The following is a 72,089-nucleotide window of genomic DNA, read 5'->3' as shown; positions in this document are numbered from 1 at the left end:
TGCAGGCATTGTACACGTGGAGAAGGTGCCAGGCTACATAACCTTGTGACGGAGTGACTACACACAGACCAGGGAACACATTGCAAGGAGGGGAAGGGAGGCAGGAGAGCACTGCAATACTGTGGGTAACAGGATCTGCACAGCACCATTAAACCCTGGCAGTGTATCCATGGAACAGTGCACTTACAAATGCTGGTGAAACACAACAAACACACATGTACCTACCCCCTTCCTGCTGCTGCATCTCCTGTAAGCGCCTGTCCAAGTCTGGAAATACCACCGCCAGCACACGCTTGTGGATGTGGGAGAGATGGCGGCGAACGCGGTTCTTATGGCTCTCAGGTGAGTCCCCCAGCAGGACCCGTGCGATCCTCCGCGTCCAGCACCGGATATCCTGCCAGCGTTTCCTCACCTGGGACAGGCGCCGCTTCCGACAATCCGCACTCCTCATGGCACTGACGGCGGTCAGCCATATCTGCTCCTTGGCAGAGGCGCCTACCTGTGAGGATGAACAAGTGACACTACATCAATACACCTGCAACATGTCACAGAGACACATATGAGAAGAAATTAGCTGGTTACAACAAGGCATGTCATGCAGCCAACGCATTGCACCTTTGCCATAGGGACATTCTCCTCTGGGGAAGGGCAAAAGCAGTACGTGCCAGTGAAAGTACACAGGTGGAATGAGGGCAAAGACACAATCAATGATCAAGGCTCACACTGTGCATCACACCCACCCCTCCTGCATCTGGGCACTGCTGGGAGTACTCTGCACACACCCCTCTCATGTCTGGGCACTGCTGGGAGGACTCTGCACACACCCCTCCTGTCTCTGGGCACTGCTGGGAGGACTCTGCACACACCCCTCCTGTCTCTGGGCACTGCTGGGAGGACTCTGCACACACCCCTCTCATGTCTCTGGGCACTGCTGAGAGGACTCTGCACACACCCCTCTCATGTCTGGGCACTGCTGGGAGGACTCTGCACCCACCCCTCCTGTCTCTGGGCACTGCTGAGAGGACTCTGCACCCACCCCTCCTGTCTCTGGGCACTGCTGGGAGGACTCTACACCCACCCCTCCTGTCTCTGGCCACTGCTGGGAGGACTCTGCACACACCCCTCCTGTCTCTGGGCACTGCTGGGAGGACTCTGCACACACTCCTCTCATGTCTGGGCACTGCTGGGAGGACTCTGCACACACCCCTCCTGTCTCTGGGCACTGCTGGGAGGACTCTGCACCCACCCCTCCTGTCTCTGGCCACTGCTGGGAGGACTCTGCACACACCCCTCCTGTCTCTGGGCACTGCTGGGAGGACTCTGCACACACCCCTCTCATGTCTGGGCACTGCTGGGAGGACTCTGCACCCACCCCTCCTGTCTCTGGGCACTGGTGAGAGGACTCTGCACCCACCCCTCCTGTCTCTGGGCACTGCTGGGAGGACTCTGCACCCACCCCTCCTGTCACTGGGCACTGCTGGGAGTGATAGGCACCCACCCCTCCTGTCTCTGGGCACTGCTGGGAGGACTCTGCACCCACCCCTCCTGTCTCTGGGCACTGCAGGGAGTGTTAGGCACCCACCCCTCTTGTCTCTGGGCACTGCTGGGAGACATCAGGCATTCCCCCCCTGGGACCCCCCCTACAGTACATAGCATGTGTGTCACACCTGGACACAATGCCAGAAGTCACAGTCACAAAAAAGGGACACAGTCTGTGCTAGTGGACTCTGCACTCACCTGATAACCTGCTCGCCCATACAGCATGGGGTACTGTGGGAGGATCACATCCAGCAAAGCCAGGTTCTCCTCCAGGGTGAATGGCTGTGACCTCTCCACAGCCCTTGACATGGTTGCAGGGAATCAGTAGCAGCAGCTGGGTCGTGGAATACAAAGATGTGCAGGCAAGTGCTCCCTCATGGGACCTGGCTGCCTTATATCTGCCTTGCTGGCCTATTTCATGCACAGGAGTACAGAGTGATTGGTCACTCACATTTGCATCCTATGTTTCCTCCAATCCCTTCAAACCTAGCAGTCAGTGGGTTCTTAATGTGTTTTTTTGTTGAGCATGATGTCAACTCCAGAACCACATTGCAACAAAGTAGATTCATCCCAACTGACTTCTGCTGTGCACCTTCCGGAAAAATTTCAAAATTTAAACTTGGTCTCCATGACAACCAGCATGCATGTAGGCCTTTATACTTGTCCCTCATGTGTCCCCTATGTAATTTGGAGCTTCACACACAGGTACGGTGCGTTCCGGGGCCCTAGGGCACCCCAAATGCATAGCAATGGCCCATACAGGCGTGTGTACGCTCCGTCTCACTATGGGTGTTCTCGCGTATGCGTACTCATGGTGGTACGGAGCGTACACACGCCTGTACGCTCACTATCACTATGAGTACGCATACGCGAGAACACCCATAGTGGTACGGAGCGTACACACGCGTGTACGCTCACTATCACTATGAGTACGCATACGCGAGAACACCCATAGTGGTACGGAGCGTACACACGCCTGTACGGCCCGTCTCACTATGGGTGTTCTCGCGTATGCGTACTCATGGTGGTACGGAGCGTACACACGCCTCTACGCTCACTATCACTATGAGTACGCATACGCGAGAACACCCATAGTGGTACGGAGCGTACACACGCGTGTACGGCCCGTCTCTCTATGGGTGTTCTCGCGTATGCGTACTCATGGTGGTACGGAGCGTACACACGCGTGTACGCTCACTATCACTATGAGTACGCATATGCGAGAACACCCATAGTGAGACGGAGCGTACAGGCGTGCGTACGCTCACTATCCCTAGGGGTACACATACGGCAGCACTCCCATAGTGATACGGGAACGTACACAGGCCCTTGTTGCGAAAGTACGGTGCTTTTCATACATCACAGTGGTGACAGGCAGCACACAGGAAGGAATAGGGCTGACATACTTGTCCATGGATGGACATCAAGGCATTGTCTGGGCAGTACTACATGTGTGGGGCACAGATGTGAAAGGCTGTGATGTGGCACATTACTCCTGAGTCGAGAACGCACCAGATGTATGATGAGATGTGTACACATGTAATGTGTGACGGTGCAATGTGTGCCAGGCATGCCCTTGACTCCTTTGACATGTGTGCATGTCGTACTGCACACTTGGGTTGAGCGTCACTGGCATGGCACGGACAACACACGCAAGTGTCCCCTGAGGCCCGGTACAGGGGTTACCACACCTGACATGTCACTACCCACGGTGCACGATGTGACTATGTAATGTATGTGTGGGGGGTTCCCATTAGGTTGATGTTGGAGCTCTCTCAAAAGCAGCAGCTGTTGCAGCAACCAACATGTGTCTGTGTAGATTGACATGGCACACTGTTCCGCACACCATGCCACATGTGGTATTGGATGTGAGGTGCGTTTGTATGCATGGGACACGGAGTAGCGTAACAAGGACATGTCTGCATCCTGTCCATGAATGTGTGGTGAGTCATCACATGTACACCTTCATGGCAAGGTGTGTGGGCTGTCCTAGTGTATTGTCATGTGACCTGTGGCTCTAGTGTTCCGCTACCAGTCTCTGCAATCGACATCCTACTTCTGCTGATGTGTGGATGTATGTCACTCCTGTGTTGCGTCTGGCTGTTCACTTACACTGGGACACAGCTAATCCCATGCCATGGCATGTGGAGGTTCACAATCTCCGTGTGTAGCTGGTTCTTGGTAGGGGTGTCACCTGGCAGCCATACGTGTCCAGGGCATGTGGCACATACCTGACTCCGTATGTAGCATATGTGTATTGACAGATTAACATGTGCTCAGTACAAAGAAATTGCTGTTGTGGTGCACTCACTCTTCCTTGTCACTTCCAAATTACTGCAGAGCGCCGCCTCTTCCCCGAGCAATTCCGGACTTGGCTGCCATGCTGGAGAATGACTGTATCCGGTGCTACCGCTTCCCCCAACGGTTGATTCTGGAGTTGACGGCGAGACTGGCACCACACCTGCAACCGCTGCACAGGTATCCTACGGCACTGACACCCAAGCTGAAGGTAATGGCAGCCCTACATTTTCTTGCCACGAGTACCTTTCAAAATACCATAGCTCATGTTGGTGGCATGTCCCAGAGCATGTTCTGCCATGTGCTGCATGATTTCTTAGAGGCCATGTTGATTCACCTGGATGACTTCATCCATTTCCCAACCCCTGCAATGTTGACTGGGGTCAAGCGTGGATTCTATGCCCTGGGAGGGATGCCCCATGTCATTGGGTCCATAGATCAATCAATCAATCAATCAATCATGGTATTTGTAAAGCGCGCTACTTACCCGTGAGGGTCTCAAGGCGCTGAGAGGGGGGAGGGGAGTTGCGCTACTGCTCGAAGAGCCAGGTCTTGAGGAGTCTTCTGAAGGCGAGTAAGTCTTTGGTCTGCCGTAGCTGGGTGGGTAGGGTGTTCCAGGTCTTGGCGGCGAGGTAGGAGAAGGATCTTCTGCCGGAGGTTGTTCGTTGGATATGGGGGACGGTGGCGAGTGCGAGGCTGGCGAAGCAGAGCTGGCGGGTGGGGGTGTGGAAGCTGAGTCTGCTGTTCAGGTAGGCTGGTCCGGTGTCGTGGAGTGCTTTGTGGGCGTGGGTGAGGAGTTTGAAGATGATCATCTTGTCGACGGGGAGCCATTGGTTAGACATATTAAACCTTTCCAACTGACTTCTAAAAGTGCCAAAACTGGTTCTGGAATTTTTTGGAGTCGCGACTCCAGCCTGCCTCAACGCGATGTAGCCGTGAATCCATATGCAAGTTCAAAAATATATTACAAATATGGGACACATGTGGCTTTGGTACCACCACAGGCACAGGAGGTAGCGTACAGGAATCGCAAGCACTACCACTCCATCAACGCCCTTGTGGTGTGTCTGTCCAACATGGTGATTTCACATGTCTGTGCTCGTTTTCCAGGATCAGCACACGATGCCTACATCATGAGGCGTAGCAGGATGCCTGAAATGATGACGCAGCTGCGCAACTAACGAGCATGTGTTGTTGGTGGGTACAGTCTGTCTGTCCTGTATTTTGCGTAGACTTCCAGCACGACCGCTTCTCCTGTCCTACTTATGTCCATGTGGTTTCCATGTAGGGGACGCTGGCTATCCCAACATGCCATGGCTGATCACACCTCTCCGCAACCCCATCACACCGGCCCAGCTCCGCTACAACACCGCCCATGGCCGGACAAGGCGAGTGATAGAGAGGACGTTTGGCCTCCTGAAGAGCCGATTCAGATGCCTCCACAAGACCGGCGGCGCGCTCCCATATGCCCCGGCGAAGGTCTGCAAAATATTCATGGTCTGCTGCATGCTGCACAACATGGCAGTTGAGAAAGCTGTGCCACTCATCCTGGATCAAGATGATCAGGACCATCCACCCGTGGAGGACGAAGGGCTTGGCAATGGGGCTAGTGATGTGGAGGATGTGGTTCCGCAAGAGGACATCCGGACTCGGCTCATACGCGACTTCTTTGCTTAGTGGTGAGTACCAGTGTCTGCGTGTGCACGCATTGGTCCCCGTGTGGCATGTGTTGCGATGTGTGTGTCCATCTGCATGTATGCCACGTGAGTCAGAGGTGTGTGTGGATGTGTCACTGGAGTGATGGTGCCAGTGATGAGTGTATTTCCCCAGTCATAATTGTGACCTGGCATGTTGTCATCCTTACATGTGTCGAGTACATGCACATGCAAGTGGCTGTGCTTTTTGTGGCTGACTTCTTGTGTGTCTCTCATCCCCAGGTACTTACGCATGCCGTCTGCTGGTTGCATTGTTGTGGCACTGCTATTCCTCATGGACACGTCATCGTGTGCTGACTCAGCGTTACACGCTCGGACAAGTTTGGAAGTCTCCTTAGGGTAAGGGATGCATCAGGGGTGTATTGGGTGTGGCAGTTGTTCACGATGTATGCACACTGCCCCTGTCGATGTTTGGTTCCTCTGCAGACATGTCGCATCACCATGGAACACATTACATGCAGCTGGGTACACCTGAATAGATGGTCAGACTTGTTGACAGTCATCAGTGATGTGATTGGGGAATGTGATGATGGCATCAATGTGTGTTACACTGCCCTCGGACACATACGGTTTGCCTTGGCTTGACATGCTGTGGGACTTCCACATCAGCGGATCAATGGTGTATGGCAGTCTCTCCGTGAGCAGCAGGGGGTGTTTAGCTGTTAGCCGACACTTGTGTGCCAGTTCCATGGCTATCACGCATTAGTGCTGCAGAAGGGGGGTTCCAGTGTTGGACCCACATGTTACTCCACATGACCCCTTCATGTGTAGTCCGAGTTTCCTCTGCAATCCCGAAAACAAGACTAATAAAGGTGTCCCTATGCCTCCAAGGTGCCTCTTCTCAGTCAGTGCTGGTGTGTTGCCACGGTGCATCCGGCATGTCTGGCATGGTTTTCCGTGATAGTGGCTATGTGTCTATGTGTAGAGTAGCAAGATGCAAGCTGTTTGTGTGGGATTAGACTCTGTATTGTGCATGTAGTCAATGACTCTGTGGGTATTGTGACATGTGCCATCCCCATGCATCCAACGTTGGCCAGGCCACCATTCACTGCATCCACCTGACTCAAGCTTGCAGGACATGGTTCTGCCACCTGTCCACACATACCTGGGTGCCCCCCAGGACACTCCACATGATCCCTGACCTCTGCGCATGGCTGTCGCTGTACTCAATATGTCTGTCGACACGGTTGTGCGGCCACCCCCTCAGCTGGTTGGGCCCATCATGGGTGTGTATGGTGCTCCTTGTCTGTCTTGCCTAATACAATGTGACCCATGTGTGTCCTGTGCCAGACTCAGGCCCCAGGGTGTGGATGGTTGAAGTCAAATGAGAACTCAGGCATAGTCAGACTTTACAAGACACATGTAAGGTAATGATGCAATCAGTAGGCATCTTCTCTTTATGGTGTGACTTTTTATTTTGGTTGGGGTAGGGGGGGGGTTTGACATGAGGGGCTTTCTGGGTGTGTGGAATCCAAAGTTCACTAGGGGACTTGGTGTCCTTGCCATTGTAAATCCTCAGAGTCCATGCCACAGTCTTTGTCAACATTGGTCAGACAGTGACCAGCAAGTCCATGTGGCAGAGAATGTATTTTGCTGCTGTGCTGCTGTTGGTCCAGTGGGCCAGGTGCCAAGCCAGGTGTCCTGGGAGATGGTGCTGTTGCGCCGACCCTCACGGTCTTTTCCGTGGACGACCCGCCCTCCTGCGGGGACCCTCAGAAGCAGGCCGTGACGATGTTTGGGATGCTCCTTCGGATGTCTCCTCCTCCTCCTCATCCCTCCCTGTGGTGATGTTCTACGCCTGCTGGCACAGGGAGGGTTGCCCATGTTGTCGGCCATCCGACGGAGTGTACTGTGAATTCCCGTGAACACCGTCACGAGCTCAGCCTGTCTGTCCTCCATCCTCCGTTGGTGTTGCAGTAGACAGGCATGTTGCTCCGCATGTTGCTGGGCCTGCTGGGTCTTGATCCCCTCGAGGATGGACACAACCTGGGCCATGCCCGTGGTGTCCTGCCGGTATGTGTCCAGGATGTTTCGGACATGGGAATATACCGGTTCCGCAGCCAACTGGTCAGGCTGGCGCCTCCGCCGTCCTCCACTCCCACCACCCCTGCCCACTTGCACCTGGCCTGCCGTTGTGGGCACATCGGGTCTCCGGGACCCCTGAGGGGTGGCATTTGCGTTGCCGCCTGCCTCCTCCTGGGTGCCCGGGACACCGTGTCCCTCCTGGCCAGCCTGGCTGCATTGTGGTAGTGGGGCAGGGATCCTGGGTGTCTCCTGGGATGTGGCAGGAGTGGGGGTGGTGGTTGTCCCAGTTGTACCTGACGCAGGTGCTGCAGGTTGTTGGACACCAGAGGGGCCAGGTTGGTCGGGGGCGGGATCGTCCACAGAGTGGTGAGAGTCGTCGCTGGCGGTGGCTCCGTCATCCCGCCGAGCCGGGTCCTGTGAGTCTTCCCCCCAGTGTTGGGGGGTGATCCACGACTTTGACCTGTGTGTGAGAGAGACAATGTTAATTTTGTTCCATGCAACATCCATGTTTCATTGGTTTCTAAGTTGGCACATTTCCTCTGGGAATTTGGATATGTCTTGCATTCCACTCACAGTGCACTTGTACATGGGTAGGTCCCTTGGCCACAGCTTTTGCGACTTTACCTATGTGTGGCACAGTCTTACTTGCTGCGTCAATTGTGACTGCAGTCAGCAGTGGAGTGGGCAGGTGTGGCGAGCCATGCATTGGCGCCTTCCGTGTTGCACTGTACGTGGGCACATGGAGTGGTTCCACACACTTAGATAATGCAGGTAGCTGTCGTTGTGCTCGTGCACAGGTTGTGACATGGCCTTGTGTTTTGCCATGGAGAAGAGGGGGGGTTCTGGCACTGGCCACCCTTGTCTACATGCACACAGTCTACCTGCTGACGAGCAGACATTCCCACACCCCACAAGGCTGATTTGCTCTCCCTGTGTGTCCCTTTATCGCTCCCTCTCTGTCCCCCTCTCCCTCCCTCTGTGTGTCAGCCTCCTCCCTCTGTCCGTCTCCCTGTGTCTCCCTCCCTCTCTGTCCCCCTCTCCCTCCCTCTGTGTGTCAGCCTCCTCCCTCTGTCCGTCTCCCTGTGTCTCCCCCCCTCTCTGTCCCCCTCTCCCTCCCTCTGTGTGTCACCCTCTGTCACCTCAGCCCAGCTTCCTGGGCACAGACTGTTAGCAGATCTTTGAATGGCCCTTGGATTGTTGATGTGAGTTTGTTTCTGATCTCCAGGCACCCATTGGGTGTAGTGTGTGTGTCTGCACTGCTGCTTTGGTGGTGTGTGCTGCCACTCTTTCACAGTGTTGGCTGTTCATTGGCTGCTGTCATGTGCAAGAACGTGCCGTCACCCCCATGTGTTGATGCAAGGCGTCCGCCATTTGCTGGCGAGTCTTTCCTGTGTGGGGACACACTGTTTGTCTGGCTGTGACCTGGGCCATATGGGCAGAGGGCATTGTTGTCTGCTTCTGATTTGCACTATGTGATTTTTTGGGCCCACACTCCCGCCATCCGGCTTACCGTGTCTTGTGTTGGTGTTTTCTGTGGCATGTGACTTGGCATTGTCCAGCTGGGTGCATGGGGCATGGTGGCGCCAGTGGCATGTGCGTGTTCATGGAGTGTGGTTGAGTAATGCGATAGCTTGTGGTGGTTGCGTGCCTGTTTGTGAGTTTGGTTGTGGATGACGTTCACTGCCACCACCGGCAGTATGGCCATCACCCTCTCCTCCCAGGGATGGTATTCTACGCGTCTGCGGGGCGGCCCTCCTCCAGTGACGTTGGCCTGGTTGTGGTCGTCGGTCATTTTGGCTCGGACCCTCCTCCGCAGATCGTACCACCTGGCTTGGCATTCATGCCTGGTCCTTCTGGTGTCCGCAACAGCATTCACAGCATCGACGATGGTCTGCCACATGGCTGTTTTTTCAGAAATGCTGGTCTGTCTGACCAATGTTCCAAAGAGGTGTGGCTCAACTCTGAGGATTTCATCAACAAGGACCTCCAACTCTCGGCTAGTGAACTTTGGATTCTTGTTAGTGTGCATGGTGAGGGGTGTGGGTGTGGATGGTGGGGGGGGTGGTGTGGATGGTTGTGGGTGTGTGGGTGTGGTTGTTTGGGTGTGTGTGTGAATGTGATGTGGGGGTGTTTGTGAAGGTGTGTGTGTGAAGGTGTGCAAGTGTAAGGTGTGGTAAAGCTTCTAGTATGGTGCTGTAGGTTGTCTGTGGGGTCTGGCAGCAGTGAGTCTGTTGCAAAGGATCATGGTTTGTGTGTGTGGTTCCTTTTTATTGGTCCATTGGTGGGTGTGGCTGTGTTTGAACTTTGGGTGGGTGTGTTATAAGGAGTGGTTGTGTTTTGGGCCTCTGTTTTGGATTTTGGCAGTTGCAGGTCAGTGATTGTGTAGTTTTTGAGCTTGTGGGACATGTTTAGTGGCTTTGTGCCATTCGAATGGTGTATTCTTGTGGTGTTTTGCTTTGTCGTGGTTGTGTACGTGCATTTTTAACCTGTGTACGGTGTGTACTTCGGGCATTTTGTTGTACAGTGCTGTCCTTGTGTCTGGCTTGGTACGACTTGTACATGCGCGATGTTGTGTGAAGGTGCTGGTGTTGGGGCCTGGGGTACGCTCCATACGTCCGCGGGTGAGGGTACGGTTCGTACATACACGGGGGTACGACACGTACACGGGTGGGGGTACGACTCGGACGTACACGGGTGTACATACACGGGGGTACGACACGTACACGGGTGGGGGTACGACTCGAACGTACACGGGTGTACATACACAGGGGTACGACACGTACACGGGTGTACATACACGGGTGGTGGTACGACACGTACACGGGTGTACATACACGGGTGGGGGTACGACACGTACACAGGTGTACATACACGGGTGGGGGTACGACACGTACACGGGTGTACATACACGGGGGTATGACACGTACACGGGTGGGGGTACGACTCGAACGTACACGGGTGTACATAAACGGGGGGTACGACACGTACACGGGTGTACATACACGGGTGGGGGTACGACACGTACACGGGTGTACATACCCAGTGGTACGACATGTACACGGGTGGGGGTATGACTCGAACGTACACGGGTGTACATACACGGGGGTATGACACATACACGGGTGGGGGTACGACTCAAACGTACACAGGTGTACATACACGGGGGGTACGACACGTACACGGGTGTACATACACGGGTGGGGGTACGACACGTACACGGGTGTACATACACGGGGGCACGACACGTACATGGGTGTACATACACGGGGGTACGACACGTACACGGGTGGGGGTACGACTCGAACGTACACGGGTGTACATACACGGGGGTATGACACGTACACGGGTGTACATACATGGGTGGGGGTACGACTCGAACGTACACGGGTGTACATACACGGGGGTACGACACGTACACGGGTGTACATACACGCGGGGTACGACACGTACACGGGTGTACATACACGGGGGGTACGACTCGAACGTACACGGGTGGGGGTACGACTCGAACGTACACGGGTGTACATACACGGGTGGGGGTACGTCTCGTACATACACGGGTGTACATACACGGGTGGGGATTCGACTCGTACATAGGAGGGCTGGGGGGAGTGTTGGGCGCGTATGCGGGCACATGTCTCCATGGTTGCTATGGGAGTTCGGTGCGGACGGTGTTTTTTCCATACGGTTGTAAGATCGGACACACGGGATGGATCGTGATTCCGCGGTCGGACTTCACTTTTCACATTTGTACGGTAAATCGTCCGGGGACGTGTCGGACACGTTTTCCGACCCGAGGACGTGTGGGGAGTTATTCCCAATGCGATTCGTATGGTCTTTTTCCCATGCGAATCGTAATTGGCAGTTTGTACGGCACTTGTACGATTCGTACGGTAAATAGACCGGATACGAGTCGGACGGGCCATTTTTTTACCGGATCGTAATTGGCACCCAGGTGTCCGCCGGTTAAAAAATGGTACCCTCTGGTGATGCAGATGAACTGTCTTGTCCTGAATCACATCCTTAAAAGCTTGTAACGGTAGAACACTGTCTGACACTTCCTGCAATAATACCTTCAATAGAAATGATCGAGGTTCTTTATTGGATTATATTTTAATTGACTCTAAATCCTGGCACAGGCTAATCGATTTTAAAGTTATATCACGGTTTGATAGTGATCACAATGCCCTAGTACTTGAACTCAATGAGTTTAATCCTAGGAGTGTCACAAGTACTTATAACCCCATCGATGATGGGCTGACACTCTCAAACTGCAGGAGAAGAGTACGCTGGTCGGATATTGGTCAGTCACAAGCCAAACTTAGCGCCCTTTATAAAGCTATGATTCCGGTGCTTCTGACTGCATCTAACTCAATTTCCCTCAATGGGGATGGAATCGATCCCCAGATGGCCGCCATGAACCATGTCAAACTAGGAGAAGTCACATTAGACTTTTTTTTCCCTTCAAAAATCAACAGGCCAAAGCGGAAGATCCCCCATCCATGGTATAACGAGCAGTGCCGCAAATCCAAAAAACCTTGGTACTGTTTATTAAGGCTAATGACCGTCCCTTAATTAAATCATCAAAAATGGCCTATAAGGCCGCAGTTACCGAGTCTAAAAAAGGGTGGGAATCTGATAAGTGGAACATTTTGAGAAGTTCCCTGGGTTCTAGGGACATGAGGACCTTCTGTAAAACTGTTAACATAGGTAGCTCTGGTTTCAAACCACCAATAGAGCCGAATCTGGATGCAGAGGTCTGGCGGGATCACTTTGAGGCCCTTTATTCAAGGGGAGAGACACTGGAAGAAGGGGCAACTAAGGGATGCTCTGTGGGGTTTGATTATCCGACCCGAACAGAGCTCTCCAATGATAACGATGGTGAAATCCCCAGTATAACTCTAAATGAGATCAGTGGTGCTCTTTCTAAAATAGCCCCAGGCAAAGCCCCTGGATTAGATAAGATCCCTGGGGATTTATTTTGTAGCGAACCGACTATATGGGCGCCATACCTTTGGGTGTTATTCAACGCATACTCCAAGGCATGAAGATCCATGCCAGTTGGGCTGGGGCCGAAATAATTCCCATCCACAAGAAGGGCTCACCGTTGCTGCCAACCAATTATAGGCCAATTAGTCTTATTAACATTACGCAAAAAACAATTGCGCGGGTGTTGCTGCTTAGGCTGCATAGCTGGATGGAGAAACAGAAAATACTTACCCCCCTACAGGCAGGGTTTCAAGAAAAAATTTCCACACTGGACCAAATCCTCAGGCTACAAATATTATACTGGAAGACCGTATGTTTGGAGGGTGGCAGCCTCTACTTAATATTTGTAGACCTGAGGTCAGCTTTTGATTTGGTCCCTAGAGAAAAACTGTGGGCAGTTCTTCAGGAGATGGGGGTTCCACCATATCTATCCCAAGTTATAAAACGGCTCCACGAGGACAATTATGCCCAAATCAGGTTTGGCAAGGAGGGAAAGCTAACAGCTCCCATCCCGATAAATCGTGGTGTTCGACAGGGTTGTGTGCTTGCCCCCACTCTTTTTAGCCTCTATAATAATGGTCTAGTAAACGTTTTGCTTGCAGAGAAAGATCTTGATGCCCCTAAGTTGGCATCACGCAAAATCCCTGCAATGATGTTTGCCGACGATACCTTATTAGTCTCTAAATCACCTATGGGAATCCAGAGGTTGCTCAATAAATTTGAAGCGTTCTGTAATGAGAGAGGATTAGAAATTAATCTACAGAAAATCAAATTTATGGCATTTAACATCACTAAAAGTACCCGAGCAAATCCTACACTAAGCGGTATACCCCTCAAAAGAGTTTCCTCTTTCGATTATCTTGGCATCACCATCACAGAGACCATGGATTGGGGGGCACAAATTAAAAAATCAACTCTGAAATTGGCACAATCGTCAGGCGGCCTAATAAAGGTTTTTCGCAAGTCCAGCCACAAACCGGTGAGCCCTGCTATTGAAATATATCAGGTTCAAGCAAGGGGAGGGGCTTTATATGGTGCTGAATTATGGGGCCATTGTAGCTCTGAGAGCCTCACCCGGATAGAAAACAACTTGCTTAGACAGTTGTTTAACCTCCCACAGAGCACCCTTCTCACTCCGCTCCGATTAGATCTGGGTGTAAGGGCAATTGCCGAAGAATCTAATCTCAGACCTCTTTTATATTGGCAGCGTTTGTGGGTCACTCTAGAACTTGCAGTGTACAGGGAGGAACTAAAAGAGGTGATGAATCTACAGGGGGTGGGTAAGCTCCCGTGGCTTGCGTACATACAGCACATGACAGCTAGTTTGGGGCGGGATGATCTCTGGGGTGACCCGGAGCTCGCCTGCTCCTCACTTTCAAGGAAATCATTAAAGGTCCACTATGGGGAGTTCAATCTAGCACAGCTCCACCGTAACCCCCTAATAGGCAAGTTGACCTCAGCTTTTGTAGAAATTAAAGATAGATATAACTTTGAGCCGGCCTTGGATGATATCAAGCCGGCAGCTCAAGAAAGCTTTTTCTTCAATTCAGATATTGGTCCCTGCCTCTTCGCTCTTTTACACACAAATGGGGGGTCTGCAAGCTTTGAAATGCCCGGCATGCGACTGCCCCGCGGAGACAGTCCTTCAAGTGTTTTTTAGTTGCTCCGTATACCATAAGGCAAGAAAGCGTTGGTTGGTACAGATTTGCAGAAACTTGGGAACCAGGAGTTGCTCTGAGGCATTCAGGATTCTGAAACATGTCTGTAGCACCCCGATAGTATACTCAGTAGCAGGATTCCTTTTTTCCATGTGGTGTACCCGCAGAGCACTTTTAAAATTATCTTAATTAGTACAGACCTTGGCTCTACACAAAGGAAATGGGGATTCTTCTTAAGGACCCCCTTATATTATTGGCAGTCTGTAAAAAGTACGCATCCATGGACCCGTCTGCACCTAGGCCCTATTGTCTAATGACTAGCTGTACCTGAGTTATGTATTCAGTGTTTGGCATCACGCCTCTGGAGAAACTGACTTTTTAATCAATATTTGTTTTAACTATTTATTTACTATGCATTATGCACTTTTAAATGCTAGTACTGTTTTTCTCCCTGACTAATTTATTGTCATACTAGATGTGATTATTTCCTGGTGAAATAACCCGAAATGAGGGCACCTTATAGTTATGTCAGGCAATACTTTTTTTACAAAAATTTGCCACATATAATGTCCATATAATGTTTTAATTAAATCTTTTCTATGTAGTATCTGAGACTATGTTTTAAGATAAATTGATCTTTTAAATTATTTATTCATTTCGCACTATGCACTTTCAATTGTGAGCACTGCCTCCTGTCCTGACCAATCCACTGCCATACCCGAAGCGATCAATTTATCTGGTGAAGTAAACTGATTAGAGGACATCCTAAAACTGTGTTAGGCAATCTTTATCGACTAATATGTATGCCAAGTTATGCCTACTCTTGTTTAAACAACTGTCTTTGAACAAATTTGTATGCATTGTTATTTGCACTTTTAAGGTCATACTGACCGAAATAAAGTTTTATTGATTGATTGATTGAATATATCTTCCATTAATCAGCATACCCAGAGTTATTACCAGAGCTAACCAAAGCAGAAAGAAGATTATTCCCAAAACAATCCATAGTTCAATCCATGGTGAAACCAGATAAGCTTTTTCCAGTTGATGAAAAAAGTCTGTTGCATGTTCTTTGAAAGTTCTTTGTACTGGCGTAGTTTCAGGCTCACTGGGATCCTCAGAAAACGTATCAAAGTTCATGAAATAGCCAGAAGCAGTTCTGTCAATGGTTGGAATTGCATCCGTATTTGATGAAATTGCTGGAACCAGTTGATCACTTGTTACTTCGTTGTAGACAAGTGTGTCTGGACGAACTGTTATCGGGGTCTCAAGAGGTACAAGGTCCAGAGCATTGTTGCTTAGTCCTCTATTTCTTACTGTCGAATCTTCAAAGGTGATGAGTCTCTCAGTTTGAACCTCTTGGATTGTAGCTAGAGGAGTACGTCTGCTACATTGGCGGAGTCCACTTGGCCTACTATTCAGTATCGGCCACATAGTGTGGTTTGATCAGGTCGATGGACACAAATCTTTTCTCCTTTTTACCAGCAAGGGGCGGCAAAAGTACTGTTCTTGATGCGTGGATTGCTAGGACAGGTACTGGTTGTCTGTACGAAGGTCCAAATTCCTTCTTATCCGCGATCTTTTCTCTGACTAGATATCCAAGCTTCGGGATCCAGACAGGCCTTGCTGGGACGGCCAGATTTTTCTCAGTGGTGGTTGATTTCAGGACCACGTTGCTTTGTTGTTGTCTTAGGTCATTTAAGTCCTGTAAAACAGCCAATCGATCTTTGATATCAAATTGTTTGTTTTCCACCACTGTGCCTTTCATATCTAAGTCCGGAACCAACATTCTAGTCCCAAAAAGGACCTCATATGGAGTGACACCCCCTAGAGAACTTCTTCGCAAGTTGTTTAGTGCTCTCTGGATCCCATATAAATGTTTGACCCACCCATCACCCAAACCTAATACCCTAGCTGTTATAGACTGCGTCATGTCCCGTTTTTTTCTTTCCACAACTGAATTTCCCTCAGGATGGAATGGAGAAGAATACCGCAATGCTATGCACAGACTGTCCATAGCTTCTTTGTAAGAACTAGAGCTAAACGCAGGACCCTGGTCAGAATGTAGTGTGCCTATTGCGTATGTGCCGATAAAGACTCGCAAATCTTTTATAACAGTTCGAGCGTCAGCCGAGCGCTGAGGCCACATCCATAGGAACCAAGACTTATTGTTTTTGGGATTGTATTTGTCCACGAGGACGCATGCATATAGTTAGTCTAATGCTGTCTAATAATGGTGTCTGAACTGGGCTGGCTATTTTGTAGTCAGGTGCCTGGTGGCGTTCTGTACTGTGATCTCTATTGCATGCTATACAGTTATTGATGAAGATGTGAATGTGGCCACCAGTACATCTCTTTTAACTCTAAAATTGTCTTTGAGATCCCCTGATGTATCAGACCCTCTCCCAGATGCGCTTCGTAAATCAAAGCTGCTCTACGTTCCCTGTTTGGAATTACTCTATCCCCCACACCAGGGATTCGAGCAAATGGAACGCCATTCACATCAATTATGTATGAGTATTTGAGTGGAAACTTTATAGGTAATGCTGCACCGCTGCCTTTGCTTGATGCATTGACAGCCAGCATTATTTCGCTGTCTATTTTCGTTTTTGAACGAGTAATTGCAGCTACGGAAGCCGTTTGCACAGCCCCTTTCGCGGCTTCATCAGCCAATGAATTCCCTTCAACGTGAACGTCATCACGTTGGTGACTCAGCGTGTGTATCACGTGAGTGTTCTGTAGTCCGTTTTGCAACTGAACTACTTGTTCCCAAAGCAAATTGTGCTTAATTGTGCCACCTTTTGCATCTTTGAAACCATTTTGAATCCAATTCTGTAAATATTCATTGTAAGATTGAACACAGTAAAAAGAATCGCTCACTATTAGTGTGGGGAATTCGCGATCTGTATTTTCAAGTGCCATCTTAATTGCTTGTAGTTCAGCTCGCTGAGCTGTACAATCTCCTAGAGACTGGGTTTTTGTGACCATTGGTCTGAATTTGCCATCTCACATGCGACCTTTAACGATAGCATACGCTGCACTGTAAGCTTGTTTACTCACCGTAGCGGGCTGTGCAGATCCGTCAGTAAAAATTATAAATTCGTACTGGTCCAAAGGGAGAATTTCAGTAGGCAGTGGACATTCATGTTCATATTGCAGGAATGCTTGTGTTTTCAAATATGGATCAAAAACGTATTCAACATCAGTTGCATCAAGAGAATTAACCCATTGTATCCATCTCGGATGTAAAGCTTTTGCATTTGGAATGCTAGCCTTTGTAACTGCCTCTATGGCCGGTACAGGAGTTACAATCATAATGCGTTTCCCCTGTGCTAGGGCTCTTTCTTTTGCTACAGCGGTTTGAACTGCTGTCAGAATTTTTTCTGTAGAAGTGAATTTCATTTCTGCTTTTGTATACAAGTGTGATTTATATGCAATGGGTACTTTTTCACCTTCGTTAAAAGTTAAGTAGGTGAATCCGCACTGACCCGGAATTATTCGGATCACTAAGTTGTGCACGTTTACACGTGTTTGCAAGTGTTTAGTTGCTAACATGTCTGTTTGGAGTGAACGCAACATTTCTGTGTGTTTTTGTGTCCATTGTGTGTTTTTAAAATCAGGTTTGATTAATTCGTAGAGAGGTTTAACCTTTTCTGCGTAATTTAAAATGTAAGTTCTTCCAAAATTCAGGAAACCTAGAATCTACTGTAAATTCTTCATTGTTTTCGGAGGTTGGAGCAGCGCACACTTTTCTAAAAAGTTGGCTGCCAGGCTTTTGCCTTCACTTGATAGTTCATATCCTAGGAAAAGGACGTTGAGGTGGGCAATTTTTGACTTTTTAAAGTTGAATTTGTAACCCTCTGAGGCGAAGCCCAATATTATGGTGCGCACCCTGTTCAAGTGCCTATCCAGGTCATCGTCTGTCAGATATATATCATCGACATATGACACTGCCTCGTCATCATAAGTTTGTAGTAACTCTGTTACCCTTGCTGAAAATAACCCTGGGCTGTTTTTGAACCCCTGGGGCAGTCAACAAAATTGACGCTGGGTCCCCATTATTGAGATAGCGGTCAAATATCTGCTTTCAGGTGCAATATTTTGACAAAAGAAACCATTAGAAATGTCTAATGTGGTTTTATATTTTTAACGCACAATGTTATTCATTAATGCTGTACTGTGTGCATTTTGCACTGCAAATGTTTTGCAACAAGAATTTAAGTGTCTGTAATCCAAAACTAGACGATATGTATTGTCTGGTTTGGAGAGAGGAAACAAAGGATTGTTCATTGATGAGGTGCATGTTTCAATCCCCCCCTGATATTCAAGTTGATCTAAGATCTCCCTGACCTGTTTTTAAGCTTCTTGCTTAACTGGGTACTGCCTTTGAGCAGTTGGTTGACTTTTTAACTGGATTTTATGGTGAGGTGAGTCCCCATCCTATCCTACATGATTTTTATACAATGCTGGGTCTTGGACTACTGCCCATTTCCTGGCTAATGTATATTTTATATGAACTGGAATGTGGTTGGAGAAGGCAGGCATTATGATGGCCTCGACATGTGGGCACTCCCTGACGAATTCTGGTGGCCAGTCCTTTTCTGCTAGAAGTATATCATAACCCCTTGAAAGATGCTCCCAAAATAGTGCTATCACTTTTCTTGGTATGTCTCCCTCCATCCGGAGTGTTATTTCATATAACCTATGTGGAGAACTAACCCTGGTGTCTACAGTCTCAACTTGTATTTCTTCATTCAAGTCCACTGTCTCCAGAAGTCCCTTCAGGTTCTGGCGAGCTATTGTAACTTCTGCTGCACTGTCCAGCATTGGTGGGCCCTTTCTCCGTTCCGTTGTTGAGTTCTCAGTATTCTCGGCATGTCTGATCTTCAGACCTGCTACCTTTTTCTTGCTAATGGAGGTTTTGCTTTATTTTTCTGAACGTGTTGATCGTCTTCGGACTTCACGCGTTCTTCCTTGTTTTCTGACCGTCCTCTTCTTTCGGATGTCTGTGACGATATCTGAAAGGTACGAGAGGAACGTGTATCATTATCTTGATATCTGTCAGTTTTTCTCAAATTATCCCTATTCCTGAGGTTGTACCTCCTTTCAGAGGGCTCCTTCTGTGGTGGAGACCTGCCTCGGGAATGAGAACGCTTCTCTTTGGAATGCTGTTTACTATTTTCCCACTTCTTTTTAGAAGTGGTGGGAGTGTTTTTAGGAAAGACCTTGCCAGGACTTTCCGACAGTTGTGGTTTTACTGGTTTCCCTCCCAGACTGCCTCTGCCTAATTCCTCATAGGATTTTTCAATTATTCTGGCTAGTTCTTGAGGTTGTTCTGTTACATCAAATTCCCTTAGTTTCTGGCGGATCGCCACTGATGCTGCTTCACCTTTAATATTAGATAATATTATTGCTGACACCTGGTCGAAATTTTTAAGTAACCTCAAACCTAAATTCAGAGCAGGCTCTGCCCCGTCTTCGTTTTGAATCTGTTTCAGGACATCAGGTATTACCGCCATTGATGGAACACCATGTATTTTTGTGCAGATTGCAGAAAAGACTGTGCCCCAAGTGGTGCAGTCTTCCAGATGTGGTGTAAACCCGATTGGTAAACAAATTGTTAAACTTCTGTGTTTTTCAAAAGGGGTAGTATTAGGAAATACTGCTTCGATTTGAGTAATTTTTGGAGCTAACCAGAATGGAATTTGTTCGCGTTTTGCGGGTAACTTACCCATAACTGAGTGGAGTAATTTTTAGTGTATGCCCCTGATAAGGGGCTGGATTTGGAATTGTTAATGGTTGTTGGACTGTGAAAGTCCGCATGACATATTGAACCAATTGTCTATATATCTTGATCAACTCGTTGAGTTGAGCAAGTAAATCTATGTCGGACATAGTTTCAATGTCAGGATGAGGTGTGTAGCCGGCTAAAATTGGCCACGTTGCTCCTAGTCTACCTAGTGGACCGAGCCTGGTAATGTGATTATAATGTTTTAGGGCACCTTTAAACCAGAGCTTATGCTCCTGGTATGTGAGTGGAATTTCAATATCCTCGAAAGAATGCCTCAGGTGGTTCATCTTCTTTGTAGAAGTGAAACATATGTGTTACTGGATTTGATTCTGGGAATACTAGCCATGAATAGAATACCTCTGTCTGGTGAGATTCATGTACCTCTATCACAAAAACTCCTCTTCCACCTCTTGGTGTCAGACCATGTTTTATAAGTTTTAGAGTGATGTCTCTCCTTAAATTTGGTGGGATGTGTATAACACCCAACTCGTTTTCATTAAGACCTGTAAGGTCAGCCGTAGCTTGACCGTTGTCGATGACAGCATCTCCGGTGTCGGACATTGTTTAATGAAAAATTGCAGAGCAAGTTTCAAGGAAACAAAGATAAGGTGCCCAATATTTTGGAACACTGTATCTTTCAACGTTGAACAAAACCAAACAGGTAATACATAGGACTTTCGTCCTACTCAGCTGTGGCGGATATTATCCCTACCCAGCTAACTCAGAGGTCACTAGAAACTTCTCCAAAATTACAAGAGGGGATTAGTCTCTGACAACCGCATAAACATGGCAACTTTGTTTCCCTTTAGAATCGGAACAGTCTCAGAATCGTTGAAACAATAGATAACAGTTTCACTCAGTCAATTGTGCATGCTTCGTTTCTACAGAGTTGCACAGAAATAGAGAGACAGGCGTTTTCAATAAAAGGGTTTATTGAACAGTCTTATTTCTCGTGCAAGAGATATGAATTGCTACAATCGTAAGACAGACTGCGAAGTACAATATGTACGAGGTTAGCAGTAAGATAAAATAATACTGCAATAGCATGGTTTGTAGCTATGACATATATTAATAAAAATACATACATAAATAACATATGCTAAAATGTGATACTCATCTGATGCTTCTAAATTGTTCTACTCAGTATACCTAACCTAAGTGCAGTACGAGGTTTGAAGTAGGTGCTATTTCTAAAGTATAGCTAGCTATATTTTAGTTTAGCCAAGAGTTGCCAAAAGTTTCTCTAAGTTCTAGTCAGCTCCATACCTGAGAATAAGAGAGGTTGGAATCTCTTTTTTGGACTTGATAGTCTAACCCCCGCAAGGGAAATCAGAGAGCACTGGAGCTGGATTCTCTGCGAGGAGGATGACAGCGTCAGGTCAGTGTATCAGGCTGGAACTCGATCTCCTTCCGAACTTGCTGTGGCAAACCGCGTAGTCTGGGTTGAATCGAATCCTCCGGAAACCGCAATTTGCCAAGGCAAGTGCTGGTATATTTATACCTTGAAGGTGTCTAGGAATGCCAGTATTGACGTAAAAGTCAGGCAGAGGAACGATATGAATGAACCCCTAAGGAATAGATGTTCATGCATACTTAATGAGTTCTTGGAGAAATCAATATTCAAGCTGGGGGAAATTCCTTAGGGCTTAATGGGTCTGGTTTTCCAAGAAATCGTTGTGACGTGGATGGACGGATGTAGGTGGCCATGCCTGTATTTGGTTTGTATGGACAATGCCGGATTTCTATGTCCAAATAAGGGCAATGTGAATTGTACCTTTATAAGGGCATAAATCGGGATACCTATAAACTGAATCTAAATCTGCATACAACACTATCACCAGTTGGAGCATCCTTTGTCTCCTATGGACCACATCCCTACTGGAACTGTCATCTTGCATTTGTCCGCCTCCGTGACTAAACCATGGAACCTCTCCCACTGTGAACGATACAAAGCGTCCGCGATGTCATTGTCCACATCCGGCACATGCCTGGCTTGAAACAAAATATCATGTTTCAAACAACTGAGTACAAAAACCCTCACCAACTTGAGTAATCGCCTGTTCACCACTTGCACCACTGACATGTTGTCCACCCTAAAAATTACCTTCCTGTGTGCTACGACCTGCCCCCACACTGTAACTGCAAACACTAGAGGGAAAAGTTCCAAAAAGGCAATGCTCCTCCCCCTTTCTTCCATTGTCGAGGCCACTCTTCTGCGCACCATCTACACTGCCAATACAGACCAAAACTCCTAGCTCCTGCAGCGTAGGAGTATATGGTGACATCCCACTCCCACTCTTTTGGCATTGCCATTGGGATGCCATTGAAATCTTCCAGGAATTTGCACCACATGCGTAAGTCTTCTTTAGTCTCTGCGGACCGACCCATGTTATGGTGTGGCATTGTAAGGCCAGCCAGTGACCTTCCCAACCTCCTGCAAAAAGTCCTTCCTGCCCGCACTACTCTACATGCAAAGTTTAGATGTCCTAGCAGAACCTGTACCTCCCTAACCGTCACTTTTTGTCTAGGCAGTATGTCGTCAATTAGCATCAACATCTGCAGCTTCTTTTCATTCGGTAGGTGCGCCTCCATTGTCCCTGAGTCCAACTCAATGCCAAGAAATTACAACACCATACTTGGACCTTGTGTCTTCTCTGGTGCCAGGGACACTTCTAATTGGCCCATGAGCTCTTGAAAACTTGTCAGATGTTGCTGGCAGTTCGTTGAACCAGGCTGGCCCACCAGGAAGAAGTCATCAATGTCACCATCTCTTTACCTGTCTGTCATGAGAAAACCCATTGCAAAAAGGAGCTGAAACGCTCAAATAAGGCACAGGATATCGAGCAGCCCATTGGTAATGCTTTGTCCACAAATATGTGCCCATCAAACTGTATACCGAGCAGCTGGTAATCTTCGGGGTGTATTGGCAATAAACGGAAAGCAGACTTAATGTCACAATTTGCTTTCATGGCTCCAGTTCCTACTTTCACTACCAGCTCTCTGGCCATGTCTACTGATGAACATGATACTGATGTCAAGTCATCAGATAGGAAGAAGTTAACTGATGCCCCCTCCCGCCATGAAAGGTGTTGTATCAGCCTGAATTGTCCAGGGTTTTTCTTTGTCACTACCCCTATTGGTGAAATGATCAAGTCTCTTATGGGGCAAACTGTGAATGGGCCTGCCATGCATCCTTCTGCAATTTCTTTAAACAATTTGTCCCACACTACTACCTTGTGCGAATTTGCAGATTTCAAATTCTCTGCCCACCTGGTGGACCGTGGCCCCCCATACCCTAACCTAAAACCTTCTTTGACACCTACTCTCAATACATTTGCATCCTCTGTGTGTGGATAGTAAGCCAACCACTGCTCCAAGCATTGCTATCTAATGAGTGTATGAGCCTTTCCCCATATTTCCCTGTGCTCCTCTGCCACCCCTGCCCCCTGTATTTTGATGCGCACCTTGAATAAACTGCTGCCCCTGTCCGTTCGATCCTGCCCCGTAGCACTGCACCAGTGAGTGTCTGCCTGCGCACTTCGAGCATTTGTGTCTGCATTTGCAGTAGTCCCTGGAGCATGACCCTTTGTTGAAATCCCAGCATGCCCCTTGTATGCCCCCTGAGCCTTCTGCTGTGTATCCCGCCCAACCGCAGGCGGGATGGTTCTGAACGGGGCGGTTAACCAGAGGTAGCCCACTGGCCGTATATGCTGTTTTCCCAAACTTCACCGCTCCCATTGTCTGTTGGTACAAATCTGCATTTATCTCCCGCAACTTTGCCTCTGTGTCGCAAGTGAGCCTCGCCCAGAATTTTTCATCGAAATGTGACCAAGCCTATCCCCCGTATGTGACCTGGGCTCTCCTGATCACATCCATGTATTTAAACAGTGCGACTGATCTGTCTGGGTATTTTTTGGCAGTATACGCTTGCGAATATCAAGAATGCTGCTGACCAATTTTCATTGGTCATGGCTACTTTAGGTCTTTGGCCAGCTCTAGCTCTTCTTCTTTTGACCCTTCTTTTGCCCTTAGCTCTCTAAGCAGCAACTTCAGCATGTCTACATACTCCCCTTTCCAAATCTTTTCTTTAGTGGACAACATAATGTGTGCTCCCAGTGGCTTTATCACCCCCATGTATGGCAACCTCTTGAGCTTAATTTCATGGCTCTCCTTTGTCCCCTCCGTCTGTACCCTCTTCCCGCCCTTGTCTTCTGTGGTCGAATCCTTGCTTGACGCTGTCCTCTGCCCTTCACCCTGTCCACTTGCTATTGCCCCCTCTCTCTTCTTGTCCCTGACCAACTCTAGTGACTCCCGACTCACCTCTGCATCCTTGACGTATAAACCTCTCAGCAGGCAAACCTCTCCTTCAGCGCCACCTCCCTGTGCATCCATCCCCACCGACAGTTGGCCTTTTATGTGACTGAACATGTTTCACTCTTTCTCACCCTTACCTGGTGTCAAGGTCGGCATCCTCACTGGATTCCGCCGCCTAACCAGTCGTGTAGGAGGTGGCACCACGCTATCTGGGACTTTATGCTGTTTTTCCTTCTCCATTTGTAACACACTAGGCACATCATTATTATGTCCCCCCCCATCCCTCCTGGTCTCCCTCATCGTCCTCCAAAATTTTCCCTTCCTCAATGCCAGCTTCCTCATAGTCTAACTGCAAATGGTCCTCTCCCATTATATCTTGTGCTTGTGCCTTTTCTCTCCCGCTGCGGATTAGCTCCTCCAAGCCTAATACTGAATAATGTTGGACTGGCACAAACCCTTCCGACCTGTTCCTTTGTGTCTGTGCTGGAACTCGCATCACTGCCCCCGAGGTCGCATCAACCCAACGGGGTTGTGGTTCCACTAATCGAGGCTCTGTCTGCCATTTTCTCGTGTTCTGTTCGTCCTTCGCTGTGGTACGGCAGCCCGCTCGTGACAATGCCTCCCCTTCACCTCGGTGCCGTGGAGCCATGGAGCCGCATGGGACTCATCCGAGTCCGTTACCTGCTGACCCTGGAATAGAAAAGTAAGGTCTGGCAAACCAGGGTTAATGCCCTCACCTGCTCCTGTCTACTCTGGGCATCACCGCCAATACCCCCACCTTCCTGCCTCCCCTCGATACTGTCCCCTACCCTGTCCCCTACCCTGGTGGCTTCCACTGCCCCTCTCGCCCTTTTCTTTATGGGCCCTGCCGAGTGCCGCCCCGCCGGGCCGGAGGACCCTCCCTCCGTCTTGTGACCAACTCCCCTCTTCTGACCAGTGGTGCCTGAGTCCAGATGGGGCCCTCTCCAACCACCCCCCAACTCCAGGGATGGTATCTGCCCCCACCTTGTCCCCCCTGCTCTTCCATGCTGCTGTGCCCACCCTACCTGCTCCCTTCCCCGCCACCCACAGGCCTGCAGTTGCCATCCTTGGTGCCTGGCCCCTCCTCTCCTGCCTCTCTGCCTGGTTGATCACCCCCTTGGGCCTGTCCTTCCTTTGCCCCCTTTCCCTCCAATACACCTGATGATTGATGCCTGCTGCCCCCCCGCCCTTTCAGCTCGCTCCCACCCTCTTCCCCAAAGTGATTCCCCCCTTCCTTCCTTCTACTCTTCAGGTGCGCCTCCCGCGACCTCCATTTTCCCTTTGCCTGCCCCGCCCGCTCCTGGCATAAAGGAAATATCAGGACGCTGTGAGGCACCCCACCCCCTTACTCGCTGCGTCTTGCCCCGTGCGGCCACGCTCCCAATGCGGCCGCACTCGCCTACCGGTATCTTAATCTTGCTCTTCCGTGCCCACAGCTGCAAACACGCCCATACCACAGCGACGCCGTCAGAAGCCTGCCGCGTAGGCCGCACCTCAGGTTCTGCCCGTACCAGGTCCATGCGACCTGCTTCAGCTAGCAGGCGCATGGCTTCGGCTACCCTTGGGTCCGCTGCTAACAGTGCGGATACCATTTCTGATATACTTAGGAAAGCTTCCTGCAGGAAAAACGTTCCTGCCCACGCTCCGCTGACCTAGCCCAGCTGGCTGCCATGACACCTTACTGAAATGGTGATACGGAGCCCCAAATTGGCCGATTTTATTGGCGCAGCCAAATGAAGACCCAACGAGCCCAAGTGGGCTCTGGGCTGCACCAAGGCCCAAAAAACCCCGGGGGCAAGCCTCCCGGTGGTCACCCACCCCACTAAAACCGTACTGTGACATGCCGACTCAGTGGCTGACAATCTCTTGGAGGTTTTTGAAGAGCCCCTGCAGAGGGGCGCTCTTCCAGCTGCGATGCGCAAGGCCCTGGTAGTGATGGTGCACAAGCCAGGCAGGGACCCAGAGACTACCTCGGCATACAAACCAATTTCACTCCTAAACATTGAAATGAAACTCCTCAGTAATGTGCTAGCGGCGAATTTACTTCTACAGTCCCTTATACACACAAATCAGTCAGGGTTCGTCCCAAAGAGAAACATCCTTCATAATTTTCGACGGCTTTCACACATATATCATGCTCCACAATTACAGGACGATGTCTACGCACTGGCATTTTTAGATGTTGAGCTGGCATTCGACTCCATAAATTGGGGTTACATCTGGCACATGCTCCCGAAAATAGGTATAGCCCCCAGGTTTATCCAATGAGTCCAACTGCTCTCCTCTGACCCATATCCTAGGGTGCACTCGGTCAGTGTAGTTTTGGATACCTTTCGTCTGTATAGGGGAACCAGACAGGGGTGCCCTCTCTCACCGCCCCTGTTTACGATTGCTGTGGAGCCATTAGCAGAGAGATTTCAAAGGAAGCTGGGTCTCTAGGGTATAACGTTGGGAGAGACCACTCACGTGGTCTCCCTCTATGCTGACGATGCCCTGTTGTATCTGAGACAGCTGATGTACGCCGTGTCGATCCTCTTACAGGTAATTCAGGAATTCTGTGAAATTTCTGGACTCCTCGTCAACCCAGACAAATCTAAATTATTTCAGCAAGGAAAATCAATTGGGATCCCGCTTGAGACACTCCCACACGTGGCTCTTCCCTGGGTGACCAAAAACATTAGATATTTGGGCCTTCGGCTTTCACACACTGTGCCGACATTCCTTGCTCTTAATATTGGAAAAGTGGTGGAAGTGCTTTGAGCCTCGGTCTGCTTCTGGAGAGAATTACCCCCGTCCCTTATGGGTAAAATAGTCATCATAAAAATTGTATTGCTGCTGAGGTCCCACTACACGCTCCAGGGCACCCTCTATGCAATTCCTACACATTATTTCCACATCATTGACAGCCTTATGATAGACCTGCACTGGGTAATAAATGGAAGGGTGTCGGATCATCCACCCTGAGGTGGAACTGGAGGTGGGGAAGCCTAGAGGTCCCCCCACATTGAACCATATCATATGGCGGCACACCTGCAGCACACGGTCTACTGGCTGGAAGCTGAGGATAATTGGGAGAAGTGGCTACTAAGGGGTCCTCATTGTGAGGTCCCACTAACTGTCCTGTTAATAGGTGGATCGTGAGTCTGGTTGAATATGTCCCATATTATCCGATTAGTGGCGACTACTTGTGAGCAAGCGGTTCGAAAAGTGGTTCTGCGTACACCCTATGCCCCAGACATGCCCTTATGGACTATATAGCCCTTCCAAAAAATATTTGACTCCATGCTGATGAGGAGTGGGAGTGGGGGATGCACCATGAGTAAAGACCACTACCCTGAAGGTTTATTACATGTGAATTGCGGCCCCCCTTCATTGAGTTCCAACATTTTATTGATAGTACTCAGTATGGTCCATGAGCGTAGATTGATTTCTCTTATTTATAGGGCACTGTGTCATGACCTCCAGGTGCCCCCACTACGCATTCAGACTAAATGGTAAGAAATGCTAGGAGAGCCCTTAACAGCCCGTGAGTGGGTTACAAATCCATGAAGGGACTCGCATGGTCAGCCCCAATGCCCGGTTTAAGCTACTCCAATAAAACTATACACATCAAACATATCTTACTCCAAAAATCCCGCACTCTATGTACAACACTCAGTCAGAAAAGTGCCCACACTGTGGGAACATAGCTGCAGATTTTCTACACATGGTATGGGCCTGCCCGTCTCTATATACTTACTGTCAGGAGGGTCTGCAGGCTCTTTACAGGGCCTCAGGATGGCCCATATAGATGGTTTTTGTAGGGGCTGTTGGGCCTCCTGCCACCCCCCCTAACAAAAATATCGGCAGAAAGTTTGTCCTCCTGGGCTTGCTTTTAGCGAAGCGACATATCATTGTTAAATTTATAAGCCCGCTGCCACCTGCTTGTGTGGACTGGCGCCGAGGTGTCTGCAAATGGGCGACTGCGGAGGCGGTGCAAATAAAGCATGTTCGGAGGGACGAAAAGTTGGATAACGGCCTGCACCTGGTCCGTTATTCTGTCTGACCTGAAAGAGCTGCAGAATGTGCCCCCCCTTGAAAGTAAAGGGGAGTCTGTTTGGAGGGAGGGGGCGCGAAGGCCTCCGATTCACAACCAAACACACCGTAAACCTTCACAGATTATCCATATTGCGCATTTTGTGGGACCACTTTCAGGGCCCTACACAAGAACGGGGTGAGGGGGAGTTAAGAGGTTTGTGATGTTCATTAGGTATGAATGCAGTTCATTAATCCTGATTTCATTGAATGTCTTTTGCTTATAATAAATCAACGGTGATATCCTATGGCACTATACGTATACTAATTGTAAGCTGTCGATATTAATGGTGTCCTGTTGATGTATGATCAAAGCAATGATGCATTTATTTTCCTCCCTGCATGTAGTATGCCACTTACCGAAAAACTAAATAAAACCTTGTTAAAAAAATACTACCTGTCATGCCTGGTCTTCTGTCAGTCTTCTTGAACATGATGACTTTGACTCTTCATTGAAGAAAGCTAAGTAAGTTTCCCCAGACGATCCCTGTCCAGTGTTCTTTTTTAACATTCTTTCACTCCCCCCTGACTTTGTCTCGTTTTCTCAGCTGCCTCTATTCTATTCCTCAGGAATGGAAAACAGTGGTCGTGAGACTACTGCAAAATAAACATAGTTTTGTCAGCAATAACGTAGCAAACTATCAACCTATAATCAACCTACTCCCTCTGTTGGGTAAAACCAATAAGGAGATTTTGATCCAGACAATTAGCAGCTTATTTGAAGCACAACAATTTGCTGAGTCCTTGACAATCCTGATTTAGATCTGGCATGAGCACAGAAACAGATGTGTCCTTGCTTTAGAAGAGCTGGAATCTGTTGTCAATCAAGATGATTCCACGTCCTTGTTTTTACTTGATCTGTCAGTTGCTTTTGATGCTGTTGACCATAACATCCTTTGAACTTGGTTGGAAGAAATTGACACAATAAAGTAGGCGTTGGCATGGTTTGCTTCGTTCCTCTTATTCCAAGAGGTTGTTTTGCCTCTTTTCTGCTTGCAAAAACCCTTGCTCACTTTGCCACTGGATTCAAGCAAGCCTGGCTGAAGACGGCTGAAATGCCAGAAACCGGTTCTAGGAAGCTTGTTTCAGGTCCAGGGAAGCCATGGCTTGGCAGTTCGGGCTGGACTGTTCCCATGAGGCACAGGGTCAGACTGATTTGCATATGGCCATGTCTGAACTGGGGTGGCAGAGTGGGCTAAAGAACGGTGATGGATCAAACCCAGATCTGTTGACTGGGTGTGAGTGTTTGATTGGTACTGATGCTCCGTCCATCACCACCCCCTTTTGTACCTCTTTTCTGCTTGCAGGCGCAAGGAATCTTCTGCGGCATCCTTCAGGACTCTTCAATTTACCCATTATTTTAAAAATCTACATCTGGCCTTTGACTCCTCTCTTCCATCCTAGGGCTGATCCACCTTTCCTTATGCTAAAGACACCCAGAACATCCTTCGACTGGATCAACATTCACCTGACTCAACCAAGCAGTGACTGAAATGCTTCATAGCTGTCCAACATTGGATGTTGTGACATTTTTTTGTAATTAAATGCTGTTATGTCAGAATTGCCAGTGGCTATCAAACAAAAATAACACATAGATGGGATAGTGCTGTCTGGCCCACAGCCTTGCGCTCAGTGCCATTACCTCCTATTCAGTGAAATTTCTTGACTCTCACTTATCTATGGTCCCAGCTAATAGGTGTGTTTTTTTTTTGTTCCTTTCAACCTAAGATACTGAAAAAAGGTTTTAACCCCAAATTTTGCAGGGTCAAGTCATTGCCTCTTGTAATGATATACTGATACTGGATTATAATATTCTCCCCATCTGGGTCTCCCTGATGTGTTTCTACCCTAACTGCAGCAAGTTCAGAACTTTGCTGGGAGGATGGCCAGCGGCTTCAGAAAAAGGGACCACGTTATTGCTGTGTCCATTCATCTGAAGGAGAGAATTACTTTTAAGGTACTGTGCCTCAGGTATTGGCTTTTCTATGGACTGAAAAGATCTGTCTTCCCGTTATGTTTTTCCATCTATAAATATATGTTTCACCATGTATAACCTCACCCCTGTAATTCTTTGCTACTTGCCATCCCTAGATTTAATAGATCTTGGCCCTAAGTTATGGAACGCACTGCCTCTTGGTTAGAAATGTATGTCATTGCATTTTGTATTCAGAAGAGCCTTGAAAACGTTCCTTTTCTGCTAGTTGGCTTCAATCGCTCCCCTATTGTTAGTTGCCTGTTTTTGCTGTGCCAACATGGCCTACAGGTGTATGTTACGTTCTATAAGATTCTTTCCATTCCATACTTTATTATCTTGTGATTGCTACACAAGTGGCATTCAAAGTGGATCTCACTGGCCCCAGTTCTCAGACTCAAACAACACATGGTCCTACTACTACACTTTTGTGACTGATAGAGCATGATGGTGCACTTTCATTTGTAGGAGTGCATCATAATCATGAATAGTTCGCACCTGCACTTATTCTTTTGTTGTATTAACATGGAACAGTAGAATGTGTACCATAATAAAATGAAGAGTGATGTGCTAGGTTTCTATTTCAAATAGACATGAAGAATTTAACGTTGTAATACACATGTGCCTAGAGAAAAATATTAAAGTGTAGAATCCATACACGAGGCTTAATAGTATTCATGTATTTGATGTGCTCATTTAACATGTTGATTTAGAAATGCTTAATGAAAAAATTAATTTATATGTAGCTCGTGAGGCCTGTGTGCTATTCTCTTATGTTGGCCGATTTCTGTGGGCCGGAAATGTATTGCCCCTGATGCTCTCGCATTTTAGATTTAATATTTAAATTTCATGTGAATGTTGGATTTGTTCTTTTCTCACGTTTCTGTTGCAGGTGGAGTTGGTAGCTAGAATAATGTTTTTTTTAGGAGTTAGGCTCAGGGGAGGAGAGTATGCATTCGCACAAGAAATGCTGATAATGTGAGACGGCATTCCTTCTCACTGGAGGAGGCCTGGTAATCAAGGTCATCGAGCCAGGAGCTGGGAGTATCGAAAATAAATAAAAAATCACCTATGAGGAGTGCCCAGCTGGGTGAGGTGATCGAAAGATGAGCAATGGGCATGTTTTGCAATTTTGTTGTTTGAATTAAGGACAGTGCCCCGGGAGTTGAGTTAGTAGAAGAGAGGAGATCACTGGAGAAAGAAGGAGCATCTTAGAAGGAGCTCTGTAGCCTTTGGCTTCTTTACCCATACAATATGAGTGTACTTCTTAGGAGGTCTTCACGTATTGACGGTAGCAATGTAGGATGGTAACAGTTCCTATGGGGAAAGAGGGAAGAATAAACAGCCAGGTGGGCTGTAGGGAAGTGTGAAGTGTCTCCAGATGGGTTCGAGTGTGCCGAGAAAGAGTAAGGTACTCCTGTGTGGATCTAGAGGTGCCCTCACACACCCTTTCAGGTGTATAGCATCATCATCGGGCTGGTGCTCTTCGTGGGGGTGGCGCTGCAGTCCCTCACGGGCCCGTTTGACGGGGCTCTTTGATGGAGATCTTTTAGGAGTTTGCCGCACTTGTGCATGGGGGTGTGTGGGTAAAAGTGGTGGTGGTGAGTGAGATATAAAAAGAGCCCAAGGACACTAGCAATTTATTGAGGATGTCCTTGGAGTCTGGTTAAAATATATCACGGGGGATGGAGAAGCAAGGTCAGTTGCCTGTGTGAGAGGGGAATTTAAACAAATACGGTCCCTCTTCTCTCACCCGTGTAGTGAATAGTGTGGATATATCAAAGGGTCGACATGTTTCGCGCTTAAACTAGTCCCTAATGGATCTAAGAGCACTTCATCAGGACCCGGTAGCCACGGCTGCTTGGTCCAGCAGCCGTGGCTACCGGGTAGTTGTTCCGGAGCACAGAGGAAGAGCGCCAACCGCCTCCACTGTTGCACGGCTTCGCTGACGAGGTCCATCCTTGAGCGAGGGAGGGCCGCATCTAGGGACACGCATAAACGACGTGTTCCTTACCTAATTTCTCTACAGTATTTCCTATAATAAGGACCCATGGGATTATAGGGCGTCTTTTCCCGATTCCCATTTGACACACTTTTTCTTTAGGTCCTGATGAAGCGCTCTTAGATCCATTAAGGACTAGTTTAAGCTCGAAACATGTCGACCCTTTGATATATCCACACTATTCACTACACGGGTGAGAGAAGAGGGACCGTATTTGTTTAAATTCCCCTCTCACACAGGCAACTGACCTTGCTTCTCCATCCCCCATGATATATTTTAACCAGACTCCAAGGACATCCTCAATAAATTGCTAGTGTCCTTGGGCTCTTTTTATATCTCACTCACCACCACCACTTTTACCCACACACCCCCATGCACAAGTGCGGCAAACTCCTAAAAGATCTCCATCAAAGAGCCCCGTCAAATGGGCCGTGAGGGACTGCAGCGCCACCCCCACGAGGAGCACCAGCCCGATGATGATGCTATACACCTGAAAGGGTGTATGAGGACACCTCTAGATCCACACAGGAGTACCTTACTCTTTCGCGGCACACTCGAACCCATCTGGAGACACTTCACACTTCCCTACAGCCCACCTGGCTGTTTATTCTTCCCTCTTTCCCCATAGGAACTGTTACCATCCTACATTGCTACCGCATCTAACTTGGGAGCTCTGGTACAGGACCTTTTTCTAAATAGCTCCTCGTCCCCCCCTCTTATGTTTAACTACTTCACGTACTGACACTTTTTTCCTGACTTGCCTTGGGAATGCTAAGTAGGGATGTCACGTTAGAGGTAGTGCAGGGATAGACTAATGCTTTTCACTTTCGAACCTTCAATGAAGTCTGATCTTGACTTTGGGCACTTATTGCTTGTGTCGTGGCCCTGGAATTCGTCATGCTTTTTATGATCCAGCGATTAAGAATTGCTCGTAGGTCTGGCTTTGTATTAGTTCCGATGTATTTCTACAACCTTGTCTTGAGGTGCTTGTATGTCCAGTTATTTTTGGATTTGTAATAAACTCCCTAAACTTAGAACCTGGAGTCTGTGATTCTTCGGAGTCATAAATCATTGTGCTTTCAGTTCTGATATGAAAAGTTATTTCTCACCTCTACACTTCCAGGCAGACACCAACGGTCCGTCTGCCGACGGTTCTAGAGTAAATTGAAAGAGAGAACCCGGCCCGTCACTACACACTCACTTCACATACACTCACTGAACAGGGATGTCAGCACAAGGTACTGGGTTTCACATAACAGCAGAAGTTTACATGAGAGGGGTGAGTATTCTTACTTCTCCTTGACACCATCGCTTTATGTGATACATACAGGTCATTGACAATCATCCAATGTTCACCATGCAGCAGCAGCTCCTCCACTATGGCAGAGGAGTGACCCCCACTGCCAGCAGCGTATTTTTGTTTTTCAATCAAACGATAAGAAACCCAGGTTTATTATCATTTTATTTTGTTTCCCAGGCGAATCTTGGGGGTGGGGCCAGGGGGATGACAGGCACTGATGGGTAGTGTTTTGAACTGCTACAAGTGCGCATGTCAGATTGGCCAGCCGTCTCAGGCCGGCCTAACCGACATGCGCCCTGAGGCTGTCTCCAATCCGTGCTGCGTTGCCGGGTTGGAGACAGCAAGCAAAGTCTCCCAGTCTCCCTGGGAGCGCAAATCGAGGGTGCTCAGGACAATCCTGAAGCTGTTCTCATGCATGAAAGCAGCTTCAGGATTGGCTGCAGAGGAGTCTGGGAGCCAGTGCTTGCAGTGGAGCCATGAGAGGAGCAGAAGAACCGGCGATGCGGCAGGTTGTAGGTAAGTTCTTTTTTATTGCAAAACGTAAATAATTAATCATTCCATGCGCCAAAAGTTAACAGCTGTCTTGATTTTTACTGGATGGAAACAAGGAAACTAAGGAGTATCACAATCATCACTTATTATCCACAAATATAATTAATATCCAATCTTAACAGACGATTGGAGCTTCAATATATAGTATAGTTCCATCTATGGGGTGTCAATATCATATTTAAAAAAATCAAAGAGACAGTTCGGGTGAATGGGCAGACATCTTCTCGGTTCCCCATTAGTAGAGGCACGAGGCAGGGGTGCCCTCTCTCCCCCCTCCTCTTTGCGCTATACATGGAACCGCTAGCGCTATGGATTAGGCACCACCGTCTTATAACTGGCATCATATTAGGCAGAGACGTCCACGCCATTAGCCTATATGCGGACGACATTCTATTATCCCTTACTAACCCGATCCAGTCGCTGAGAGCACTTTTCATCGAATTACACAGTTTTGGGCGGGCCTCGGGTTTTAAAATTAATATGGGCAAATCGACCACGCTTAACATCTCCCTTACTCAGCACACGTTGGCACGCATCCAAGATGAGCACTCGATACAGTGGGCTGCTTCCACGGTCCCCTACCTGGGGGTGCACTTAGGCCCCACCATTCAAGCTACAGTCACCGCTAATTACGATCGGCTTCACACCCATATCCGCAACGAATTGGGTCAATGGAAGCATCACACCCTCTCCTGGCTGGGTAGAAGTGCGGCCACTAAAATGACTATCCAACCCCAGTTACTGTATCTTTTCCAGGCGCTCCCTCTTCGTCCTCCTGCCGGCTGGAGTCAACAAACTCAATCGGACCTGGCACAGTTCTTTTGGCAGGGCCGCAAGCCCAGATTCAAGCATGCGATAGCAATCTTGCTGCCAGAGCGGGGTGGGGATTCCTGACCTGCAGCTCTATTTTTACGCACCACAGCTCCGCTATCTTGTAGAGTGGAGCCGCTTAGAGTCTGAGAAGCACTGGTTGATCCAAGACCAAGCGGTGGCGGCGACGACCCTGCAGGGTGTCCCCTTTCTTCGTAAGGCTCACAGGCCTCCGAACCTCTATGCATCCTACATTAAAGGCACGATTTTGGAGGCGTGGGACCGCACTGCTACCACTCATGCTCTGACATCCTTTCCCTCCACCTTAACGCCAATTTTTAGCAATCCAGAATTCCAACCCGGCATGGAAGCTAAGGCCTTCGCACACTGGCGGCCTTCTCCCTGCAGATGCTTAGGGCATCTATTTGACACGGATAGCATTCTTTCCTTCCCGCAGCTCTGTACAGAATATGGCATCCCGGAGACTGAGAGACTCCCATACCTACAGCTCAGACATTGGGCCCTGCAACCACAAGTTAAGCCCGGTGCCTAGCATCTCCAAACCACATTTGAGAAATGGCTTATTACTAGATCTTCGGATAAGAAGCTTATTTCCGATCTTTACAAGCATCTCTTGGCTACTACCACATTCACATACAATGCCGGTCGGGCACGCTAGGAACGGGAGATTGGCAGGTCCCTCACCCATAAGGAATGGGACAATATCTACTACAGGGCCCGACACTCAGTGCACCACACAGGCCTCACTGAGACAATGACTAAGGTGGTTACCTATTGGTATTATACGCCGGAGCGCCTCCATCATTTTGATTCCCGCCAGAGTCCTTTGTGTTGGAGGGGCTGTGGGGAGGTGGGCACCCTAGAACATCTTTTGTGGAGCTGTGAGCACATCCAGCCTTACTGGTCCCAAATTCTGGATGAAATAGATGCCCACCTGGATACACAGCTCCCACACTTCCCAGCCTACATCCTCTTGGGCCTGACTAATCCGTTGATGTACCCTCTAAAATCCCGAAGGGATTGCTTGATCGCCATTGCCCTGGGAGCGGCCCCACAGAACATACTGGCGCACTGGCGTTCCCCCTTGCCCCCACCTCACTCTGGATGGCTGCAGAGACTCTGGCTGGTATTGGGGATGGAGAAGCTCACTCTCACTCTGGCAGGCAGAGGGTCTGAGTTCCCGGAGCTCTGGCGTCCCTTCCTCACCCTCCTCATAACTGAATTCAGGGAACTGACTTGCCCCCGTTACCTCAGATTACTACGCCTGGCTGACACGCAAATTCCACAGACGGCCCTCCCGCGTAGAGCTACTAGATTGAGATGATCCTTTGCAGGTCCTCTAATCCTTTCCTTCCCTTTCCCGAGGGTTTTTAGTTGGTGGACGAGAGGGGGTGGAGGGCGGAGGGTGGACATGTTTGGGGAATTTTTGGGTACATTGCCTTTGGTGGGTTCTCTCTTTTTTTTTCTTTTCCTTTTTTTTCTTTTAATATGTTTTTTCTTGTAGCCTTGCTCCATGCCTTTTACCTGGGTAATACTACTAGTCGCGACACTTGTGTCTGTCATACATTGTATCAAGGAGCCGGGGTCTGGTTTCATTTTTCTCTATTTGTCTTGAACATTAAAAAAGATTTAAACCATAAAAAAATCAAAGAGGAAGAAAAAAGAAGCATAAGATGAAGACTACAAGAGAACCAAACTTTTAACCCCAGTTTCTGCTTAAGAATTCACTGTACTCCAGAGACAGTTGGAGTTTTATTAAACAACCCTAAAATAAATATAGAACAGTTCCTAAAACTACATGGATTATAGCAAAACATAAGAAAACCCTTATACATCTAATATTCCTATCAATCATCATGCAAACAGCCTCAATTCTTTTATTATACAAAGACATTGCATAACGTTATTTATCTACCAGCCACAATATCCTAGATATTGTTTTTTGCCAACCATTCTTTCTGTTTTGGGAGAGTGGTTTCTAATCTCATATTTAGATGTTTTTTTGTAGAATGTCCTTCTTTATGTTTTTTATGCATGGTATAGTTATCTTGGATATGATACCGTAAAGCTTGTAGAGCTCCCTTGTGAAAATGCAAAACTATTGCCAATGAATTTACAGAATAATAATTCTGAAGAACACAAAATTCATGGTTTTCAAGAAAAGAGAAAACAATATGAAAGTCAAAGACAGCAGATATGTGGCAATACGTTTTTTCAAATCATACTTGAAGTGAGATAAATAAAAACGATTTGACGTCAAAGGCACTTTGAAGTTTAAATGGGGTACATTATTTTATTATCTCTTTCACCTTAAAAGAAGCTAAGCAAAAGTTGTCATGGCCCTAGTTTACAAACTATAGGATGCGCAAAATTGAGAGTGCTGTGTTATTATCATATAATACACAGGATTCTACAATCCCTGAATAAATGCATGTCTCTTATTTCTTAATAATACATAGGATTCTGTAATCCCAGTATATTTGCCTCTCTCTAATTTATTTATAATCAGCGACTAGGGACGCACTCATTTGCCTTTTAAAAAGAAAAGATGTCAGAACTCGACTATGGTAAGTTATTACATTCAAGTTCTGATGTTGCTATGTCTTTTTGCCAACAGCCAAGGTGAAAGGCAGGTCAGGTCAGAGAGCATAAATGAAGCAGCTGTTTAAAGCAACGAAAACGGAACGTTGCTTTTCTCTCTCTGCTCTATTTTAATAGCTTACAATGACAGGCAGAGAGAATATGTTAATTTTTTTGCACTCCTTAGATAGAGAAAAGCAAGCATCCACATACTTGTACACATTCCAAGGTACTGCTGTCTTTTTGTTTTAAAACTGACTTGTATTGAATGTTTTTAATATCTAATTGCAATAAATATCTAACAGGTTATTGATGTGTTTAATTTTGTACTAGAGGTTTTATGTTTACTCTTCGTGCTTGCAAACATGCTCGCTCTTTCATGTGAAAGAGCTATGTGCCATGCATTTAAGTGGTTTGTAGGAAAGGTGATGGGATTTTTTTTTCTTTTTTCTTTCGGATTTTGTTGAACTTATTTCCATCACTTTTCTTGAATTTTTTTGACTACATATCGATTGCTTGTGTGGTCGTACTTAGACTTACTTGATTTATTGTATTCTAGTACTATTCCCCTGATGAAGGGCTTGTCCTGAAATGCATTGGGTTGTGGAAAAACAGATATCTGATGTGTAATTATTTAAATAGTGTGATTGAACAACACTATCCATACTGATGAGATTCTGCAAAAATAAATGAAGATTGGATCTATCACCTGATGAACATGTGTTTATTTTTGAGGATTGTATACCTAAAATTCTCCATGTAGTGACATGTGGGGACGTCTTTCTTTGTTTAAAAGATGCATATTTCTAAGGTGGTGGTATGACCATGTATTACATAGGATAAAGTACCTTCTAGCGTACATAATAAGGATATTGCACGTCTTAGACCTTGTTCTCTATATGGTTTTGGAAACATCTTGGTGACTTGCAATATCCTTATAATGGATACTTTATCTCTTATATAATTGGGATTTTGTGATGTTCCCAAGCTCTGATTATAATGCAAGGTCATCAGAACTCGACTGTAATAAGTTTTTGCAGTTGAGTTCTGATGTCATAATCACTGCTCCCAAAGCAAGCAGCTGAGGTGAAAGGTCATGGAGCAGCTGTTTAAAGCAACAAAAAATAAAAGCTGCTTTTCTGTCTTCTGCTCTATTTTTGTAGCTTAGTGACTAAAACAAGAACATGATTATTTTTTGCATTCATTAGAAATTATAGAAGAGTCAGAATCTATCTGCATCTTCTAAACATTCTGAGTTACTGCAGCTTTGTTTAAAAACCTTACTTGTAATGAACCGTCTAATATCGTTTTGCAACAAATACCTAAAAGGTATTTGATGTGTTTAATTTTGCATTGGTGGGTCTTATTTGTATACTTCGTGTTTGCAAACATCCTCTCTCTTTCTGAAATAGCTATGCACCACTGTTTAAAGTGGTTTGTGGGAAATGTGATGGTGTGACCATGTGTTATATGGGATAAATTGCCCCCAGCCATACATGATAAGGATATTGCAAGTCACCTCAAAGTTCCCTAATCTTATAAAGAAAATTATCCTTCCCCCTCGTACCTCTACATTGTTATGAAACTCCTCAGTGACTTCCAATATCATTATAATCTACAGCAGGAGTACTTTATCCCTTATATATTGTGGAAGTGCAGAGTTTATGTCATAAAAGTGTATGTGTTTTTAAAGCATTTCTAAAGTTATATATTAATGTTATTTCATCATTTAAAACATGTGATGTAATTTTGTGAAGGATAAATAAATAAATATTTATTGATTTACAGATCTACGACTACATGGATGTACTTAGTTCTAGCCTCAGTTCACCCTCTTTTCTAACTGGAGGGACGCATGGCTTCACGCCTTCTTCAAAGGCTGATGCAAATACCTTTAAGCTAGAGCAGGTCAAGAGGTCTGATAGCCAAAATATAAGCTTTGATTGAACGCTTTTTGACTGGTATAGGTTTCAGGGTGTTTTTATTGGCTTGTCAGAGACTGAAAAAGAGTTCACTTTTGAGTGAGAGGTGATTGATCACTGTATTGTATGCAATGCTTTGATTTATCACATGATAATGATATTACATCCCGTACATGGACCTACCACTACATTGCAAGGTAAATATATGTTTAAAGTTCTTACTTCCTCTTTTACTTGCCTCTCAGAGTAAGTATGGGCGGAGTTAAGGATAATAAAAATATACCAAAGTTGCTGCATCTTGCTTTAGGATATTAAAGTCCCTAACAAAAATCCTTGCTCTCCTGCCCATGGACTGCAAGAAAACAATGGGCCAGAAGGAGATTATGTCACACCTGGATCACGGGAATTCTACCTGAAGATCTACTAGCAAGACATCAGATAGTGCAGGGCATGACCAACAGACTTATTTTAGGTCATAACCAGAAGGAGTCTGTTGGGTTACATCTCTCTAAGTTTCACTGGTTCCCCATTCAATAATAGGTCTTTAAATGTTGTTGTATGGCTCACTGGGTATTCCATGGTTCAGGACAATCTTTTACCAAAATAAATTGCAAAAATGTATTCCAGCCTAAAATGTTTGATCCAAAACAATGCTTCTATTAAACATCCACAAAAAAGGAACATTGTCTCCGGGCACAAGGCCTTTTCCTTCTGTACAGTGAAATATTGGCACCGCCTTCCTCCACAGATCAACGAAGACATCTCTGACTCCAATTTCAGGAAGGAGTTGGAGACTAGGTTATTTGGTTAATCATTTTGATCTAATTTTTTTTCATCTCAGGCTTCTCCCAGGTTTTTCTCTTTCTTTTCATTCCAGTGGTTCGCGCTTGGAGGACCCTCAGGGGCGTAGTTTACGCTTAACAAATTTATACTCATACCTACACTACAAAATTGTGGTAGGTCAATGTTGAATGAGATATTACTATAGATTAATATTTTTTAACCTCTGTATAGTGACATACACCAGTTTGAAAATGTCTTTGTAGATATTATGACGGGTGCGTGAGGAGAGTGATATGTTAGGGTAGACAATTCTTCCAATGTCATGGATTTGATTGTGTCCAAGGGCTTGAAGAAGGGTAGCACCCTAAAAGGTACCTTACATTCAAACTAACTTGCCAGCTATGCTCGGTTTTAGTTAACACTTGTTCTGAGAGTACATCAGTCGTTGAGTAGGCCATTTGTAAACCAGCTGTTGCAGAAATAAACTGAATGGCGGAGTAGTTTATCAAGGTTGTTGCTTAATTTTGGTGATCTTTGCAGCAGTCTATAGAGTGATTGCTGGCACATCACCACATTTTCTCTGTAAAGCTGTACTCTTTTGCTTCATTCACATCACTATATCACATGCATTATATCGTATGAGAATAATTTTACATAGCAATAACTGCTACTATATAAAGTAAGCATAGTAGGTGAACATAATAGTCAATAAGACCTATGTTTATCCCTTACAATGAGTGCTGTCACTGAACTGATTTATAATCTGGACATGGCAAATGTATGTTTTAGACTTTAGAAATGTTTTCAAGATTCTTTTTAATTTTATGAATTTATATAATCTGGTGTTTGAGTAATTTCAGACTTGGAATTTTATTGTATAGCTAAGTGGTTCTACACAAAGAATATATGAGATAAAGTACCCCTGCTGTACATTATAAGGAAATAGGGACCATCAGAATAAGGGCATCAGACTACCTGCCCTATAGCGGACAGTCTGATGTCTTTTTTTCTGTCGGTCACAGACAAATAAAATAGCGACCCCCCCACACCCTGGAAGAGAACTCCCTGGGTATGGGGGTAATAAGTTTGATGTTTTTCAGGAACAAACACCACTTTGGCATTTGTGTATGATAAACAAGAAAATCTAGGGGTTGGCTGCTTAAATGACAGCAGCCACGCACCAAACTTTCTGTGTCTTCACAGGAGCTTCTGTCGCTGCGGCTCCTCTGAAGGTAAAGAGATCCCTGCGGGGCCGACGGTGATCTCTTAATTTGGCAGGTGGCAGTCCGGTTGAGTTGGCAGAAGAGAAAGTCTCTGCTACCCTGATAGATGGCAGGCCGCCCAGTGGGGGGCTAAATCAGGCCCATTGTAATTGTCCAGTCATGGGTATCATAATGGATACCCATTTAATTATAGGGAATAGAGGTTTTGTTAAGTACTTCTTACACTTTTCTTTGATTTAAAAATGTTGGCATGATTAAATTTCTATTTGTGTTTAGAATTAAAGTGTCTGGTGACTCCCTCTCATTTCTTTAATTTGTGCAGCTGTGCTAGCTGTGCCTATCCACCATCTCTCAAGAACAGCTTTGCCTTTGGCCTTCCGTCAAACACAGAGAAACAGAACCTACCTTGGCTAATCACTGTTCCCTCAAATGACTATGATCTGGAAGGAGATTTGCTCATATGCTTTGCCGAAGGCTCATCAAGAACCGTGCAGAGTCGAAACAGGGTGAACGGTGCTTTAAGAATCTTCCACACATGTACCTTCACCTGTCAGTTAGCAAATTTGACCTTTCTTTATGTTTGAGCCAAATGGAATTAGCTAAAAGTAAGGAGTAAGATATGTGTGACCAGGGCCACTGGTATTATCCAATTCTGAGGCCACAGCGATTTCTGCATAGTAATGGATTTGTTGCATTTGCCACATAATCCATCAGCTGTCGCATAATATGCAGATTTTAACTAAAAAATTATTTTGTTTCAAGCTTAAACGGATCAAACGTTACAAAAAATATGTCGACTTGGGTTCCTGCGCACCTGAAGGTTTTTTGAAAAGGTTAACTGATCATCTTTCATTTACTAATTGTTGTATTTGGGTGTTAAATTTGTACTAATTATGGTGAACACTTTTTTTATACACTGTTACCAGGTGTAAAAAAGAAAACATGATAAGTAATACTGATGGAGCAAGGACTCGAAGAAAAGAGACTTGCTTGGAAGCAAACTTCTCATTTTAACTTCTAACCTTGTATTAACTATGTATTGTGTAAATTAATACGCACCACATTTGACATAAAAGACAGAGAAGCTTGTCTACATGTCTTACTAATAAGTAACTTGAGCGAAATTCTAAAATAGCCGCTAATGGGAAATCTTTATTGCGCATGCGTCAACTGCATCTACGCAGTATGACGAGCTGTCACTTGGAGGGAATTTCTTGCGCATGCACAGATGCTATTAAAATGGCTGCTAGAAAGCTCACATGCTTGGCATCTGCTCTGCTGAAACTGAACCAAGCTGTTTTACTAATGCTAATGCGGGGAAAGCGTTTATAAGTAAATGGGGTTAGAGTAGAGATAGGTGGTACATAGTGAAACCATTTTATTTTTAAATTAATATTTGTCTTTTTGACTTTCCTATTAGTATGGATTTGGGCTTCTCGTACGAAACCAGAGTCTGTGACCCACCTGACCTCTGCACATACGTGATGTGATTGAGCCGGAACAAGTGATGTGACTCTTGAACACAGTTCAAGGACGCAAAAGATACATACCCTGGGAACCAGCACCGAAGTCCTCTGAAATGAATGGGAACACATGAAAATTATACTTTTGTGTCTAATAAGATGTGAATACGGGTGGGAATAAAGATTTATGAATAAAAATGAAGGGGTGGGATCTTTGAACAATGGACTGAAAGACTAAATTGAAAAATAAGCATGGTGTGATGATCATCCACCCTTGCCTGTCCTATCAGACTTAGTATTTTTGCGATATTGAAACATTAATGGGTGGTACATGAATGTCGAAGAGTATAATGGAGGTAGTCTTAGTTAGTTAGTTAGAGATGGAGACGGAAATTTTCTGAATGCTGCAGAGCTCGGGATGCTGTCGGAGTGAGGAGCGAATGCTGATGAAGAATTGAATGCAGAACCATCAACTTGAAAACTTAATTGATTTAGAAGTAGATCGCGGAAGAATCTCGAGGAGGAAGAGAGTGTTAGAGAGGGGTGCTACGCAAGCGTCGGTGTTAGAGAGGTCATCTATCATGTCCTGATTCCTGTCCTGAAGCCTTTGTCGCCTGATCTTTCCCGGCGGATCCTTCCCAGCTCCTTGGCCAGGGGGTTGGTTTTCACACCATCTTAGGTAAATATAATTTAATGAATGTGCAGATGTGCTTTTTTTTCTCTATCATCTCCTTTCTGAGCATCGTCATTGCAGAGTATGATATTTGTTTGATTGATTGATTAATTGAATCTTCCTTCCTATGAGTGACGGAGACTGTACTGTACTCTGAAAGTGGTTCACGTGAAATTAATTTAGATAAGCCTTTAAAATGTTTCCCAGTCTGTGGTCATTTCATTGCAAAGAAAAATAATTCATGCTATTTCACCATCAACTAGTTCAACTAATAGTCCATTGACCAGAGGAAAGAACTTTTTGATCAGTGAAAGATTAGTTAGGAATTTTGCACCACTTACATTGATCATTGAAAGTGAGACGGGCACTCATCTCCAAGCTATACAAAGCATGCGCTAATGCGAGACAGGTTAGAGACGACGAGGTTCGCAACACATGGGAGCAAGATCAGGCCATGCCATTACAGGCAAACAATGGGCGAAATGCTGCGCAGTGACGAGGGAAGGCTCCCTTAGCAGTCGGCATAAGCTCCTACATTTCAAATTCCTATGCCGTATTTACTGCACTCCCGCCAAAGCACACAGGCTAGATCCGTCCAGACCCCACAATTGCCAGAAGTGCCCCGCACCACATACAGACTTTTCACACCTCACATGGACCTGCCCCAAATTGCAAACATACTGGGAGCAGGTACATAGCACATTGGGCATCATGAATAATCTGACTCTTGTTCCCACTCCAGAAGTGGCACTACTGGGATACACGGTTAATTTTCCTAAAAAATTGAGAAGGTTTGCATCCCTTGGATTACTACTGGCCAAAAGGGAGATAGCTTTATTGTGGGGCCGGAGTATTGCCCCCACCCTGCAGGGATGGTTACGCAGTTTGGCTTACTGTAATGTAAATAGTGAGATTTATGCTGCATCATGCCTAGTTCGTCACGCCCTAAGGACATATGGGGGCCCTATCAGGCATATGTTGAAACATTGCGTCAGACCTCCACCTCACAACTAGAGAATGGCATTGTCCCGGAGGGTGTTGGGTGATGGTGCATATCCCGTTAGTTAGATGCTGCTTCTATACAGTGCACAACTTCAGGACTACTGTAACATCTTTAGATTGCCAGTAGTTATATATAAGTACACTTGGATTTAGACGCAGAGGCGATTACATGCTATAGTTTGTTGGGAAGCCGGGACAGGCAGAGGGTAATGCAATCTCAGGAATGTGCAGATGTTACTTTTTTTCATGTATACTGATGTGTTATATTTACTGTACTTAACTGTGCTATTATGATACCTATTTCTATGATACGTTCTAAGACAGTGTACCACCAACTGTCTACTGCTGAGATGTGAGAAAACCTGGAAAATAAAGTATTACAAAAAAAAAAGATTAGTTAGGAATGATAGGTACCTAATCTTGAAGTAAGAAACAACACAAACTTTGACTCCAGCGGTTTTACTGGCCTGTGTGTATGTGTGTTTATGGGCCCAGGTTAGTATATGGTATTGGAGTATCTGTTGCTGGTTCACCGATGGATCAATACTATCACAAAATGTGCCGCATCATGCTGCATAATTTTCCTTTTCTTATCGAATAAATTAGCCAACCATGCAGCATCATTTGGTCGTCTACTGCATAATTCCAGTGGCCATGATCATGAACTCTAAAGGCATATTCACCCAATCACCTTCAACATATAAAAGAGAAAGACGTCAAATTTATTAGATAATTGAGAATGTATTTTTGGGGGTTGTACTCAGAATAATGTCTCAATATAAGAGGCATCCTAGAAATATGGCAAACTCTTTGTCATTAAATGAAGGAAACGTAGCCTATTCAGCAAGTGCCTTTTCTTTAAATCTATTTTTGCACAGTTTGTTACAATCATAAATTTTCAATGTCCAATTTAGCAATCAGTGAATTTAGATAATAGGTAAAAGATTACGGTTTTACATGTTTCATCAATAAAACTGCTTTCCAGATATAATTTGCAAAGGAGCTGTGAAAATCTTGTTTTAGATCCGAAACATAGTAAACTAGTTGGCTCTTAACTACAAGGCTGTTCTCACCCTGCCAAGTTCCAATCATGACAAAAATGTTTGTGAAGTAGCATTGTTTGAGGAAAGCAGATAACAGCAGCACTTATTACTGTTAGCTCATGGTCTGCTTCCCTGTGCCAAAAAGCATAATTTAATAATGGAATCACATTACAAACACATGCCCACATGAGAAGATCAATTGTAAAACCACTGTATGTATTATTAAATCAGGATTATCCATGGGCTATTTTATTAGATAGGAAAATCTGAAGGTAGCAATTTAAGAATGATGTAATCACAACAGTGAGGTCTGAATGTCTTTCCAGTTTTAGCGAAATCTGTACGCCTTAAACTTGTAACAGCTTTTGTCAAGTAATATAATCTTTGCTCCATTATTATTCATTCATAGAAAATTTGCTCGTATGCGGACATAAAATAAAGGAGTCATTGTAGGCCTTTCAAAAAATGTATTAAAGATACACTAGAATACTTGCATGGTGCCCCCTAAATGTGTTGTGCGGAAATGTAATTGCAAAGGTTTAATCAGATTTGTTGTACAAATATAAAACAAAACTGAGACAAGACTGGAACTTTCTATTGACCTGCTAAGCCTTTTGAATTTTTAGGACAAGGTGATGCCAACTCCGATTTGTATACAACACCATTTTTCAAAGTAGATGGGTCTCACCAAAGTTAACATTAATGGATTTATACCCTATTTCAGGAGTTTATTTCACTGAAAAAATGAATTAGCTTGACAAGTGCTACAGTGTAATGTTAATACTAACATTTTGGATCGAGTGACTTCTGGTCATACATGTTTCTGCTTGTTCCGGTATAGTCAGTATGTTAAATATAAGAGTTTTGTTTTTCTATAAACTGTGCCTGCGTTACTTACAATGAGGAAATTCACAGAGTGTGCCAGGGTGTAAGTTGTGGTGTGCATTATGCATAGCACACCATTACAAGCGTATTTTGAGGGATTTTCAATGTTGTGCTAGCTGAACCATAACTGTACTTTAACTCTTGTTTGTTCAGTGAATTTAATCGATTTTTTATGATGTACCACATTCACATGCCATGTATCCATTCTGCTCTATGCACACCATTTAGCCATGCCCTGTGTCCATCCCTCCTAGACCTAGGGGTTAGTTGCAGGTCCTGCCTAGCTTTATACTGGTAGTATAAGGCTAAAAATTGAGAAAGTTCTTTGTGAATGAAACACTTACTTCCCCTTTGATGGATCTGCTCAAAACATGACATGATCAAAATAAAGCTAAACTTTCTAGAAGCTTGCTAAATTTTGTTAGTATGGTGCCAAATGTATTTGTAAATGAACACTTATTTCAAATGGAAATCTGACCCTCCATCATTGATGGGCCTGCATGGAATTGAGAAAAACAATAGTATACTTAATATGGAAAGTCTCTGCCAAATGTCACTTAGTTGCATCAAACAATTTAAAAGTTATTAGTATATAGAACATATTTGGGCCTCCACCTTTTACCTCCAATTTAATCTGTGTGAAACCTGAACGACATACATTGGGTGAAACTTTGTAACTGCCTGACACATTTAATGCAGATTCATAAAGCAGAATTAAAGTTTTAAGTAAAGGAACATTTTATTGTCCCCTTGTAACTTTGTCCCACCCCCACATTTGAAGGATTGGCAGAAACTTAACAAACCAATAGAAAACCAATCCTTTCAAGCTTCTTTCCATTTTTGTGCAGATTTCTCTCGCAGTGCCAATGTTATAAGCAAATTAACATTTCTACCTTTCCCCTTTTAAACTGCCCCCCTTGATGGATCTGAGCAACCTTAAAAACATCAAGAGAAATCTAAACAGGCTAAGTATCTTCCAATTTATGTGCATATCCATCAAACCTTGACTAAGATCCTTATTACGAGTTCGCCGGGCCGACCGCTGAAGGACCGCAACAGCCAGTAGACCGCTGCGCCTCTGGCCTTTTGACCGCCGTGTTATGAGTTTCTTGACTGAATATGTGTTGAATGCACACATACGCATGATATATGTGGACAAATACCACCAACCCATTCCCGGAGTCTGACACATATGTGGGCAGTCAAGGTAATGGGTACATGGTACCAAAGCACTTACCTGTATTTTGCAGAAGACAGGATCGTATTCCTCAGGGTGAAGGAGCTCCTGTGGGATCCATGTCAAAATCTGCTTGGAAGAACTGAATAGAAAATCCTTTGCTTCCGCTGACCTTTAGGCGGCGGTCCAACCGATAATCAATGTGTATAATGGATGGCAGTGTTGCACCTCTGTACTGCCCAATACAGGCTGCCTTCCCCCGACCATGACCCCGGTGGTTGGCAGTGTGCTGATGGTGCTGGCAGTCTAGTTGGGGGATTAATTCCCCTTTAATCCCGTGGGTCCATGGGGGCCAACTAGTCCACCAGGTACCTCCAGAAAGCGAGAGGTGTAAAAAGGGGCGTGGCCTCGGACCACCTCTCTGCAAAGCAGCTTTGTGGCGCTTACTGGAGGTACCTGGTGGGCAGGTTGGCCCCCACTGACCCTCAGGATTCAAGGGGACTTAATCCCCCAACTTACAACGTGCTAGGGGGGGCGTTTGCACAGTGGTGCAGGGAGGAGGCGGGGCCTGATATAAGAAGTTAGCAATTCTGCTGTGTGGGACTTACTGGTAGTAATAAAAGGGGTAGTTGGCCCCCAAGGTTGACATTGCGGGCTAACTACTTCTCCTGTTACCTCCAGTAAATCCCACATAGTGGGATTGCTAAGAGGTGTTTCGGATGCCATGCTCACTTTTCTCCACCACTCTGGAAACGAGACTGGTATGTTATAGTTAGAAATTAACATTAAAAAAACCTTTGAAATTCACTGAAAAACCATAGGTTTCAGGGACGTTATAGTTAGAAATTAGCATTTAAAAAACCTCTGAAAATCACTGACAAAAACATAGGTTTCAGGCATGTTATAGTTAAGTCATTTGAGATGTCATCAGTGATGTCACTGACCATGTCATGAATGATGTAATATGTGACGTCATCAGCAGTGCATTGCGGCGGCACGAGTTATAGTTAGCTGAACTAACTATAATGGCTGAATTTCTATGGTTTTGTACGAGTGAAATGTCCAACTAACTATAACGTCCCTGAAACCTATGGTTTTTTCAGTGAATTTCTTTGGTTTTTTAAATGCTAATTTCTCACTATAACGTTCCTGAAACCTATGTTTTTTCAGTGAATATATATATATATATATATATATATATATATATATATATATATATATATATTATCTACTGGCGGTCGCCCGTAGATAGTTATAGTTAGGACCTATTTTCCATAGGAAATCCGCAACATTCTATTGGGATTATCTTTGGCGCCGATTGACGAATCTTCGCGAAATTCTCCAAACTTTTGGCCAGCTCCTCTCCGCTCCTACCCTGAAAGTTTGGCGGTGATCCGTGAAGCGGGGGCAAGAAAAAAGGGGGATCCCAAAACGCGTTTTCCCCATGCAATTTCCCATAGGATCTGTTGTCGCAGCTACAGCCCGAACCGCTGAACGGAATGACACCAGTTTCAGTCAGTTTGGACTCGTGCCTTTTGCATATTTAGTTTGAATCTGTTCAGTAGTTCCTGAGAAAATTAGGGTAAAAAAGTCAGTGATATCTATGGCCGCGGAGGATCCGCGGACCGTACCTGCACCGTAAGCGCACCCTCCCCGAACCGAGCGCGCACCCTCCCGATCGCCCACTAAATGCTAATTGGCTGTCGAGCGTCTCTCTACATTCGAAACCAGGAACTGTTGGCGGCCATTTTCTGCCTCGGTAGAAGCGAGGCTGAAGATGGAAGGGTAATAAGTGTGTAAAAGATATAAAGGGGGCAGAGTGGAAATACTCTGACCCTCTAGATCTGCTTAGGGGGTCCCAGAAGGACTCCCTGTGGCCCCCCTTTTTAAAAACCAAAAACGGCAAAATGCGCGCACGGTGCGCGCATCCTATCGCGTTGGAAGCACGGATTCTCTCGCTATGGGTGCGCGGATCCACGGCAACGTTTTTTGAAAAACGACAAGGAATCATTGGTTGTATAACAACTTTCTACACTGAAAGGTAGGGTTTATATTTTTTAAAGGTATGATTGTTATTGGTTAACAAAAACAGATTGTAAGGAACATTATATATGAAAAGCTGATATGTTGAAAAGTCAAGCACACTTCGTGCCTTGTGTAGGAACATTGTGTGCTGAACTTGTGACCTGTGAGCTCAGTGCAGTGTTCCATGAGCTGTTTCTATGGTAACAGGCAGAAGGCAGATTGGGGGAAGGGTTGAAATGTATTTCAGTTGGAAAGGGTTGAAATGTTTAACCAATAGAAATGTGTGTTTGCTTTTGAGTTTATGTGCGAAGGATTGTGATTTGATGTTTACATGTATATGTGTGGAAATGAAAGGGAAACGTTTTCATTCTTTGCTTTTGCTGAGAGGTGCACAGTGCAGAGATTCTGTAAAAGAAAATATGGTGAGTGATTGATATACTCCTTAATCTACAAAAGAACTTGAAAGATGAGTTATTTAATTGTGAGGGGATGTATGTAGACTATTTTGATTTTAATCAGACTAATGTATTTTTCCTCCTAAAGTGTAGGGAGTACTTTTTTTCTCTACAATGTGTGTGCATGTAGAAACCATTCTGTGATAGGCATTTGTGTTTTTCATGTGTTTGTAGACAGATAACTGTGCAGTTTTTATATTTTGGTAGAATTAGAAACCAGTCATTGTTTATGAATCTGTGAAATGAGTTATGTTATGTTTCTATACTAAAATGTAGTACTACTTCTAGATGAAGAAATGTGTTTTGATATAGTGCGAGGGATAGTGTTGCTTGTCTAGAATCACACAGTGAGTCTGTGTGCATTTGGGTAAGGATTGTGAGAGAAGCATTTGATAACATTGTGTATTTGCTGACAGATAAGTGTTTTAAAACCAGTCATGTTGTCAAGTTTTAGTAGCATTAGAAGACAGTTATGGCTTATGCTTTCATTATATGAGTCATACATTGACAGTAAATTGCAGTTGTGAAATATGTAGATTGTGTGCAGTTCCCTTACCACTTGCACTGTAGTGAATGAGTTTTGGTAAACTCCTAGGAATACTGGTGCTTGTCTAGAATCACACAGTGAGTCTGTGTGCATTTGGTAACCACTGTGAGAGAAGCATTTGGTAACATTGTGTATTTACTGACAGATAACTGTTTTAAAACCTGTCATGTTGTCAAATTTTAGTAGCATTAGAAGCCAGTCTTTGCTTATATGTTGATTAAATGAGTCATGCTTTGACACTGATGTGCTGTACCTAAATATGTAGATTGTGTGCAGTCCCCTTACCCCTTCCACAGTAGTGAATGAGTTTTGGTAAAGTCCTAGGATAGTGTTGCTTGTCTAAAATCACACTGTGAGTCTGTGTGCATTTGGGTAAGGGTTGTGAGCGAAGCATTTGGTAACATCGTGTATTTACTGACAGATAACTGTTTTAAAACCTGTCATGTTGTCAAGTATTAGTAGCATTAGAAGCCAGTCTTTGCTTATGCGTTGGTTAAATTAGTCAGGCATTGACACTAAAGTGCAGTCGTGAAATATGTAGATTCTGTGCAGTTCCCTTACCTCTTCCACTGTAGTGAATGAGTTTTGGTAAACTCCTGGGGATAGTGGTGCTTGTCTAGAATCACACTGTGAGTCTGTGTGCATTTGGGAACCACTGTCAGAGAAGCATTTGGTAACATCGTGCATTTGATGACAGAAAACTGTTTTGAAACCTGTCGTGTTGTCAAGTTTTAGTAGCATTAGAAGCCAGTCTTTGCTTATGTGTTGATTAAATGAGTCAGGCATTGACACTAAAGAGCAGTCGTGAAATATGTAGATTGTGTGCAGTTCCCTTACCACTTGCACTGTAGTGAATGAGTTTTGGTAAACCCATAGGGATAGTGGTGCTTGTCTAGAATCACACTGTGAGTTAGTGTGTATTTGGGATCACTGTGAGAGAAGCATTTGGTAACATCGTGTATTTGCTGACAGATAACTGTTTTAAAACCTGTCATGTTGTGAAGTTTTAGTAGGATTAGAATCCAGTCTTTGCTTATGCGTTGATTAAATGAGTCATGCTTTGACACTGATGTGGTGTACTTAAATATGTAGATTGTGTGCAGTACCATTAACTCTTCCAGAGTAGTGAATGAGTTTTGGTAAACTCATAGGGATAGTGGTGCTTGTCTAGAATCACACTGTTAGTTAGTGTGTATATGGGATCAGTGTGGGAGAATCATTTGGTAACATCATGTATTTGTTGACAGATAACTGTTTTAAAATCTGTCATGTTGTGAAGTTTTAGTAGCATTAGAATCCAGTCTTTGCTTATATGTTGATTAAATGAGTCATGTCTTGACACTGATGTGCTGTACTTAAATATGTAGATTGTGTGCAGTCCCCTTACCCCTTCCACAGTAGTGAATGAGTTTTGGTAAAGTCCTAGCATAGTGTTGATTGTCTAAAATCACACTGTGAGTCTGTGTGCATTTGGGTAAGGATTGTGAGAGAAGCATTTGGTAACATCGTGTATTTACTGACAGATAACTGTTTTAAAACCTGTCATGTTGTCAAGCTTTAGTAGCATTAGAAGCCAGTCTTTGCTTATGCGTTGATTAAATTAGTCAGGCATTGACATTAAAGCGTAGTTGTGAAATATGTAGATTACATGCAGTCCCTTTACCCCTTCCACTGTAGTGAATGAGTTTTTGTAAACTCCTAGGGATAGTGTTGTTTGTCTAGAATCACACTGTGAGTCTGTGTGCATTTGGGAACCACTGTGAGAGAAGTGTTTGGTAACATTGTGTATTTGCTGACAGATAAGTGTTGTAAAACATGTTATGTTGTCAAGTTTTAGTAGCATTAGAAGACAGTTATGGCTTATGCTTTCATTATATGAGTCAGGCATTGACAGTAAATTGCAGTTGTGAAATATGTAGATTGTGTGCAGTTCCCTTACCACTTGCACTGTAGTGAATGAGTTTTGGTAAACTCATAGGGATAGTGCTGCTTGTCTAGAATCACACTGTGAGTTAGTGTGTATTTGGGATCACTGTGAGAAAAGCATTTGGTAACATCATGTATTTGCTGATAGATAACTGTTTTAAAACGTGTCATGTTGTGAAGTTTTAGTAGGATTAGAATCCAGTCTTTGCTTATGCGTTGATTAAATGAGTCATGCTTTGACACTGATGTGGTGTACTTAAATATGTAGATTGTGTGCAGTACCATTAACTCTTCCAGAGTAGTGAATGAGTTTTGGTAAACTCCTAGGATAGTGTTGCTTGTCTAAAATCACACTGTGAGTCTGTGTACATTTGGGTAAGGTTTGTGAGAGAAGCATTTGGTAACATCGTGTATTTGCTGACATATACCTGTTTTAAAACCGGTCATGTTGTGAAGTTTTAGTAGCATTAGAAGCCAGTCTTTGCTTATGCATTGATAAAATGAGCCAGGGTTTGACACTAAGGTGCAGTACCATGTACTATTCTGTTCACTGTGGCAAAACTGAAAATTTAAAAGTTTTATCTAAGCACTGTCGTAGAAGTAGTCTGATTATTTAGTCAGTTTCTAAGTACCAAATAGGCTGCTTCAAATGTCTATGCAGTATGCATGTAGTGTTCTAACATACTATACACTTGTCTTTTACACCTTCAATTCCCTAGTCAGTATCCATACACTTCCAGGAAATATCCTGTCACTTCCTTTGCAGTCCTCTAGAGACCCATTCAACAGCATGTACTAATCCATTCACTGTGCCAAAACCCAAACACTTATACATTCACCAAGACAGTCTCTTTCCAGTACTCTAATGATTCAGTCACTGCCTAAGTATTCATGCACAGAGCCAGGTCTTAGCATATGGACTTCTTCAAACTCCTATCCACTATGCATGCAGTCCTCTAAGCACCTACACACTTGTCTTTCACACCTTCAATTCCCCAGTCAGTATCCGTTCACTTCCAGCAAACACCCTGTCACTCCATTTGCACTCCTCTAGAGACCCATTCAGCATTATGTACTAATCCATTCACTGCACCAAACCCTAATAAATTCACCCAGGCACTCTCCTTGCAGTACTCTAATCATTCAGTCAGTACTCAAGTACTCATCCAGTGACCCAGGCCTTAGTATATGGACTGCTTCAAACCCTTATCCACTATGCATGCAGTCCTCTAACCACCTACACAATTGTCTTTCTCACCTTCAATTCCCTAGTAGGTATCCATACACTTCCAGGAAATGCCCTGTCACTCCCTTTGCAGTCCTCTAGTGACCCATTCAGCACCATGTACTAATCCATTCACTGTGCTAAAACCCAAACACTTATAAATTCACCAAGATACTACCTTTGCAGTACTCTAATCATTCAGTCAGTGCCTAAGTATTCATACACTGAGCCAGGCCTCAGCACATGGACTGCTTCAAACCCCTATGCACTATGCATGCAGTCTTCTAAACACCTAGACACTTGTCTTTCACACTTTTAATTTCCTAGTCAGTATCCATACAGTCCAGCACTTGTGACTGCCTTTGCACTCCTCTAGTGACTCATTCAGTACCAAGTACTAATCCATTCCCTGTGCGAAAATCCTAGCAATTATAAATTCGCCTAGGCACTCTCCTTGCTGTACTCTAATCATTCAGTCAGTACCCAAGTAGTCATGCAGTGAGCCAGGCCTTAGCACATGGACTGCTTTAAATGCCTATGCAGTATTGATGCAGGCCTCTAATCACCTACACAGTTGTCTTTCACACCTTCAATTCTCTAGTTAGTATTCATACTCTTCTAGCAAACACCCTGTCACTCACCCAGTGTGTCTCCTTATAGTACTGTAATCATTTAGTCAGTTAGCATGTAGTCTTTTAGTGAGGTAGGCTTTAGGGCATGAACTGCTTCAAAGTAGTATGCACTATGCATGTACTGTTTTAACGATCGTCACACTTGTGGTTCAGAGCTATAGTTTCTTAGTCAGTTTTTATATAAAATGTGTTTGTACAGTAATGGAATAGTATAAATTTGAAAGTTATTAATATACATTTATTTGTGATTCTTTTTTACAGATACAGAACAGGAGTGTTTCTCATCTGTTTGCACTCTTCTCGTGCAAGATTGTTTGGATGAAGGGTCCTTAGGTGTTTCATCATACTTGCTGTGCCGCACAAGTATTTTTTGTTAGGATCCCCTCGTAACAGAACTCTTTGGCAAATCTTGCGAATGAAGAAGGTGGCATTGGTCTTTGTTTGCCCCTTGGAAAAAATTTTAAAAAAATTCACCACTGATGAAAAACGTTATGGGCATGGTGCCTTCTGCAAAAAAAAATCCTCAGATTTGGTAAAATATTTTAAAGCGGCAACATTTACAGTTTTTGTGAGTTAAACGTATAACATTTTGTTAGCTGTATACATTTTATATATCTGTGATTTGTTTCTTGTGGTATTTTGTTAAGAATACCATGTTGTTTTTTTTTTAACAATCTTTTTGATTTTTCAGGTCTGTCGTCGACATCCGTGGTTCCCACAGGAGTGTTCTGCTTTGTTGTTTTGTATTATTGTTGTTACATTTTGTTTATTAGTTTATTGTTTATATTTATGTTAACCCCTTCGATGCTGCGCAGATTCCGCCGCTGTGCTGACGGAATCTTGCGCGGGCGTGGTCATGACGGAATGGTTCCGTCATGAGCACAGCTCAACCGTGGGTCATGACGGAACCATTCCGTCATGAGCACCGAAGGGGTTAATAAAAATATAACGTTTGAAAATAGTTTATCGTTTATATATTTATTATTATAAAAAATAAAGTTTGAAAAAAAAATTTACAATGTTTTTGGTTGTTGTCTTAACTGCTGCATGACTCTTTCTTGTTCTTATTACTGTTATTTGATGGAGTCCACCATGGTGTTATATTTTGGGGCACTTATCGCTGGAATACTAGTGATATCTGTAGTTTGCACCAACTTCTGAATAGTGTGTTAGATTTATCTCAACTTTACTTCCGTTAAAGTGCTGATAATAAAATGGAGAGTAGCCGTTCCCGTGCAAAAAGACATGAGGTGCACCTTTGCGATTTATTCTAAATACTAAAATCCTGTATTGTATTGCACTGAGGTATTGGCTGCACTTACAGTGTACACACAAAATCTATTAAGAAATCTCATTGTATTTATATTGATTGGGAATAGTGCGTCAGGTGCTGGATCTTGACGAGATACACTGCTCAGTTCGTATATTGTTCTGCATACGAAAAAAATCACATCACAACTTTCACACTAATTGCAATGCAAAACAAATTCCGGCGATAAGACACGTTAGCACCAGGGATTTGACACCTGCTTTCTGCTGGTGTTAAGCAGGACAACTACCTGCACCATGAAAGGGAACACAGCCAAGAGCCACACCAGAACACCCACAGGTGCCATAAAGTCAATGAGCATGATACAGGGATACCCATGAGGGCCAGAAGACTCATCTCAACAACTCCAGGACCGCCAATGCCCCCCAAACCCATATCTTAGTAAGTGTGTCCCTGTGGTCATTGTCTTAGCATGATAGGCACGAGCCCTGCAACATCACAGTGTGCTGTCACCTCAGCGTTGGCAGTGAGCCTGGATGTGTAGCTACGTACGCATCCTCCTGCATGCACAACTGGCGTGTGCTGATCTGGGGTTCACAGGTCAGTGGAGGGGTGTGCCTATCCGGCAAGGGGAACGGGGTGTCACGGACATGTCCGTGTACAGGAAGTGCGGTAAGTGTGTCTCTGTGTTCTGGTGTGGCCTGTTACAAGAGCCGCAGCAGTCAATGTTGTAAAGTGGCATGTACCACCTCCAAACAGCACTGTGATGTTGTTGTTGGAATGTAGCAGAACATGCGCAAATAGGCATTACAATGGCGTGCCGTACGAGTGCACGAGATACAACAACTCACTGTACAAAAGTGTGGGGACTCGTGGGAGGGAGGAGCAGCCGTTTGGCAACATAACACACAGTGAACTCGACCATGTGCCACATGCTGGGCATCTCATCCATGATGACCACGGTCGCAGACATCCCACAACACCAACGACTGGCCTTTGTACACATCCTGTATAAATGCAGCATGGTTTTCACTTCTATGCTCGTTCAGTGGTGTGATGTTGGCGGGTTGTGTGCCTTGTGCTCCTTGTTGGTGTGTTTCATTTTGGCCATTGTTTGTCTATACTTGTGCTGTACTTAATTGTGCATGTGTGCCATTCTGCCCATCTCCCCCCTCCCCCCACTCCCTGCTTCTTCCTCTTCCTGGTGCTGTTGTGTCTATAATTGTGTTGCTGCACACATAAATACATGTAAAGAATAAATGAGAATAGTTCCTTGATTCTTTTAGGTTTCAAAACTTCTCTATTGGTTTCTTTTTAATTTTCCATATGAACCGTTTTTTAAAATATTCAACAACACATAGAAGTCAGAATTGCAACGTATTCTATCAACACACTTTCTAGAATATTATACAACACATGCAGGTTAAAAGTTCATCAATTTTTTAAAACTTTACGATATTTTTTTGTAACATTTTCTTGAACATTTAATGACACGTGCAGGTTAAAATTTGACGATTGTTTTAAGTTCGAACAGTGCCTTCCAAATGCAAGTAGCAGGTGTGGTTGAGCTGAGCAAATTTTATCCTATGATATGTACTCCACGTTGAAACTGCTTTTTCTTAACCAATCACAAAGATGCTTTTCCACAAAACTAATGCACCCTACTTTTAAAAAAGAATGCTTTTCATGATATCTTCAGAGATAAGTTATAGATAGGAATTAGCATTTAAAAAACCTTTGAAATTCACTGAAAAAACCATAGGTTTCATGCACGTTATAGTTAGGAATTGGCATTTAAAAAACCTTTGAAATTCACTGAAAAAAACAAAGGTTTCAGGGGCGTTATAGTTAGGAATTGGCATTTAAAAAACCTTAGAAATTCACTGAAAAAACCATAGTTCGTACAAAACCCTAGAAATTCCCCTGTTATAGTTAGTTCAGCTAACTATAACTCGCGCCCCCGCACTGCACTGCTGATGACGTCACATATTACATCACTCATGACATGGTCAGTGACATCACTGATGACATCACTGATGACATCTCAAATGACATCACTGATGACATCACTGATGACGTCATCCATTGAGTATGTGTTTCTGAACAGTTTTAATATGTTTAATATATATAGGGAAAGGCCTGTTGAAGAATAAGTGGGTGTACAAGTGTGTGAATGGGTGATTTTCTAGGTGCGTAACTGACTCTATAAGTGAGTCATTAAATGTATCTTACTGCAGACTAGTGACTAAACTGTGTGAATGTCTGTATCTGTCTGTCTGTTGGTGTATAAGCGGCTGCATGGTTTTGTGAATAGCAATATGAGTGTCTCTATGGGTTATTGATTGGTTGTCTGAGTATCTGTATGGCTGCCTGAGTGTATGTGTGGGTGGGGTGTGTGTGCATAGATGTATGAGTGGGTGATTCTACGGGTGCATGGTTTTAAGAGTGCAACTGTGATGGACTGTATGGTTGAGTGAGTGTATGTATGGGTGGGTTAGGGATTGAATGTATATCTCAGTGGTACATTTGTGACTAACTACATATGTGAAAGGCAGTATATATGCGTGTAAGAGTATATAAGTGGGTATATGTGAGAGTGTGTGATTGTGAGAGTGGCTGTATGGATGAGTGTGTGCTTGTATCAATGATTGTATAAGAGCGTAAGAATGTCGTACTATTTTTATGAGTAAGTGAACTTGAGTGTGTATAACTGCATAGGTGAGTAAATAGGAGTGTGATGAATTATTTGCATGACTGACTAGGTGTGACAGTACCTCTTTGGATGATTGGTGGTGTGTGAGTGTCTATGTAGGTGTATAAATGCATTTGATAGTCTTGTACGGAGTGACTGTAAGTATGAGTGACTGTACATGTGAATGAGTGGAGGTGTATGTAGACCTAAGAGTCAATGAGTGGGTATGTAGTTATTGGTATTGGAGTATCTATGGTTTTGAGAATGGACGTCTGAAATTTTGAGTTTGTGTATAAACGGTTAAATTAGGGTGTGAGAAGATGCAGTAATTTATCACATGGATGATGTCATCAGTGATGTCATTTGAGATGTCATAAGTGATGTCATCAGTGATGTCACTGACCATGTCATGAGTGATGTAATATGTGACGTCATCAGCAGTGCATTGCGGGGGCGCGAGTTATAGTTAGCTGAACTAACTATAACGGGAATTTCTAGGGTTTTTCTGCGAGGGAAATGTCCAGCTAACTATAACACCCCTGAAACCTATGGTTTTTCCGTGAATTTCTAAGGTTTTTTAAATGCCAATTCCTAACTATAACGCCCCTGAAACCTTTGGTTTTTTCAGTGAATTTCAAAGGTTTTTTAAATGCCAATTCCTAACTATAACGTGCATGAAACCTATGGTTTTTTCAGTGAATATATATATATATATACACATATAGGATCCACACGACTTGCTGGTTATGGGCGGCTGCCGCTTTCAGGGATGGGGTTCGTATAGCGGAATCAACCAACTTCCGTTTCTCATATAGAACAAAGTTTTGGGCTCTCCCCACTTCCCAGTCGGCGAAGAGAGAGTCACGGACTCCAAAATATCGTGGCAAGTTCAGGTCTTTATTTTTGCAGCTTTATAAAGCTGCAAAAATAAAGACCTGAACTTGCCACAATATTTTTGAGTCCGTGACTCTCTCTTCGCCGACTGAGAAGTGGGGAGAGTCCAAAACTTTGTTCTATATATACATATACATATATAAACTTACCTTTCAATATAGTTGTCCTTGATATTTTGGCTGCAAAATGAAGGTATAGCGATATTCCCTACTTAATATTCCAGATGACAACCAGAAAAGACCTCCATTGGTTGCTTACAAAGGATACGGTTCTCTTTAAGGTTGCCATCTTGGCCTTCAACAGTCTTCTGTGTACATTGAACAGAAGAACACAAAGATTTCCTTTTGGGTTCATACAGTCTTGGTGAGCCGCACCCTATTTCTGCTTCTTATCTACGGGGACCAGGTGTTATGAAGTTCAAGCACTAGAGGTTTGGAACTCTCTTCTGCGCCCCATAAAGCTGTGCTCTTCACTGACAACCTTTTGCAAACAGCTGAAATGCAGCTTGTTGTAAGGTTGCGGCTTAAAGGTTATAGGTGCACAGCTTCAAGAGAAGATTGATTTGGTTAGGTGCGCCCTTACTCATAGTTGTAATGACAACACTAGGAAAAGATGAAGTCCCCTTTAAGAAACACACATTGAAAGAAAATCTTAACAAGAAATAGTAGACCACTGATACTGTTGCAGCATCAGTGTCACTCATGAGTATACGTGATGTTGCTGTGTCAAGGATGTGTGGGTATTCAATTGGTCGTGCAGGCAGTCACATATTCCATTCCATCTGGAGTCAACTAATCTTTTTTAATATTTTGTATTAACATTTTCAGAATGGACAAGAGTATTGTATTCAAATTTTTAGAATAGAGAAAATATTTGTAATCAAATTTTCTGAGTAGACCATGCTGAAGAAAGTAGGGAACGTGTAAAAGAGAAAACAAGATATAGGAGCAGCAGCATCTAAGGTAATTCAAGATAGGGTATAGGGCTGTGCTACTATAGAGATGTTTCTGAGGGGTAGATCTAGAGGTTGGTAGTTAATGAAGGATGGCTGCACTACATAAATGAAACAAAGGCCGTCTAGCAAACCAGCCGTGGTCCGAACAGGTAAGAGCGGTGGGACGGTGGGGCCGGGTGGGGGGATTTCGATGGACGATGACGAGCGAAATTAAATAATTAATTTTTCCTTGTCATCGTCTGTCGAAATCCCCCCCCCCCCACTTGGCCCCACTGCTCTTACCTTCATAGGCCGCGGCTGTAGCAAAGTAGGTTGATGGGTATAAGAGAAAAAGACATTAATAACAGCAGAACCGTACCGCTCATGAATACGAAAACACTCAGTTCACATTTACAGATAAGACTCCAGTAGGATAGGCTGATAGTGTCAACCAGACCACTGAGAGACCAGGAACAGGAAACAAGGCAGCAAGTTGGTGAAATATATTAAAGTGGAGTGGTTGGTCAACATTAAGCCACAATATTGTAACAAAGAATGATATTTTCAGCAAACGGTAGTGGTCAATGTAGCAACACCAGGATGCATCTCTAACGGCAAGGAAATAGGTGGATGTTGCATATGTTCATTGCCTCAACACCACTGGAATTGGCATCTGCACCTCAGACCAGACCCACAAAACTCTCTGTTAATATGAACACATAACAAGCTACATCACAAACTACATGACAGGTTCTTTACAAGCTGCATGAAACTGTGTGATAAGCAATTCCTTATGCATAATGACGTCTCTAATGTTGTGGGCATATCTAAGAGTCACACACTAGCCACCCTCAAACACCATCTGCACTTTGTTAAGGGTAGTTAGCGCTATATAACTGTGGATACCATGCAATGGGAGCCACAGATGACACAAAGTTGCAGTATGAAATGACCTGCCACTATCCAAACGACGACAATCATGCCCTGTTGGGCACAGGGCCCTATTTAGGCAGAGGAGGCGCCTGTCCAAAGTCCCTCAAAAGCTCCCCCCACAACTAACTCAGCCCAGAGGCCCCCTTCCCTCTTCCAGCCACCTTGGCAGTGACTGTTGCCAATTAAAACCATTGTGTCCTTTTTGCATATGTTGAATGAGCCTTCATTGTGTCTATGTTAAGCCCCTTGTTGCATCCACTTTACCGCTGAAACAGCACCCAGGGCGGGGATGTCTTTGGGACTCTCAACACTCTGCCTTCTGACTTTCTCACCATTTGCCTTTTGATTGTTGTTTTCAGACCTTAAATGGGTGGTAAGCCCCAGGCAGAGCTTGCATGATCCTCCTGTGTGCTGCAGATATGTAGTAATGGGAAGAACATGCTGCTTCCAGTTTAGATCCTGCAGGGATGTGATGTGCATATGAGACCAGGACATGCTAGGTTGATGGACAGCAAGTTCCTGCCCCATATTGAAACCCGCAGATCAATCTGTGAAATTAGGACATTAAGTTATGAAATATATGAAAATCAACCAATATGGAAAGACGGTCAATACTTGTCGGCATTATTCAAATGTGAGAATGACATGATGATGCCCTCTGGACAAAAGCTCCACTCCTGTCCCCATTCTTCTGAATTTTCAACAGTAAAGGATCAGAACTTAAAAGTTGAAAACCTTCTGAAACATGTCAGTCTATGACCCTTTGTCCTGTACAGCAATGGCCCATGCAGGTAAGAGCAGTGGGGTAATGGGGCCGGGTTGGGGGAGATTAGACAGACGAAAACGAGGGAAAATTAACCCTTTCACCGCGGCGGGAATTCCGCCGCGGTGCTGGGGGGTGCGGGGGGGCAGCGCGGTGGCGCTGTGCTCATGACGGAGCCGCTCCGTCATGAGCCACGGTTGGGCTGTGCTCATGACGGAACGGTTCCGTCATGACTCCGCCCATTTGCGTTGTCCCCCCGCACAGGCGGGGAAACAGCGCCGCGCAGGCGGAGCGGCCGCCGACGGGCGTGTCATGACGGAACCGTTCCGTCATGAGCACACGGCAACCGTGGCTCATGACGGAACGGTTCCGTCATGAGCAGGGAAGAGGTTAAATAAATAATTAATTTTCCCTCGTCATAGTCTGTCGAAATCCCCCGCACCCGACCCCGCCGCCCTACCGCTCTTACCTGCAACTGGCCGCTGCTGGTTCTGTAGGGTTCACAAAACTACCTATTGTTTCCTAGTCTCTTGTGTTTTATTTCTCCCTTGGTGTGGGCATTTTCCTTCTTCTGATCGAATGTTGTCCTAAAATAAAAAATGAAAATCTGCATGTTATCCAATTATACAATTTTCCATCAATATCAAGGAACACTGGAATTTTCTGATTTTAAGACTTCTACATTTCGCTTGTACTTATTGATTTGCTAAGTTTGCAGCAAAATCCACGCTCTGCTGCATAACCTGAAGATCTCAACAAATGACTGATGGCCAGAACAGAGAATAAACCCAAAATTGAGATACAGGAGGCAAATTGTAAAACAAAAGGATCCCGAAATAAAGGAGTCACCCCTTCTATTAAAAGGAAGTAAACATGAGTATTTTATTCTGAGGACAGCATTGTATATGTTTTACTCAAAATGTTCTGCTCTGGAAATTAGCAAACACCGGTATAAAACACGACATTGGTGTTCTTCCATGTAAGAGATAATGATTAATTGTTACGGAATTAAATTTTAAATACAGTCTTGCTGAATGTGTATGTTGTTTTCTTTGTTAAGAATCATTAGGATTTTATTAAGCAATGCTTTCCCTTTTGTACTACAATATATGTGTTTTAGAGTGTCAAATAGCTTCATAAGAAAGCCAGCGAATCTGCAGCAGAATTAGCCTCTAATTCCATAATGTGCTGCGCAGTTTGGTCACTTTTTGTGGTTAAGATTGTCTTTGATCTTTCTTATTCCTCACATAAATCAGCACAATTTAAATTCAGTTATGTTTATGTATAGAATATACCTTCCTATTCATTGTATATAAACGCATTTACTTCTAACAATCTAAATTGATCTCAAAGTATAACCTAAATAAATAACTTTGTTCTGCAGCTTTATAATATTTTGCTTCTTCTCGAATACCTCGTGCTCGTGTGAGATGTTATTGTCCTGTCTTCTGGCTCCTGAGAAGCAGCAATCGCTTCCTCCATCAGTTTCTCTGGCTTGGCTCTGACACTCCTTTAATAGAGACCCGATGACCTTTCATAATATAAGGCATTTCCCCAAGATATCTCTTCCACAGTATTTATGCTATTCAGAGTTCTATCGTATTTACTATTTGTATACCTTCTTTCCTTTTATTTTGTACTATTTAAATACATGTTACACAGCACAATCAGACAAATGCTGACGAAATAAGATAAGATAATAAATTACTTCAAAGTGAGAACACATTGTATATCTATTCATGGAAATGCATACCAATGTATTATTTTGTTTCAAAGAGAACAACTTTTTCAAATCACACTGTGACGGGGAAGTGAAGTCCACCCCAACAGACGTGAACCCGTGGGATTCATCCCCTTCTCTCCCCCTACAGCAACCAGCGGACCAAAGTACCTCAGCAGAGTGGTATTCCTATCCTTCACAGGACTGGACTCTGGAGCCGGGACGTGGCTCCTTTAATGCAGCCTTCCAGTTGGACGAAACCCCACCCCCTGATGACGTCGTGGTAGAGGGGCGGATAAAGGCTGAGGAAACCCGGAAGACGACGGACGGCGTTTCCCGGGAGGCAGAAGGAGAGTTGGAGCCAAGGAGTACGAGGAGACAGGAGAAGGAGCGAAGAAGGGAAGAACGTGACGAGCGGAGCACAGAGCCGAGCAGAGACGACCGCTACAAGCCAGGAGGCCACCGTCCCCTCGAATCGCCCCGCCACGTTCCCACGGGAGGAGCGTGCCTTGAGCAGGTACGGGGGAAAGTAGCGGGCTGGGTGGGAAGAAAGCCGCCACCTTCGTTCTAACGTACCCGTATAGTCAAGCCCTAACCCCCCCCCCCTCACTCGACACCTAGTCCCTTGCACTTGCCGGCGAACCAAAGAGCACTGGAGCACTCGGTTTCCCTCACCCCCGGTCCTTGCTATCAGCTGAGCAGGACGTTGTCCTAATCCTTGGTTTCCTTGTTGGTTTTTTTTGTTTCTGCATTCGCTGTAACGACCTCACCGGAGCCAACCAGAGTGTGCGGATCATTAAAGGGGGAAAGTGGAGAAGAGTACCTCCTACCAGCAGCCTGGAGGCTTCAGGACAAAGCCTATCGGACTCTCCCTCGTATACAGCTAGCAGAAGGACAATACGACAAAAGAGAACTTTATATAAAATAAAACCTTCTTTACATCGCCCTAGCCTGGTTGTCGACTCTGTCCCTTCTACCCCGCAACACACACCAAGCGCTTTTTTCATAGTCTATGAAAAAATCGTTATCGTTGGGGGTAGGACAAAATGTTTACCTTAAGGCCCCAAAACACCTTAATATACATGTTTGTCTCTGATAGAGCCTTAACTTGTGCAGGAGCAGCAGTCACGCCACTCGCTGGTGTCCCCAGTGAGTCCCCCTCCACCCATTTCTTTATCTCAGGTTAAGGCGCAGTGAGAGCTGAAGTGATGCTGAGGCGCTGCACAGTGCTCCAACAGTGGACACAATGGTGCAACATCAGCACCAACGCTTTATTTGTGCCGGTGGTATGGGCGGTGAGCACTGCACTCCTCTCTGGGGACCAGGACTTAATTTTCATCCTCAGACTTTCACCCAGAGCAAGACAGAGAAGGGCATAAAAGGAAAAAAGGAGGGGACAGTGAAAGATAAGAAAACAGTGACAAAGAAAGAAAACTGGGATGGAAAAGAACCTGCATGAGTGAGATAAGGAGCTAGAGAATATAGTGATGAAGGTAAAAGCAGGAGGGAGAAGAAATACTTGGCAGTCTTGGTGTTCAACAACCCTTGAATTCAACAGCCCTTACTGTGGCTCTTAATTCAATATTTGGACTCCTGCACTTATCTTTTTCTACAAACTAAGGGGCATATTATCAAGGGCCGGCAATAAATATCGCTGGCTATCTCTGGAATTTATCGCCCGGTTAGCGCATTATCAACAACTCGCATCGCGGAGGCGATAGAAATCCCAGAGATGGTTGGAATATCGCAGTTTTCCATGGTGGAAAACGGCGATATCCTAGATGATAGGGCCTGTGGTCTTAGCCACACAATCCACCCCCCATGTCAGGTATGCCTTAGTCAGGAATTTAACAGACGTTAAATTCCTGCGTTAAGGCATACTTAACGCGATTTTATATATCGCTAACCCTTCTTGATAATATCGCGAAGCTGCCTTCGCGATATTATCCCATGTTGTTTTCACAGCCACGCCTCTTTTGCATCTCATTATCGATGCGAGGCGTGTGAAAAAGGGGCGATACGTCAAGGAATCACACGCTAGCATGCCCTTGATGATAATGCTATAATTTTATCGCCGCTTTTCGCCCAAAAACGGGCTCTAAAGCGGCGTTAATATTATCGTCGCCCCTTGATGATATGCCCCCAAGAGTAGCTTCAGCACAGAGGAGAAGAACAAGAGGGAAACAGGCAACAACAGCCACTGGGGCAAATATCCCCCCACCCACAAACACTACTGGAGCCATTGAACGTTTTTGGCTCAACTTGGAGCAATGGAAGGCGGCCAGCTGGAGTTTCTGGAAAATGCAACAATGCTGTAAGGGTGTAGGGAGGGACATCCATAGCAGGAAGGACGTGCAGTCGAAGGCGCCCACTCGGCCATCTCCAATGTGATAAACAACACAGTGTGCCATGAGCTGGGTGATGCCAGGAGGCTGGTGCCCTAGAACACTGACAGAGCGAATGCGGTGCTATTTGTGGCAGTAGCTTTTTTGCAGTTTTATATAGCACAAATTTGTTCCAAATGCATCAGAGGGCTGGGCGCGAGCACCAGATTAGATTACACAAGGTCAGATTTTTATAGGCACGGGGAGATTAAGTGATTTGCCCAGAATCATATGATGTTGATGGACTACGTGATTTGCCCAGAATCCCAGGATGTTGATGGATGATGACCCCCCTCTCCCCCGCCCCCCAGTTCTTAAATTAGGAATTATGGCTGTCATGCCATGCCTCCCTTCCAAGAGGCATTTTACTACCTCCAGCGGTGGAAGTGCTTAAAGAAAAGCATGAAAACTGTGATCTTGTGTAAAAATGGGGGTGGGGGGGCATTGAGTGCGGGGGAGGGGTCAGACTTGGCCAAAAGAACAAAGTATAAGATAAATAGCAAAGAGGCTGTTGCAAACAGTGCAAAGTGGTTTTGTTTACATGTTTACAGTGTTTTCAAAAGTTATGTTTTTAGTAATGAACTGATTGTAGCCAGTGCAAACCTTTTTTATAGGTTTCTTTTTAAAGGACACATTCTAGATTCTATCAATCAATTAACAAATGTACTGGCTCCCAAGCACCATTCAGATTTGCCAATGATCTAACTGCACACACTTACATTTCTTTCAGGTAGCAGGCACCTTGCAGGGAATGCTTGTTTCTTGTCTAGCTGCCTCTCCTTTCTCTCACTTCACGGTAAGGAAGTCCCTTCTTCTCCCCTTTCATCCTGCAGCAACTCAACCGTTGAGGAGCTGTTGTTTTCTAAATAAAAAGTATGGGAACTATTTCCTCAAATTGATAAAATCTTAGCACCTGTCGTTCCCCCATCCACTTTAACCTCTGGCCACCCTTTTTCTCCTTCTATTTTGTGACATTTTCTACTCACAGGGGCAATAGGACGCCCCCTGCAGTTGGCACAGTAGGCAACTACCTACTCTTGCTTTGCACACTGGTCACTGTTGTACCCTTGAAACGCCAGGAGTCCTATACAAATGCCGTAACATAACTGGTGTTAGTATGGTCAGCGTCTGCTTTTTCCGCTGTCACTCTCTGGCTGAAAGTCAAAAAGGAATTTTCCCTTTGGGTTCATTCATCAATCAGCCACTTATTCCATAGATTCACCATTCACTCATTCGAATGTACCCCCCCCCCTCTGACTGAGCCTGACACATTTAACAACGTTCGAGGGAGTGATCAGAGTCAAAAGCTCGAAAGTCCACTTGGCAGAATATAACACATTAAGGGGCATATCATCAACGGCCAGCGATAATTATCGCTGGCCGCTCTTAGCGTTAAAATGTTTAACGCCGGCTATCGCAGATAATTATCGCCATGCTAGCTCTGTATTAACAACGCTCAGCGCAATGGCGATAATTATCCTAGCAATAGCGATGTTTTCCATGGAACATCGCTGGTTTTCCAGCGATGTTCCATGGAAAACGGCGATACCCTTGATAATAGGGGCCTGTGGTCTTAGCCACACAATCCACCCCCCATGTTAAGTATGCCTTAGTCAGGAATTTAACAGACGTTAAATTCCTGCGTTAAGGCATACTTAGCGCGATTTAAATAATCGCTTCCCCGCATTGTAAATATCACGAAGCTGCCTTCGTGATATTTACCCATGTTGTTTCCAAAGACACGCCTACTTTGCATCTCATTAGCGATGCAAAGTTAGGCGTGCTGGAAACGGGAGCAAAATCAGCAAAACACGCGATAGCGTGTCTTTGCTGATAAGGCGATAAAATTATCGCCGCTTTTCGGACGAAAACGGCCGCAAAAGCGGCAGTAATTTGTTATCGCCACATTGTTAATATGCCCCTAAAATGGTTAGGAACAGGTTCGCTTCCAGATAAGGGATTGCTCAGAGTACATCCTGCAAGCTGCCAGTGAGTTGAGGAGGCCTACTCGGGCGATGGGATAGGAGCTAGTTGTGAGTTTGGTCCCCAAGAAGGTCCAGGTGCCCTGGATCTGCCAGAGTCACAGTCCAAGTAGGATTGGGTTAAAGGGGTTTTGTGACAAAGAGATCTTGGTGACTCATCCCTCGGGGTATGAAAGTCCCTCCCTAAAGTTCCTTGGCCGAGAAAAACCCACCAAGTGACAGAATGAATATTCTTTTATTTGTTTTGTATTTTTATATAACATGGCCAAGATTCCAGATTGCATAAGAACAGTTACAATAAGTAAACACACAAGAAACATTGTGTTTAGGTTGCAGGCTTGAAAGTTAAAATCAAGACTAAGGGCGAGATGTACGACAGTTTTTGGCAGTTGCAAGCAAAAACTGGGCCTGCTTGCGACTGCTACTAAGGGTTGCGGCATGTACAAACACTATTTTTTGAGTCAGTGACTCACAAAATAGGGTTTGCGAGTTGCTATTAGGAAGGGGTGTGCCAAGGATCGTCCCTTCCAAATAGCGAGTCGCACTGGTATGTACAATTGTTTTGCAACCGCATTTACGGTCGCAAAACACTTGCAGTTTACAACCTACTTCAAGTAGGTGGTAAGCAATGTTCCCTCTAATTTTTATGTATGGCGAGCGGCAAGGCAATGTCTTTGTGCAAACTATTCTGAGATGTGTGAGCAAATGGAACTTACCATGAGCCGTTATGCCAGTGAGCCAGCTACCTCTGGGATGATCAGGTGAAAGAACAGTTTTTTTTTTTTTACATAAATAAATTAAATAGTAAATTGTATACTTAAATGTTAAATATTCAAATGGTATTGACTAAAGGCAAATAGGTAGTGGTGACATTTCGGAGAGGGTGTGGTGCAGCTCATGCAATTATCAAATCCTGTCAGTCCAACAGAAGATTTAAGGAGGAGCTTCGCTAAATTTTATCATGCCCCTTTCCTACTTCACTGTAGCATATACCCATACAGGCTTCTTTCTGCCACACCCCCTGAGTGCAAGTTCAGCTTCTCATGCTCTTCTCTGAATAACCCTCTACACTGTCTACCAACCGAGTACTGTGGGCAGCACCTCCAGGCTGCCAACTCAACCCTAGATGCCATGCTTAATTTGTTAAAAAAAAAAAAAAAAATATATATATATATATATATAAATTTATATATATACATGTGTATATGTATATATATGTATGTATATTTTTATTCACTGAAAAAACCATAGGTTTCACACATGTTATAGTTAGCGGAAATTTTACTGATAAAAAAGCAATGAAATTCCCCCGTTATAGTTAGTGCAGGCAACTATAACTCACGCGACCGCAATCCTCTGCTGATGCTAATACTGTATTTAGACACTTATTTGCCCATGTCTTCTTCCATACATTTTTAGCTATACATATATTACAAATATTTTTTTTTCATAAAGACACATATGTCATCAGCAGAAGATTGCGGTCGCGTGAGTTATAGTTGCCTGCACTAACTATAACGGGGGAATTTCATTGGTTTTTTATCAGTAAAATTTCCGCTAACTATAACATGTGTGAAACCTATGGTTTTTTCAGTGAATTTGCAAGGTTTTTTAAATGCTAATTCCTAACTATAACGTGTGTGAAACCTATGGTTTTTTCAGTGAATTTGTACGGTTTTTTAAATGCTAAGTTACTTTACGCCATTCGTGGCGTGCGCGCCCACTTAACGCAGTTCGTTCCGTGCGCGCACGGTGGGCACGCGGTGCGATGACAAAGCAAGAAAGCACGTCAACAAATCTGTTTCTGCTTTCCTCCGTGACTATGGTATGGGTGCCATTTACCACAACAACTTGCGTTATGACATGCAAGACATTTATAGAGGAGATGGTGTGCACTTCAATGATGAAGGGAACAGAGTCTTCCTCTTGAACCTTAGACTCTGCATCGGTACTTACTTGTAGGTACCACTAAAAAATCATTTCATAAACACAACGGCTCTTTTTAGAGCCCCCTAATATCTAAACACTTAAATCTGATTTTCATTTTTTTTTTTTTTTTTTTCTACCGTACGCTTACCGTAAGCTTACCGTACGCGTACCCCGTGATTTTTTTTAAAATCAATAAATGTTTTCTTTGTACTTTACAGTCCTTCTTTGACCCCCTCACAAATGTAAGGGGGTCTGTAACTCTCCTCATTGCCCCCTTTTCTTGTTTTCACTCTTTTTTTTCTGAGTGAAATACACAAAATGGCGGCCGCCGCTTCCTGGTTTCGGCCGATTCGAATGTTTACTAAGATCTAAGAGCCAATCAGAATCGCGCTCGCGCACGCCACCGTATGCTTACGGTAAGCGTACGGTAAGCGTACCGTAAGCGGGCTCAGATATATATATTGATTTAAAGGCTATTTTCTCAGAATCTACTGAACAGATTTACACCAAACCTACAAAAGGCACTTCCTTGACCTAGGGACTACCTCTCTGCCAAATTTCGAGTAATTCTGTTCAGCCGTTCGGGCTGTAGCTCGTTCTAAAGGTCCTATGGAAAAATGCATGGGGAAAACGCGTTTTGGGACCCCCCTTTTATCTCAGCCCCCGCTTGACGGATCCCCCCGAGACTTTCAGGGTAGGAGCGGAGCGTAGCGCCCCACCTATTTTGAGAAATTCGCGAGGATTCATCGACCGGCGCCAAAGTTATTCAAAATAGAATGTTGAGGTTTTCCTATGGAAAAGGGGTCCTAACTATAACTACCTACTGGCGACCGCCAGTAGGTAATATATGCATGTGTATATGTATATATATATATATATGTGTGTATATGTATATATGTGTATATATATATTCACTGAAAAAACCATAGGTTTCAGACATGTTATAGTTAGGAATTAGCATTTAAAAAACCTTAGAAATTCAGTGAAAAAACCATAGGTTTCAAGGGTGTTATAGTTAGCAGGACATTTCACTCGTACAACACCATTGAAATTCCTCCGTTATAGTTAGTTCTACTAACTATAACTCGCGCGCCGGCAATCCACTGTTGATGATGTCACATATTACATCATTCATGACATGGTCAGTGACATCACTGATGGCATCTCAAATGACATCACTGATGACATCATCCAGTGAATGTGGTTTGGTTCGATATTTAAATATATATTATATATTTCGCAATCTGTATTGAAGACTGACTGGATGTATAAGTGTCTGGATGGAGGATTTAGTAGCACTGTGATTGACTGTGTACATGACTAATTTAAAGTGTCTCACTAAATATATGGGATAGTGATTAAACTGTGTGAATATGTTTCACTTTATCTCTTGTTGTGTAAACTACTACATAAGTTGGTTACTAGCTATGTAAAGTCTATATTAGTAATAATTATTTAAGTGAGTATTTGTATAGGATAGTGAATGTGTGTGTGGTTGGATGGGAGGTGTGTGACTGTCCAAAGATGTATAAATAGTTGATTTAGTAGGTATATGAGTTAAGACTGCATGTGGAAACACTTGTTTGGGTGAGTGAATCTCTTTATGGGTGTGGTGATGAGTAAATATATTTCTCAATGATACATGTCTAACAAAGTAGAAATATAAAAAGCAGTGTATGTGACAGTTGTTGTTTATAAATAAGTGTACTTAACACTCAGTGATTGTATGAGTGACTGTATCGAAAACTGTATACTTGTAATAGTCATTTTATAACACACTAAGTATGAGTTACTATCTATATGAATAAATGAAGTGGTGTTTGTATGTGTGTAGCTTAGTAAATGTAAGTATGATCAATTGTTTGCATAAGTGAGTAGAATGACTGCATAAGTGAATAGGATGTGTGCTGGTGTGTAATGTCGATGTAGGTGTATAAATATGTTTA

The sequence above is a fragment of the Triturus cristatus genome, chromosome 11 (assembly GCF_964204655.1).
Source record: "Triturus cristatus chromosome 11, aTriCri1.1, whole genome shotgun sequence".
Taxonomy (NCBI): Eukaryota; Metazoa; Chordata; class Amphibia; order Caudata; family Salamandridae; genus Triturus; species Triturus cristatus.
This window is presented reverse-complemented; position numbering follows the sequence as displayed.